Here is a 56,671-nt window from a genome sequence, read left to right on the forward strand (position 1 = left end):
TGCGGGGCCCGGCAGCGCCGAGGAGGGACGGAGGGTGACCCGCGGATTGGAGCGGGGCGGACAGCGCGGCTCCTCGGCTCCCCGGCTCTCATGCCTTACCTGTGGAGCCTTAGAACTGCGGAAACATTGGAAAATCAATAAAAATGAATGTAAGCGCCACTATTTAATGAAGGAACTGTATATACGTGCGTGCAGATATATAAACTGTTGGTTAGGTAAGATGCTAGTCTGGTAAACAGCGTTTCAGGATAAACAGCGTTTCAAGTTGCTAGATGGTATGAGGAAACTCAGGTGTCTTTTATTTCAGTTGCATAAGAAGAATAAAGGTACCTGTTCAGAGGCAGGTGTGCCAGGCAAGGCTGTGCCTKGTCCCCGTCCCCGTGTGCGCGGTCCTGCGGCTGTCACCGTGCACGGCTCCGAGTGTGTGAGTGTGAGTGTGAGTGAGCGCTCCCCTAAGGGCTCCCGAAACAGCTGCTGGTGACGGGATGGAGAGCTGGCCTGTGGGACAGTTAGCTGGGGAATAGCTAATCACAGCCATCCTTATCCTCAACAGCCTTGATACTTCTTCTGGGATGTTAACATCATGTGTTTCCAGGAGAATTCTTAGTCCCTTGTAGGACACCCAGGTGTGCACTAAGAGACTTTGGGCATGTGTCTTGTAGGAAATGGTGTGTTCACAGGCTGACTAAATTCAGGGAACCTATTCAATGAAAAAAAATGAAAAAGCCAAAAGATACAATGAGTATTATCCTTATTGTGAAATTTCTGATCATTTGCTACTCATTTAGTGACCTGTTTAATATCTYTACAGGTAAGTTGTTAATTAGGTATTTGGGATGAATTTGGGTTTGTGTGATAGCATTCTGATCGATTTGAATTCATTAAGTTAACAAGCTGGTTGGGACAGCTGAGTTTGTTTGTTGTTGTAAATCTGCTSCTACAGTGGCGATGAGGAAACGTTTCCGTTATTGCTGGGAAATTGGAGGATAACATGAAACTTAATGAAGTGAAACGGAATTGCATTTTCCTCAGAGTGATTCTATTATGCCTCAGTTAGGGCCATGTTATTGCTCACCTTAGATCATTAGCTGTTACTCTGTTTCTGTGTATTTTTTTAGTGATACATAGCTCATAATGTGTTCTTGCTTTATATTTTTTTTTTTTCAGTTGCATTGTATTTAATGTTTGCTTTTCCATCTTTTGCAGCAGTGTAACAGAAGATGTATTTTAATGGAAGGTTTCTCTGGGCTTCCCTAAGGGGTTTTCACATTAATGCCTTTAAAATTCAATCATTAACTTTTGCCTTAACCTCAAGCTAGAAAGTGATGATGAAAAACAATATAGCGCAGTGTTTAATTTCATTTTACAAAGCATTATCAGAATTGATTCAGCTGATACACAAACAAGGGAAACCTCAGGAACTTTCTTTTGGCCTCAGCTTGCACRTTGGAGCTTCAAGCTGTGTCCCGTTCACCTGCCGGCTGCTGACTGCCGGGATTTGCTGAGCTGGCTGCTGCCTGCAGCTGTGAGGAAGGGGACCAGGACACCCCCAGGGATCCCTTCCGGATCCACATTCCCAGGCCAAGGTCCGACAGACTGGGCACAGGGGGGGAAGATTTTTCAGATGTTTTGGTGCAAACACAATTGCTTCCTGAGGGGGAGATTTGGCATGTGTTTCCTGAGAGAGCCGTGCTTGCGTAAGCAGCCCCCTGCCACCCTCGGAGCTGTGCTAGCACATCCATTTGTGGGGCCATGGGGAGCTGCAGCGGGGGCTGCWCTGGGATCAAAAGCACCTTTTCTTCTTTGGTATTGATTCCTTTGAGCTCTGATCTGTCTGAGCTGCTGTGTCAGGACTGAGRAGGTGGCCTGAAAGGAGGGAACCTGTGGCAGGGAGCAGGAGGTAAGGGCTGTTCCTGCAGGATCACGGCTGCTGGAAGGAGCGATTGCTTATCAGACTGCGGTCAGAGGGGGATGACATGTGGTTATGGCAGTTGCCTGAAAAGTGTAGCTGAATGCTCAGATATCTGACTGCAGTTGTGTGCACGAATACACAAAGACAGATTCGGTGTTTCTGTTGTAACTCTGAGTTTTTACCTAATGATTTTACTTTCATGAGGTATATCTACGTGTGAAGCTTCATACTATTCTCTCTTTGACTATGAGCATTTTAAAGGGCTATTTTTTCTGGAAAATAAACCTAGGCATCATAAGAATATGAGTTTTATTAATCAGATTATATTTAGCATTAGGATAGGTGAATGCCTAAAATTCTAAAAGGGAAGATTAAACCACCCGTAAGAGGGTGCCTCTCATCCTAGAGAGCATAATTGTTACATGCATGCATTTTGCTCTCTTTTAGGTGTATATAAAATGTTAAATTTGAATTTGAATGTAGTGAAGACCTACACTACATTAAAGTTAATGTTAAATTATGAATGACAGAAGCAATTTGACAATTAACACTGTTTTAATTGGTGTGGTGAGACTAAGGCAYCAGTGCAATGTAAACTTTCTCTAATCTGCTACAATTTATTTTAGTTTGGAAAGCTTTGATGGTTTTGTGCGTTGTTTTATGACTCGTTCTCATTCTTTCTTTAGACACTTTGTTTCTCTGTCATGATCTTATTGTAACCAGTAAGAAAACACAGCACATTGTCCATTTAGCATGAGTGTTTATTTAGAGAATGATGGTACACGTTCTTGTTCACAGAACTTGAAGGAGCAATTACTTGCTCTTTGTCTTCATTCAACAGAGAAAAAAAATAATTACTTTTTCCTTACAACCTTCCTAAACAAAGAACTTCATAGGATTMAAGAAAAATATCTTAGCTTTACTGTCCTGTGGTGGATACTACAACTGCAGTTTGGATTATCTTTGTAGAGTCTCATTTAAAAGATTTAAATGATTTAAAAAAGATTTAAAAAAGTAAAAATTGTAATTTTATCAATTTTTTTTTATCCTAAGAGGAAAGGGTTTTCTTTACAGCAGCCTTATGAGACCAAAATACATATTTTATGAGCTGTATTGTTGCCTGGCACACATTAATGYGACTGAGCAGTAAAACTGCAACTGCAGCTCGCCTGCAGGAGGTTGACTCCCAGCTGGGGGGATGGAGAAATTTGGAAAGGTGCAATTTTTAAAAACTAAAACTGTAGGAGTCCGACCTAATCACACTGTTTTTCTTCACTGGAAAGGAAAGTGGTTCCTACTGAGCTTATTGAAGTGATGGATTTGTTTTCCTCTCGGGAAGCAGTCTGCTCTTGCTGTGAGGGGGAAGAGCTGCTGCCAGCAGGGCTGTACAGACTCAGCTGCTCTGGGTGAGGATGCCCAGGTGGAGACTGCCTTTTCCTGGCTTGGCTCCTTGTCTCTCCTCAGCTGGTAGGGTCCTGGTATAACTGCATTCAGGGAAAGCTGTCATCTTTTGAGTATGGAATCGTTGTGTTCAGGTCCCTCATCCTCCTGTCCAGCCCTGAGGATGGGTGCTGCTCAGATGTCACCTGTCTGCAGGGCCACAGACACCAGGGACAGAGGAGCCCACAGGACTCGGGGGTAGCCAGGAGGCCCTTAGAGTGTCTTTCCTCACTGTAAGATCAAAATCCATCACTTTTGTCTCTGCGGCATTTTAAGCTGTGCAGGCCCTGGAGGCAGCAAATCATCTCTTCAGCAGCAAGATGAGCTATTCGGTGGTAAGATTAGCCAGCAATTTGTGGTAGATTTCCTCCCCAGAGCCTGCAGCAGCTGGGAATTGTAGAACTGGCTTGAGGGCATGCAACGATTTATGTTGTTACTGAGTAGGGATGAGTTTAGTGCTCAGTGGTAAAACTGTTGGTTGCTTTGCATGCAATACAAACGCTACTGAATAGTTGTTTCTCAGCTGCAGTTCAGTGCTGGAGAGTTACAAGTTATCCACAAACCAGAATATTCTTGTGGCTTTTACTTGCCTTTTAAAAAACATGAAACGGCATTTTTTGTTCTCATTTTGTTTATTTGTCCTGTTATTAACTTTTGCTTGTTTTGCTTGATGAGATAATGAAGGGAGAAGGCAGTGAATGAAAAGTCTTTAGTGTTTACTTTTAAACAACATTACGAGTTTTCACTGAGAAACTGTTGGTCTCTATTTCCTTTTCTGGTATTTTACTGTAAGATGATTTTCAGTGTGAATGCTGTCTCAGAGCATCATGTAAATAACAGAGAAAAATGGTGCAACTGTATTTTGTTAATGTGTGTTGTATGTCTGGYACCCCACACCTACATGCACCAGGAATCAGGCTTACATTTTGCATCAACTTGCAGAAATAATGATCATGGGAAGCCCTAGACCATATGTGGATATTTGTTTATAGTGTACATATTTGTTCTTTTGACCTACTGGCAGGTGAATTATAGAGAACCCATTTGCCACCCTTTTCTTTCCAACTCTCTAATTTTCTTGTGCAATCTGTGAGTGACTGGGATACCATCAAAATTAYTGCCATATCTTGTCAAGAGATGTGACCAAACTTCAGGGATTCCTCAGCTGTCACAGTTTGCCAGTGTACTTGCCTACACACACCATCTRTACTCCATTTCTTCTGGGGTAATGGTGTGTCTAATGTTTGAAAGYTTTTCTCAAATCCATTTGAAAAATTAGGTGAAATTGCAGATGAAAATATGGTAAAAGATATTTCAATTCTTGATTGAAACATCAGAAGCAAAGCTCCTGATAGAAAACAAATAGAAGAAACATTTTCTTGGGATATTTAAAAAATGAAAGCTGTTCCCCAGCTATTGCAGAAGGTACCAGAGGCAAGTTTTGAGCACCAAAGGGAGAAGATGTTTTAGGTAGCAGCTACCAAATTCCTGCATCCCCCTTTCTGAATAGGGCCTGAAAGTATTTTTGGAGTTGGGAATTCAGCTCCTCATCCTCAGGACAGTGCTGACCTTTTTCCCTCCCTTTGTTCAAGATGGAAACAGTCTCCTGTCTTTCACTTCTTTTTTTTTTTTTTTTTTTTTTTTTTTTTTTTTTTTTTTTTTTTTTTTTTTTTTTTTTTTTTTTTTTTTTTTTTAACTCAAAGTTTCCTTCCTTCCTGCTTTGTCTGGATTTCTCCCAATGTTGACATAATGATTCACATTTCCCAGATGTGAAATGCAAATGTGGGGAGTGGGATCTTTCCCCTGCCTCTCTGGGGTTTTCCTGGAGTCTGAGATGTTGCTGAGTTTCCTAATTAACATCTCTCCTGATGTAAATGGTTTTCATGCTGGCCACATGAAAACATGGGCGCTGTTTCAGTACTTAATAAGTCATGTCTTAGAGTGTTCATTGTAAACAGATCTTGAACTKGGTTGGCTTTGAGAGCTTCTTGAAGAGCTCACAAAGTCCTTRATTTAGTCAGCAGACATAGCCAGAGAACTCCTCCTGTCTGTCTTAGGCCTCATCTCCTCACGTTGTTCTGTTTGACAATGTTGAGCTCCCTTGGCAGTGAGTATTTGGAGCTTGTTCAGGCAGCCTGCTGTTGCTGCAGGCTGAGAATGGGCAGTGCAGGGCTGTGCTGCTCCCCTGGGGTCACTGTCCCTGTTCCTCTCTGCTCTGTCTCCTTTGGCTGATGCTGCAGTGGAGTATGGATTCCATATTTGTGTTACTCCCATTCACTCCAAAGGTACCAGAGGATTTGGATTGGTAATTTCTTGATTTCAGGCTTCCCTCTCCTCCAGAAGCCCCTGTAATCAGCTCTTGAAGCTCATCACCTTTATTTACCRTAAAAATAATTTAGAGAACAGGGAAAGGAAGAGCTGAAATAAGAAGAGTCAAACCCAAAATAGTCCCAAGGCATGTGCCAACTTCATKTTTCTGTCACTGAAATGATGAATCCAGTCTCTCTCAGCTATTGAGCTTGACATTTCCTGGGCCAGGGGCATCACACTCAGCCTTGCCAACACAGGTGTGCCTCTGTGTGAGTGTTCAATAAATACCCATAGCTGGTTTTAAAATGAGTCGCTGCACTGAGCTTGATGGGAATCAGGTTTTCCCTTTTCATTATATGGGCTAACTGGTCTGAGTTGGCCCTTGAAGGCTTGATTTGATGTGCTGTTACCATTTGAATGTCTTGATGTCGTTACACTTCTCATTGGCAGCGACTTTTAATTTTTTTTAAACTAACAAACATTTCTGGTAGTTTGCCTTTTTCTTGTTTGTTTGTTTTTAAACATTGCAGCCTTCAACACGCAATTGTGTTAGTTTGGATAACAAACCACTGCCTATCCATTCTGACCATGATCATGTCCTTGCTGCCACAGGTTCCTGGAGAGTTCTCTYCCTGTTGTCTGTATCTCTTGGCAACCCTGCTTTCATGAAAACATCCCCTTAAATTACACTTTCTTCCATAAAAGCTTGAAAGATGCACTATCTGACCTGCTTCATGCAACAGGCCCATGTTGTTTGTTTTGGCTAAAGACTATAGGTATTTGGGAAGCTTCTTCATGAAATGCTCTCTTCCTGTTGAATCCCTTCTTCTCTCTAAACTTCAGTAACAATTTTTCTTTATTTATTTATTTAGTCTGAACCATCCTTGGGGCAGCTGTAGTGGGATACCACCAGCAGGAAGCCAAAATGCATTTTTAAAGGGACTGAAAAAAGTTCCCCTGGGTGAGAAAGTATTGGAATGGAAATCAACTGAGCAAGAAAACCAGCTGAGAGGAGCAGCACTTTCCCTCTTGAAATGTCTGATACAAAGACCAGGTAGTTTCTCCACTTGGTCAGTGCCAATACTGTGCTCCAATAGAGCTGGAGTTTTTTATATGAAAGCTGTTTTCAGTGTTAAGTGTAGAATTAACATTTTCTGTTTCCTCATCTAAAGCAGCTCAGACTATTTCTCTGTGCATCTGGTATTTTGCATTGAAAGTGGCCCAAATATTTAATTTGGGAAATGCAGCTGCCATAAAATACAGTTTGATGACAGCAGAGCAATTAGTATTGGATGAAGAATGTGCTGAATGTGGCATCACAGCTGATCACAGAGGACCCTCAAACTCTCAGCAAAAATAYGCAGTTTCTGTCATTATGTATTGAAGGACCTGGCTTCCACCCTAAATACGTGAAAATCTAAGCAGTCAAAACAAGATGCAGTTGGAGAACAATGAAATTGGTCAAATTGCATTTTCATTTTTGCAGGTTGGCATGGCCAAGACACTTAGTGAGCAGAGACATCCCCATGAATCCCAGCCAGAGCCAGCTTCCTGTGGAAACGAGCACTGTTATTTCTATACCCTGTTTAACTCAGTGGGGCACAGCACAGATCCAAAGCTCTGAACTGTTCCCCTTGGGGGATTCAAATGCAGAGTAGTCAGGGCACTAAAGCAGAGCAGCACAAGTGAAATTTAGGATGAACTGTGACTCATTCCCCACTTGGTCCGCCATGCTCTGCTCTTCATGCAGCCAGTGTTCCATCTCGTGTTTGTGGTCAGAGTTCTTTCTTTCAGTGTCCATTTAATTTAGCCTGATGGAGTAGCAAGTTGGAAAGAATAAATAGAATTATCCCACACAGCTGGTCTATTTTTAATGAAGTTACTGTAGTGGAGAGTAATCTCTGAGGGGTTGCAACCCATATGATGTAATCCTGCCTCAGCTTATGGTGCAAGCTACATAAAATCAGCCCACACAGGACTGATGGTAAAACGACACTTGTCAGTTTGCAAGCTTTGTTTGTTTGCCAGAAAGGAGTGGATAACAAAGTATTCCAGATCAGAGCCCTTGCATGGATATCTTGGGCGTAGCAGCAGAGATATTTTGCAGAGTACTCCATTAGAAAGCAACTTTTATACAAATGAGAAAGTGAATCTTGGGTGCACGAAGCAACTCCTAGAAAATAGAAACTCTCTATTTTTTGTTGCATCTGGAGAATATAGCAAGCATGTAAAYGCTGTTGTCAGTGTACCAATGCCTCCTGACGGGGAAGGTCTATGCAGTTGGCACCAATGCACCAAATAAAATCCGTGTGGGAAAAAAAACAGAGGMTGTGAAGGTGGTGACAGACAGGACAGTGTGTGAAACAAATGAAGTGTGTTTTAGGGTCGCAGTAGAGGACAAAAAGAAAGTTTGCTGGTGCTTGTGGATTCACTAAAAGTTGGTCAGGATTCTATCCTTGCTTCAGGTAGATTTAGAACTTGGTAGGAATATAAATTGTATCAAATGCAACCTGCCCCAATGTGAAATGCCCACTGAAGAAGAAAAATGATCCAATGATGCAGCATTTGAGGTGAGTAACAGAGCTTTGTAAGGCAGGTTCATAGGCAGGCACTGGTGCCAACATCTTTCCAGTGTTTTCAGGGTACCAAGATACACCAGTGATGCTTAATTGGAAATGGGAAGTTAACTCTATCAGAGATATCTTAACTGAGAAACAGATATTAATGTAATTTGATCTTAATTTCTGTTTGTCATTTTCAGCATGAGATCACGATTATGCTTTTGTTACTACTGTGACAATGAATTTATGGTGAACCAGTAGTTCCTTGTGACAACTCTTCCTTGTTACTGTTTCAGGTAATTCAGAAGATGCAATTTGAATAATACTATCTTGATAGTTATAGTTYATTCCCTGTAGGGGGTGAATCAAAAACATCACTAGGAACTGTTCATTTTCACAGAAAAAAACCTTAATTTCACAGTGAGAAGATTTTAAGGACTATTATCCTCTTGTATCAATATATGCACACTGGTTTTAGAAATAATTTTTGTTGTCTGATAGTTCTTGAGTTATTTTTACTCCTTTTGTCATCCATCCAATAAGCTGTTTTAAAATGAAGCTGATCCCACTAGAAGGATTATTGATAATGAGATCTAGTTAAGCGACAATTACCAGGTTGGCTGGAATAACAGGATAAGAGGATAACTGTTGAGTTGTCCTTTTAAATTTTGTTCTTTCATTCCCAAGTTGACATGTGGTGAGACTTTGGCCAAATGATATTCATGTGACTGTCCAGTCTAAGCAGGTAGCAAATGCATTTCTTCACCATGGCTTCTTGACCAGTAATGTGAATAACAAACCTAAGAGAAAAAAGCCAGGACTACTTTTTTTCTGAAAAAAACCCCAAACTTTCTTACAACTCCTATGGAGCAGCTCCTGGATCATGGCACYGGGTTAAAGCTTATACTTGGTTCTACAACCCATTCTTGAATTTCTGAGCCAGGTTTCTGTTTTTATAAACTTTCCAACGCAGTGGTTCAGGATGCTATGATAAATGGCCAGCAAGYTGGTCTCTAGGATCACATGAAACAGCAGACCCTGCATAGTTTGATTCTGAAGTGTTTCCATTTGAGAGTTTGCCCACAGGAGCCTTTGGGTGTTTTATGGTAGATTTGGCAGGCTGCACTGGGTCTGGGGTTATAAATACTCAGCTGCTGTAATTAGGACTGGGTTTAATAGGAAGAAGAAACAGAGCATTTTTATCCATGTTTTTATAACCAGTCCTTACATAAATTTCTAGATTATTTTTCTTAGATAGCATCAGCCCCTTTCTTTTTTTCCCCTTTTCAAGTACTTCAAAATTTCACCTTTTATGGGCTCTCTTATCACTGCTGTCTAACATTTAACAAGATGACTCCCTAACATCTTGTCTTGTTTCTCCAGATGGGCTCTTTTCCTCCTTCTTTTATAGCTATCTGGCTTTATAGTGTAGATGTTGAAGAGAAAAGACAAATGTGATACAATCTGGGGAAAGTGGTTTCCTGTTTTTCTACATACTGTCTCATTTACTGCTAGAGTAACTCAAACTTCTCATCTGTAAAATTTCTGCCCTCACTGCTGACAGGTTTGTTTTCCTGCCAGAGGCACCCACRGGTCCTTTGCTGCAAAGCCCTTGGTCTCCTGCTTTTTATGAGTTGAGATAATCCCGTGCTTCTTGTGGTCAGATATTTTTTTCAAGTATTCTTTCCAATTACATCTCCATCACAGGCATGTTTGAACACTCGCTATAACATTCTGCTTGCTGACAGTTCTGTGTGTCTGTGGAGCTGAGAGGATACRAGCTGAGGATATCTATGAGAACATCAGAAAAAATGAAAACGGAGATTAACTTTCAAAGAAAATAAAATAGAAATCTGGAGAGSAAAGGTAAAACACACAGCATAACCTTTTCCCCTGTTTCACTTAGCAAAACAAAAACATTGTATGAAGGGAAATGTTCTTTAACATAAAATTGGGAAACTGTATTTCTGGACTKCAGTGCTGGCTAGTGGGAGTACACCCTTAAGTATCATGGAAAGTTCCTGCTGATTCTTTCTGAAAATGATGTAATCAAGCAGCTGCACCAGTATTCACTCAGCAAAGAGAACCTGGGGCGCTTTTCTCAAAGCTTTAAAGCTTTGAGAAAACTAAAATATGGAATTAAGCAAGGATTTAGTTGAAACATGGATGGCTTGGTGAGACTGAATGGAAGGCTGAGCATGAAGAATGTGCTGATCTRCCCAAGACACTTGGGTTGTTTGTTAACTTTCAGCCTGTGATTTCACCAAAACAGTTACTTGTGAGTAGATGCCTGTTTTCCCTGTGTGCATGCTGTCTGATGTATTCTTCTGCATTCTCTTCTGTCAGATTTATTTTGTGTGGGATGCTAAGAGTTTTTCCTCTTGACTTCCATCTGTTTCCTTGTCTTTCATTTTAGTATTTAATGTTTACCTCCCAACGTAGTAACTTAGCTTTTGTTGCTTTCTGAAGGTTGTGTGCAGTTTCACACATATGAGCCTACTTGTGCAGGGATGTGCTCATTGGAATGAACCTATGGATTTCTTATAATATATTATATTATATTATATTATATTATGTTTTTTTTACTATACTAAATGGGATTTTTGCAATGAATTCTCAGAAATACCTAACCCTGAAAACCCAAATTCATCAGCAGTTGCTTTTGGAAGTCTGTTTCAGGAAATGACTGACGTCCTGGTTTTTTGTCTTAAACAGTTTTCTGTCCAGTATTTAGAGATTTTTTTTCCCACCATTCCGCTAAGGATTATATCAATGCACCATTGTATATACAATAATTATATATTAACATTATTAAAGGGAAAAGAATTTGTGACTGATATGATGGTAGTGATATCTGACTTTTTACAGAGTTCAAGGTTTCAGCTGAAAACCTCCCAAGAAAAATAATAGTCACTGTGGCAGTTTGCTATCACACGGTGCATATTGTCCATTAGAAGAGCATGCAGGGCATCAAATACCCTAATAGYTTTGTTTCAGAACATAAGCCTGCGTGAACAAAAGGAAATAACCTGCCTTGCCTTTCCATGCCTGATTAGCTTTTGCAAATATTGCACATTGAAGAAGATGATGAATTGACTCTAACAGCAGCCCTAAAACATCAGATAAATGGAGGCAATTTTCTGGATAGCTTGTTCTGTAGGTACAGAATTTACTTTCTAAAAGTCATCTCCTTTCCCTTTGAAGAACACTYGTGTAACATTCACACCTTGAAAACTAACTGTGAAAAGTATTTTTCTCTGTGAATTTTTAAAAACTCAACAATGCCACTTGGGCTCTCTTCAAGAACATGGGGAAAAGATGTCTTTGTTAAAGTGCAGTTCCTCATCTTACACTAACCCAGMCAGGAACATCAAGGACATTATAAGCCAAATTAATTCTGTATGGCTTGGACAAGGTATTTCYATAAAAAGGGGGGCTGAAAAGGTGATAACTGACTGTGTAATGATCTGAAAAAATGTGGTATTCTCACGTGTTCCGTGGCAGTGCTTTGCAGTGGCATTCTTTCTCAGGGCAAGATTGTCCTGAAGATGGAAAAATTAATACACCAGATGTGGGAAAAGTGTCAGTTGAAGACCACTTTGATTAAAAAGCTTTTTCAGAATTTTCAAACAATTATGGTCAGATATTAACATTTCTTAATGGATGCGACAGGACACTAATAAGTGCCTGATCCAGAGAAGTGCACAGATCTTTGAACAGATAGGAATGACTCAGAAAAATTACTGTACTGTTGCATATTTAAACCTGTCAGTAAATGAGAGGTGCTTGAAGAAATGCTTAATCACCATTAATGATATATTATAAAAYTCCAAATTAGCAGATAAATATAATTATGAGTATTAAAAAACCCCTCCCAAAACAATTGCCTACCCACCACCTTGTTTCTACATTAGGAAAATGTAGCAATATTGAAAAATGGAGAGATATTAGAAAAATAGCAAACATCAGAAATTTCTGACACATCTGTGTGTTGACTTCAGAAGCTGGAACATGTGTGTCCACAGCCTTGCAAAGGGTGTGCTCACAGACAGTCTGGGCTCAGATTTCAGTAACAGCCATGTACTCCAGGACAATTGTCTGGCTCTGTTCTTTTCATCATAGTGAAAAATCAAATGGTCAGTACTGTACCTGTTAACGACCCGTAAGAATGTCAATCAAAAGTACACATTTTCAGAAGGGTTTAAAKTCAAGCTTTGTCTACAAAGGTGTTTTCTCACAAAAATATTCCTTTGCATTTTTTATCCTCTGTAGTTAAACTGCTTTATTTAGGGACTAACCTAGCCAGAAACTACGTAAAAGGATCAAGAGGTTTCCATTATCATTTGCTTGATGTTTTTCTGTAGACCCCTTCTGTCAGGCTGTTGATTGTAAGCACAATACAGTGGTTTTAAGAAACAAGGGATGTTCACGTTACATTTCTCATCACTGACCCAGCAGACAGGAACTACTTCTGCTGAGGTTCTAGCTGTACCATTTGGTTTAGCAATTTCTGGCAAATCTGACAAATTAAGGAGCTGATGTGGCAGAGATTGCTGTGGGAGACAAGCATGGCTGTTCCTTTCCCAGCGACTGCTTGGTACGGAAGCAGCTAATGAATGCTGTGCTGCTCTACAACCCTTACTTTTGCCATCTTTTCCATCTTGCAGCTCTGAGTACTTTTACTTTTGGGTAAAAAGGGAGTCTTCTAAACTCTTGCCATTCTTTTGTGTCACCCCACTCACCTAAGCCCCTCTCTGGCACCTCCATTCCATCCCAGCTGCTCAGCATCCCTTTTCTTTCCAGATTGCTTTTCCGGGTCAATCTGTCTCCAGCACCTCCCTCTTATGCATGAACTGAAGTCCACAAAGAACATTTGCTGCTCAGCATAGTGATAAGAGTTAATATTCTGGGCTTTTACACAATTCCTCTTCTCTATCTGGATACATTCTGGATGGAGGGCAAGTTTTAGTTGATGTTTGTATGATGCCCAGCCCTGTGACACTGCTCCTGATTAAAAGCCTTAAAGTACTACTACAATACAAATCAATTATTAATGTTGCTCTTATCATAGGGAAATCCCTTCTTTAAAGTATAAAAGTTGTCATAAATTTTCAAAATAAAGCATCCAGATTTATTCAGGAATATTATAGATAAAAAACTGGAAAAGACATGAAGCATTTACTGCAATCTGTCTTAATGTGCTTCTTGTCTTAGTGCTACGGCAGCAATTAAAAGTCAGGTTGGATTTTGGTTTTGTTTTGGGATTTTTTAATGTATTTGTTTGTTTGCTTTGGTTGTGGTACAATTCTCTAAATGGACTTTCAGGTAAGCAGTTCTGTTTTCACTTATTTGTTTCAGTGCTGGAGTGAGACTGAATTTCTGGAGGTTTGGGAAGCTGCATGTGTACCCTGCTTGTATAGAAGTGCATAACCTGCACGATCACTTGCTTGCACAAGGAAAATTTCTGTGGTTTCATCTGCCATTCTGTTCAGAAAAACATAAACTTTGTTTTGGTCTAGAGACTGGACAGACACATATTTAAACCGAAAAAAAAGCTGACAATATAGAGTGACAGCCTTAATATGCTCAATGGAGTAATTTTTATTTAGGAACATAGGGTTGCAAAGGACCTCATGGGTTGTTTTTGAGCAAGTCTAAGTCATAATGATCTAATTCTTGATAAACAGACTGCTGAAATCAAAACAAGCTGTTCTTTTTGAATTAAATAGCTAACTCAGGGGGCAGAATGGAACAGCTGTTGACTGGAGAAAATAGATTAAATTAGAAATAGTGTTTGCATCCCAAGAGYTGTACATAATTAAAGTCTTTATTTTCCATGTATTTAAGAACTATTGAGGATTTAGCAGCCTGCCAGAATGCTGGCTCTAGTGCCTGCCATGGTATACAATTGCTAGTGTGGGAATGTGGGGAAGGAGAGAAGGCTGAAAAAGTACCCTGGTTTTTTTTTTTTCCAAACAGRAGAAAAACCAGAGTACCTYCCTTTCTCCTAAGCTGATAGAAARTTTGCAGCTGTCTGCCTCTTCTGTGCTCATATCAAAGACCATGTCCCATTTAAATGTTCTCTGTGGTATCAGTTAAGGGGGCTARCAAGGAAGTCTGGGAAGGACTCTGGTCAGATGTGGTCATCCTTGATCCTTCAAGAMATGCAAAAGAAATGAACTCTTTCAAAACCTGTAAAATATTTAATCTTGTGCTGCACTGTCCCGCAGAACATACATCTTTTTGTTTGCTAGCTTTTTCCTTTTTCTCTCTTCCTCTTTTATCCTTTGTACTCATACCATGCCCTTTATGTTTTTTCTTTTATTCGTAGTTCTGTAGTTTGGGTTTTTTTTTGGTTTTTTTTTTTTTTTTTTGTTTTTTTTTCCATTTCATTAAAGATGCAGCAGTCAGAGAAATGGGAATAGAAAGCAAGAGAGTATTGAAACAAGAGGTCAACATGAATGTAGTAAGTGCCTAAAAATAATATTTGGTACAATCTTAACAAGAAAAAGATCTGTCCTAGAACTATGTGAGCAGGGTAAATACAACAAGATATTAAAACTGCCCTAGAGCTAGGTGCATAGGTTAAATGTAAATATATGCAATTCTGTTACCTTTCATGCATTAATGAATCTTCTCCAGCTATGCTTAAACTGCTGTATGCTTGTTCTTCATAAAATYCATCTGCACGAATGTTCTTAAAGTGACTTTGAAAGCTGTGTGTGTTGTTGTTCACCAGAAAAGCACAGTTTGAATTCGCTGGTGTGAAGGAACCTGTTCTGGAAGTTTGTCCTGGCATTCTGGACACAGAGACTGTCACGAGTTTGTCAGACTTTGCCCACACCATCTTCACCCAGGTGRAGGCTGCAAATGGCACATACAGTTTAACTGTCTGGATCTGTCTCACTGGTCCAGAAAGAAAATTCTAGGTAAGTCCCTTTCTCATTCTTCTGATACATACATCTCTGTATTTTGGAATAGGTAAAAGTAAGTGTTGGATTCTGTGCTTATTTATGCTGGTAATACATATTTGGGCCAGCTCCTTTGGGATGAACTGCACAGAATCCTCCCATGCAGCTCTGAAACAAATTGCAAAGGCATTGAAACACACGGAGCCATTTTGATTTTGTGTAATCAGGATAGAGTGAAGAATAAGAAAGCAGTGGAGTGGCACCCCCAGTATGGTCTGGGGTCTGTGTGTTGCTGCTGTAGGGCAGCTGTGATACAAACCTCACCTTATGCCTGTTCCTGTRGCTGAAGCTGTACCCCCCTGCACATGCAGCATTTTCAAAAAGCATAGGAGGTGGCATTTCTTGAGATGAGGGAGTTGCCCAGGTACACCAACACTGTAAATGGGGCTGAACAAGGAAAAACCCACCCCTGGTCCCTGGGCAGGCCATGACTCCCTGCTGTTCCTCTGTCGTTTGTCAAACAAATCCTTGATTTGTTGCCACATCATTATTGAACCGATTCCTTTAAAGAAGGAAGCCTTTGGGGTGGCAGGAGAGGCGGGCAGAGGGAGAGTGAGCGCTTTGCTGACTGTGAGCTCTTTAAAAGGTCAGTGGCTCCTGTCGCCGTGCTGGCTGGTTGCTAAGCTGCCGTGGATTTTTGTGCTCCTTTGCCTGGCAAAAGAGACCTTGCAATGAGGTACAAGGTTGTAGCAGTCCCTTTTCAGTCACCTCACCCACTCCTTTCTGCTCGCTGAGCAGCTGAGTGAGGGAGATGCTCTCAGGAGCACTTGTTTTCTTTCCAGGGTTCTCAAAAACAGCTGCTGAAGTAACTGACAGGTTATTTATCCTGCCAAATTAAACCTRATGTTTTAATGTGGGGGAGCAGAGWGACTGTWCAGTGAGTTGCCCRGGCACTTTGGCTAACTAAGGCTTTCTTAGGGATCAGCAGAATTTGTGCCATCTTCACCTCACTTGCATCTTCTTTGAATTCACAGCAAAGCACATTTYCTTGGTGCTTGAGTGAGAATTATCTAGCAAAGGCTGTTGTAAAGTCTAGAGCTGTTTCATGAGATTGTCTTTTAACCCTGCTTTCCTTTAGCAGGAACTTTCATGTACATCTGAGATATAAGAGCAGCCAGTGCTGCCAAGCCTTACAGTGGAGCAGATATGCAAAAAGAGTCTTATCCTGTAGCAGAAAGGTTAAGAAAATGCATCCTGAGAGCAAACAGAGTTTTGGGAATGGGGAGKGTGTGACTGTTCAGACAAAAATGTGCTTTCTTGCTGTTCAACTTCATTTGCAGAGTCCACAATCTGGACTGTCCACCATACAGATAATTAGGAAACAGCACCAGGCTGTAAGCAAGTGAAGTTTCCTAACCTCAGAGTGAAACTGTCAGATTGTCATAATAAGTGTTTTTATTTAGACATGTGCAGCAACAGGAAGGTAATTATTTTATTCTTTATTAGTTCCGTGGCSGTGAAAGGCACAGCACTCCTTGAAGCGAGTGGGGAGTCAAGGAGATGAGGGCTGCCCTAATCTGCTGCAGGGAGGCTGGGTGGCTTTTTTCTGTGTGCCTGGCACTTCTTATAACACGGTTGTTTTCAGTCGCTTGCWACCTCATTAAATGTTTGCTGGCAGGGTTCTGGGAAAATAACAGCAAGTAACCATGTAACCAAATAGCTAATCTATGTTTACTTAGCCTGATCTGTCATCAAATTCTTCCCAAGTACGTTAATGTACAGCTAAAAATGCGAACTAGGGTCTCARCCGTGCTCTGAAGGTTGCCTGGGAAGCTGGGCCAGAGATTCAGGCTGAGGCCACGCCACCCAGCTACTGCTGTTGGTGCATTAATTCTTTTTTTAAAACATTACMATTAGTTAGGGCTCTGTATGTGGAGATTGTTGACTCCTCTGAAAATTTTAGTATGTATTTTTGCTTATTGAAGGGTTACTGTTATCCCTTCTGGCATTCCTGAAAGTTCCTCCTCCACTCTAAGTATTCAGAACTTGAAAAAAAAAAAAAAACAAAACCTTCATTCCTGTAGAAGGCGCAATGAAAGATATTGCTCAGATCCAAAATAAGAAGCCTCTCCTTGCCAAGACTCATCAGAAGTGCTGCAGTGGCATGTCTGAGCTGCTTATTATCCCACTGTGATGGATCACGTGCTTTTGCAAACTCCACCTAACTATATTACTTGTGATTGCCAGGAAAATCTTGAGCTAAATAGCTTGAACTTTATGAGTGCCCTGTTAATTCATGGACTCTTGTGKGCTATTCAATCACACAGGCATTTGAACATAACTTATTAAACTTGCAATAGTGCAATAAATCCACCCTGAAGCCCTCAGCTTTAGATTCAAAATGTGGTGGCCATATGGTACAAAGCACTGGTACTGGCTCTGCTTGTTCAAGTGACTTTGTCAGGCTAAATTGATGGTAGACCTCATTGACAAATCAGGTTATAATCTATTTGTGCCACTCTGGCTTCATGATGGATTAGCTAGAAGCTTTTTTTTTGTGGCTAGATTAGAAGTAGACACAAAAGTGCTGAATATTTTTTTTCCATCTAAGTAGACAGGGATGTGGTGGTGGTGTTTTGAATCAAATTGTGCTGCTTGATGATCTGGGCATTCCCTGATCCGGCATGAAGAATCACGTTCCCACTGCCTTAGCTATCAGAAAGCTTGCTGATCCRATGTTTGCACCTATTTCATAAGGCAGTTGCTCCTTGGAGCTATACAGAAAACTTCAATTGAAGCTGCAATGACCCTATCAGCTAAAAATAAAGAATCAGTCATTAGTTCATGTCAACTTACTTGAAATGTAACATAAATCCTGCAAAACTGTCTGTCGCCTGGTTGGAATCATCACATTAGAAATATGGTCTGCTCACAAATTAGCAGCGTGTGCTGGAAGGCAAATACACAGGTGTGTGTCAAGGGACGAGGCCAGGGATGTGTTCTCTGTGCTGTGTGCCTGGTGGCCTCTCACTAACTTTTGACTGCAGGCATTTTCAGCCTCCCTCCCCTGGGATTTTGTGAATAATAGTATACTTGCCTGCAAGCAGGCTTTCTCGTTTCACTGCATTAGCCAATCTCTTGTCCCTTCTTTCCTCAATTTGTTTGTGTTTGGGTCAGGATTTTGTTGGAGTATAGTGGGGAGTAAAGGAGGCGGCAGGTACACACTGACGCTGCTCTGTGTTTGTGCTGAAACCATTAGGTGAGGTGAAAAAATGTGATATTTCACTTGAAGTGTAAAGTTCAAGGTTTGTGAAGAGGCCGGTGATGTCCTGCTGGTCATGTGGGCACCTGCAGAGGCTTCTCAGAAAGCTCTGTCAGCTGCATGGGCAATTTTTGCTGTGTATTAGAAAATCGTGTCAGAAAAAGCAAACTGTCCTGGTCTCCATTCTGGAGCTTTCACTCATTATTTTATGTGTGTAAGTCCTAGTAATTGAATACCTTGAAGATGAGATTTGAAACAATAAACTACTTTGGGTTTAATTTGTTCTGTGAGATTTTCTTAATCACTTGTAGAAATGAATTTGCAAAGGCTGCATCCAGCTGGGACCCTTTAAACACACTTGGGCACCTCTRTCCATGAGGTACCAGGTTTTTTGCTTACAAAATCTCTTGTAACCTTGGCCATGAATTCTTGTTTGATCTTTGTGAGCAACTGAGGCCATTGACACGTAATCCAAACTGTAGCCACATCACGTGCCCCAACTGAGATGTGGCCTGTTCACACAAGGAGGGAATGGTTTCCATAACCAGGCAGAGCAGAGTACTCTGTGTCTTTCCACAGAGCCRCAGAAATGAGAAGCAAAGCAGGTCATTTGAGTTTTTATTATACCTGAGCCCTCTTCTAGTTCATTATTGTGGAGTGTATTGTAGCAGTACTTCATGGCACAGTGAAAATCACTATTGTGCTGGACTTCATAAAAACACAGAGAATAACACTGCAAAGGCTTTATAATGCAATCTAACTTACAATGAAACAGATGTTTGTGACAGTGGACAAGAAGATAATAAAACAGCATTATTCCATGTTTTAATTCTTGTAGTGGGCATTTCTTTGGGCTCTGAATTATTAGAAATATTTATACAAATAATTATAAATAATTACTAGCAAAGAGAAAAAAATAGGGCAGTAATTTATATTTCCAAATACATGCAACATTTTTGGCCTAAAGTAAAGTGTGCCATACTCACTGATTAGTGGAGGGGTAAAAATACATGGTGCTTGAAGAACACAAAGAAAGACCTGGAACACATATTTAACTTTAGCTAGTTTAGCTGRTGTAGCTGGATGGCAGTATAATATAGTTTTGGCATCTTTTGTGAATATTTTTATTCACTGATATTTTTGAAGGATATTGTTTCAAACATGGCTTGCTTAAGTCAAAAATGTTAATAAGCAACGTTTTGTTGTGAGGTTTGAACGGTTCTCTTTGCCGTTCATTTCCTGTGGCAGTTGAGATGCCTCATGTGAAAGCCCCTGACTTTTGGATTTTGGCTCTGCATGGAGGAATCTTCTGACAGCTTCTCACAGAATACATCCCTGCGCCCTCCTTGCTACCAAAACCCAGGCCATGCAAACCCAATACATTCCTATCTTTGAAAGTTGCACTAGAGATTTTCTGGTTTTAATGTTTATGGGTTGAGCTGTGTTTGCTGCAACTCTTGGGTTTTAAAAGCCAAGCAGGTAGATTAGGATTACATTTYGTATCCTTTTTCAATGAGAACACTACCAAAGATTTTGTTTTCAAAAGGAGTCTGCTGATCCTCTTGTACAGTGTTGTTACAGGGTATTATATACAGCCTAATAGGAATGCAGCTAAACTTTCAGTGTATTGTGGTTTTTGTTTATTTKGTCATACCTGTTTTCTCCTATTTTGCTCACCTTTGAGTTTGGCAGTGTGTATATGTATTCTTAAAATAATTSTGGTTTGGTTTTGCGGTGCTACTTYGGATATCTCMAAGAAAGCACTGATGAACACTTCTCARAGGTTCAGCTGGGGTGGTATTTAGGGCTGGCTCTGGAGAGCTTGCTGTTTTGGGTCAGGGAACTCTGGCTTTGCAGAGTCAAGCCTTGAGCATCACCTGTGTGAGCAGCTTCAAGGATGGAGGATGCACATTATTAGCCATGGAGCTGCTTTCTTGAATTGCCATTTTAGGTGGCTCTGTAGCCCTCTGACCTGCTGCAACAGGTGACAATTGCTGGGAAGCCTCTGGTTCTTGTCATACTTAGCATCTGTCATACTTCAGTGACATAGAAGCTATTTGAGCTTTCTCCTCAAGCAAAACTGAAAGATATCCCAAATATTTTGCTTATGTCTTATAAATCTTTAATATATCCAGGGGTTAAGTGCTGTCCTGCAGGACCCAGTGGGCATTTGGAGACCATTTTATGGCCTGGATGCAGACACAGTTTTGAGTTAAGTGGTTAGGAGAGGGGAATGGGCTACTCCTAACCTTCTGTGAAATGTCCAAGCTCTCAAAATCAAGTTGCTGTGTYCTGCTGATTACAGCTTTCATCTGGGCTTTAGCTTGTGACAGCAAGGAGGTCATTTCATCATCAGATCTGCTCTGCTTGTGCAGTGAATGTTCCCTTCTCGTACCAAGGGRAAAACTGTATTCTCTCAAACAAACTCTTGCAATAAATTGTACAAGGAAGAATAGCTAGTTTGAGCAGAGATTACAGCTGAAAATACAGCCCAGGCCGGGGACTGGCATGAGTGGGGGAGCCTGCTGGAGGCCACTGAATGACCGGCGGCAGGGAAATGTGTGATTTACATGTGCGCAGTGACATGTAGGGGGAAGAGGGCACTGTGTGCTAGGAGTGCTGGGCAAGTTACCCAAATTACCATGAACAGCATGATACCAGACACTGGCTCAGATTCTGACGGCCCCCTTGTTTCCAGGAAATGCTCACAAACCRCAGGTGAAAGAAAGCGCTCCCTTTCTGCGGCGGGGCTGAGGCAGGATGTCCTGCCCGKCCCTTCAGGTGACAGTGTGTGTGACAGGCCCTGACCCTGCTGTGTCCTCTCCCCAGATGGCCGCGGATCCATGTGCCGAGCAGCCCCGGGCCCTGCTGGGCATGAGGGCCACAGGGAGCCGCAGCCACTGAGCCAAGGAGGGGGCGGGTTTGGCCATGGCCTCCCCGCRGCGGGCCCGGCGCTCCGGCCCTCCCGACGGCGGCTGGGGATGGATGATCGTGGCCGGCTGCTTCCTCGTCACCATCTGCACCAGGGCCGTCACAAGGTAAAGGACTGGCTGCATTGTCTTGCTGACCTGTTTGGGGCATTACCTTTTCCTTTTTCCCCRCTTTAGGTAGAGGGTTTGGGATTTCCCCTGATGTCCCACATCTGGCTAGGTACAGACTCTCTCCTGCTACATTTTTTGAGGCTTCCTTCAACCCCTAAGGCTGCAGGGACAGCCAAAGGATTATGAGACCCTGGTTTTAGTCTCTCCACCGCTGACAGCTTTCAACACCCGCTCTTTGATTTCTTACAGAATCAAGGCCTGGGGCAAGTAGCGCTATTTCAGGCTGGGGAGGAAGGAATTGTGTAGGGTCTCTTTGGGTTCATTGTGTCCCTCTGACCCCACTGTGTCCCTCTGACCCCACAGSCGTGCTCGTTTCTGCCTGTCCCGGTGAATTAGCTTGACTCCTAAATCAATGTGGAAAACGTGTAAATACCCTCTTCTCCTACTGCAAGCATTTCAGGTACTGTCCTGCCTGAGAAGGTCCAAGCCTTAGARAGGAGACCCCTCTCTGTACCCTTCTGGTATCTGAAATATGCAGAAAATATTTTCTCGAAAATAGGACAGGAATCGACTGCTGCCTTGCATAAACATAATGCAATCTTGGATGAGATTGCTTTTACAGTAACTTTGATGTTGACTGGAGACAGAGGAGCCTGGTGTGTGTGAACATGGACATTTTAGCTATATTAAGCAGAGAGATAAGCASTCTGCTAAGTGAGGAAAACTGAATGAATGCCTTGTGGACAGTCAGTATAATGTAAATACAATGTTTCTTGCCTTAAGTTCTTTCTTTTTAAATAAAGCTGTCAGGTTTAGGGAATCTAAGGTCTTTAGGGATCTAGCGTCTTGGAGTCAATGGCATAGAAGGGGACAGAAATAGTGATACAGTGTTAATGTATATACAAGTACCAATTCCATAATAACAGTGGGGAATTCCTAGTGGAATGCATTCCTTTTTCATGTGTGAAATGTGTTACATCCAAGAAATCATCCAATGGCTGGCCCACATTAGACTATAAAGAAGAATGAAGTATGTGCAAGAAAAAAGTTGAAGCAAGTAGTAATTCATGGATTTAGGAAAAAGAGGGGGAAAAGACATCTCTTGTTGATTCAGAAAAGAGAATGAAACTGCACCCTTTAAATCTGCTCCTCTGCAGGGACATGTTGAACCTGGTAAGTGGAGCAAAGGACCCTCTCCTGGAAGCATTYCATTAAACTGTTGGAAGTCCATGGGTGCCTGTGGTGTCTTGATTCTCTATTTGTGAGGAATCGCTCTGCCCTTGTCTATCCATGAGCACACAACCATGAGTGGCGTTTGCTCCACAGGCACTTTGTTGGCCCTGCCCGCACAGTTCGGGCAGGTGTGGAACAGCGAGTGGCAGGGTCAGTGAAGAACTGGGAACCCTGGGCTTTGTGTGCCAGGGAAGCAATATCATAATATGGGCTGTAAGTTGCTGGTGGTAATTTCAATTTCTTTCCAGTTCAAAAGACTRTGAATTATAAAAAGTCTAGCAGCAGATAGCCCAGCAAGAAACATGTGATATTATAATGTTCATGACCACAGTTGTGATTTTCCTGGAATCTGTAGAGGACTTCCAGTGGGTACTATTTATACTGAAGAGTGAGACCGGTGTTTTCTGTGAGGCAAATGSTCCATGTTCAACAGACTGGTGTTCATGTTTTTTGTCCTAGGTGCATCTCCATTTTTTTTGTGGAGTTCCAGGCATACTTTGGGCAGGATTATGCCAGAACTGCTTGGATCCACTCCATTGTCGACTGTGCTACGATGCTCTGTGGTGTGTATTACCCTTTTAATGGAATGTGGCTGCTTTTGCATCAGCTCCATCTGGTTTTAGCACGCTCACAAGTTGGGGGAGTCAGCTGGGAAAGAGTGATGCTGTGGGACCTCTGGGGTATGGAATATCCAAGCTGCTTCCTCCAACACAGTTGTGYCAGGAAGGGAGTGTCTTCATAGTAAAGAAAAGAAGCAGAACTTTGTTTTGTGAAATGATGTAATTTTTCAGAAATGTACTTTTGTCGAGGTCTGTTGGGACGTGCCATTTTTGAGAGTTGTTAACTGAGCGCTTGTTTCTTTTGCCTTTTGATTGGAGTCATATTTGGGACTTAGCACRGGATGTACATCTTGCCTCCAGATCAAGTCACAATCATCCTCCTTTTACTGAAAGTGTATATTTACAAATAGTCTTCTCCCTTTAAAAAAATTTAATACTACTGAAAATGATGTGCATCAACACARCAGTTGTAATGAATTTCTCATGGGCTTGTTTTAAAGCCGCATAGCTAGGYAAAAATCCATGCCCTAGTCCTGTGGAACAGGGTTAATCCAAAAGAATTACAGGTAGTAAGGGAGGAGAATTACAGGAGAGGGCTGGTTATGAYATCCCGTGATAGAGGCAGGGTGAACTGGGAGCCATCAGTGTTGGCAAAGTGCAGGAGAAGGGTAGCAGCCCTGGAGATGTCCAAAAGATGTGAGTTCCCTCCTGATTGGGTCTGACCCAGAGCCCACAGGGTGGGASAGCTGTGAGGAAGGACACCTGAAGTTACTGAGGGTTGAAGTGCAAATTCCAGGTGGGGAAAGGTCTGAGTGTTGTAAGTGTGGAGTAAGGAATGTGTGGGCTGTTACTGTAGCCTGTCTTGACTCCTTGACACTGCAGATTAGCTGTGTCCCATAATGACTTTTATCTGTGAAAATGGCTGCTGGGAAACCCACTGTCAGTTTCAGGTTTATTCTGACTTTCAGAAAAATCATGTTTTTTAAAAAGTTATTTTTCTATTTTTTTGGTGCTCATGCCATTGYGATATGGAGATGTTGAAAGACCACTCTGTAGCTGCAATTGCCATTTTCCCCTGCTTCCTTCTGCTTCCTTTTCCTGCATGACTGTTGCACTGAACTGTGTGTGAGGACCTGCCATTAACTACCAGCTTTATTTGTTTCTTTGAAGCCCCGCTTGGGAGTTTAATCAGTAATCATGTATCCTGCCAAGTTGGTATCATGCTAGGAGGGCTGCTTGCCTCTACTGGACTAATTCTGAGCTCATTCGCCACCAGTCTGGAACATCTCTACTTGTCCTTAGGAGTCCTCACAGGTAGGATGCATTCAGCCCCTTTGTTGCTGCCAGAACACAGCACAGGAACACTAAAAATGATGGGCGATCTCTTCTCCACATCATATTGACACTGCACTGGTCCAACAGAGATACTCAGACCTGTTCCCTTCATTGTAAAAGAGGCTTTGGCTGCCTCTGTGAGAGCTTCAGCATTGACTGATCTCATAAAACCCAAATGCAGTACCCTGCAAAAACAACCCTGACCTTCTATTAGAAAGAGGATGATGGACAAGGTTCTGAAATTATGGGAGGTCRGGAAGGACAGCTGTTGTAGTTGATATAAGTGAAAATGTTTCCTTTTTTGCCTGTGATTTGGAAGGAGTTTATTACAGTAGAATTTCTAGGCTGCCTGAAAAGGTTTRCATGTTTAAAAAAAAGTTTAAATCAAAACATAAGTGTAAGCAAGAGGTAGAGGAGCACTTGGTGAATACCTGGCACCACAGCTGGACGCCTTCCTTTTGTCTGCATTACATTCTAGTTGAAAAGCAAAAAAAAATTGCTGGTTGGTAGCCTTGCTGTAGCGGCYCTTCCATTGGTGCTCAGGTATGGTGACAACAAATCCTTGCTCTGTCCCATCTGCCTGTGTTGTGCACAGAGCAACTTGAGAGGGACCCGTGGTCACACTGACATTCCTTCCTCATTAATACTGACCTGGTAGCCACGGTGATATAAGACCTTGTACTTGGTCCCCTGCAGTTTAGTAACGCGTTGGTGGAATTACTGCAGTTCACATGCTGCCAACAGCTTATTTGGTTTTTTTTTTTTAAAAAAAAAAAATCCTTGTTGTAGCGAATGTTGCTCCTGCATTACAATGTTAATCCTTGACAAATGTGTTCATAACAAATAAAAAGGCTTCTTGTAAGTCGAGGGACTGTGCCACATACCACGCTAATACCTCTGAGGCTTCCTTAGTGGGAGCTGCTGTAAATACCGAGGTGGAAAGGCAGTTACAATCTGTACATGGAGTTGTAAAGAGCCAGTTCTACAAGCAGTGAACTTCTGGTCTATGGGGACTGATAAACAGAGAGGTGAACTGTTGGTAAAGGCTAAAGGTGGTGCCCCCCACCCAGAGAGCAGATGGGACCATAACAAGTGAATGTCCAAATAAGCAGCAGGATTTGAAACCAGAGGTGAGATTGGGAAGTCTCAGTAAGTAGCAGAGATCCTTCTGTGAGGTATGAAAATGTTTTCAGCCCTAAACTTTCCACTTTTCAAAGGACWTTTGTTGGCTTTTTTGAGACCTACTTACCGCTTCTGACTCACTAAAAAATAAATAGTGTGTATGCCTAATAGAGTATGGTTTTCACTGCTCAAGTGATGATGTCTAGCTCAGGCCTGCTCCTCTGGCTCTGCTGCCTGTATAGGTCCAAGTCCAGCTTTGTGCCCTGATTCTGCCCTCGCCTCCTGAGGGGTGCCAGACTGGGCACCCGCCGCCCAGAGYCCCTCTAATCCACTTATTCCATCCTGGCAGGTTTAATGCCTGCCCCACACAGTGTGGCCTTTGAGGAGGAYGTGGCAAGCTGGTTACAGCACTGGGTGATTATCTCCTCTATATGCAAGTTCTGACAAAGGCACTRGTGGCTGTTTTACCCTCAATGAAGGACATGCTCCAAAACCCTAGTGAGAAACTCATTTCTATGACTGATTCAGWAACGCAGGTTTTGGTGTTAGGGCAACCACTTGGTGATTAAAACCTGCTCTCTGATTCTGCAGCAGAGACCACAGTCTTTTTCTACGTCCAAGAGACTAATTTTGTTTGTTTACTCAATTGGATCTGGATTTGTTTTCTGAGGCTTTTCTCCCCTCTTTACTTGTAGACAGGGATTTACAATGGTCAGAACTCCAAGCAGCTGTTGCATGGAGTTTGTTTAGCTGACCAAGGAAGGGGTTTTTGTMGAATATTAGTAACAGGGACAGATTCTTTGTCCTGTGCATCAGACACCTGAAAATGAGTGTTCAGGATTGCAACAGACTGAAACACAAAGTGGTGCCTCATCAGGAGAGTGTGTCCAGTGCCAGCATTGGACAAGACCTCATCTTGCATGCAGGAGAAGCTGGCACACCAGTTCTCTGATGTTTAACGATCATCCTTGTTCTTGTTATGAAGTGAACCCCCATCACTTCTTTCTGAGTCTTATTACTGTGGATTAATCATCAGCAGTTAGTTTTGTCAAGTCAGTGACCCTGCCAGTGGAAGAAAGATTTCATCCCAGTTTCTCACCACACTGAGGCTGGGCTTTGTGATGCAGAATCAGAAAAAGCTTTCCATTCATTTGTGCTAATGAAAAGACATGGTGTGGTTTGATTGAATATGTTCCATATGTCATGCTTAGTATTAAGCCATCTGCACTTTGCTTTCTCTTCTAGGACTTGGGTTTGCACTTTGTTATTCTCCAGCCATTGCCATGGTGGGCAAATACTTCAACAAAAGGAAAGCACTGGCGTATGGAATAGCCATGTCAGGAAGCGGAATTGGTACCTTCATCCTGGCCCCCGTGGTCCAGCTCTTAATTGAGCASTTTTCCTGGCGAGGAGCTTTGCTCATCCTGGGAGGTTTTGTTTTAAACCTCTGTGTCTGTGGTGCCTTGATGCGGCCTATTTCTCTTAAGGAGGATTGTAAAACTGCTCCTGAGTTTCTTGAACAGGATTATGTTCCTGAAACAGAGAAACAAGACTTAAAGCGCATGTCCATCTGTTCACCTTTAATCAAATTATGGCCTCATGAATGTTTATGCTACTGTTCATGGAAGGAATATGACTTTTTGCTGATGCCAGGCTTCATGGTGCTGGCAGTGTCAGTTTTATTTATGGCATATGGCTGTAGCCCTCTTTTTGTCTACCTAGTGCCTTATGCTTTGAGTGTTGGAGTGAGTCATCACCAGGCTGCCTTCCTCATGTCCATACTTGGTGTCATAGACATCATTGGTAATGTCACCTTTGGATGGCTAACAGACAGAAGGTAAGGGCTTCTGGCTGATSAAGTGTAAGCTTTAGCTGGTGGGAGGCTGGATGCAAGTGAGGTATAATACACACAAAAGTTAACATTATGGACTCTTTCTGTAGCATGAGTAACTTAAAGAAACCCCAACAACACAATCTARCTTCAGAAATGCTTGCTACTTAATCTTTTTGCTCTTCTGAGTTTGTTCAATTCTGCTGGTTCAATATATTTTTTTATTAAGAAATTATGTGTTTGTATGTTTGACAGTGGAAATGTAACCCTTTGCCTGAGATATGTTGAGTGTGACTCCATCTCTATTTCCTAGAGGATTTCTCCCTGCTTCCTCTGCCTTTCCATCTCTTTTGTGCTGGTGGAAGGCACAGGAATTATGGAAGAGGGTCAAGGGTCTGCTCCCATAATCTCAGGCACATACTTGGAAAGATTCACCAAAATTTTTTTTTTTATATTTTCCAGTATGTAAGAACTCACCATGTTTTGTGAACTCAGCTCTCTCCAAATGTCAGTATACARCATCTGTAATATTAGTAGACACTGGCTAAATTAACATGGATTTTGATTTTAAAGCATGCATTCTTTGCACTTATTCGGTTTGTGGGAAAAATCAGTTATTGTTTTTGTGGGGCAGGAAGGAAGGGAATTGCCATCTTGTTTAAGTCCTACTAATTCTTATTTAAGGGCTGACTGGAAAGGCGACCGCTAAAAGAGGTGCACTGCAGTATTTTGTGCATAATACTGGGGACACCTTGCTGAGATGGGATGTAAAGCCCAATGAAATACTGCTTTGAACATTGAAACTTCACGGGACTCCAAAATCCTGGCAGCAGGGTTGCATCACTGGGAACATCCTGAAGAACACTGCAGGCAGCATGGGCTGCTGCTTGCCAGATGTTTCTGCAGCTGTTGGTGGGCAGTTTTCCCTACCTGGGCTCSTCAGTGCTAAGTTTTTACCCTTGAATATTGTGCAGGAAATGGACTTAAATTTGAGCTGTATAAAAGAAAGAGAGTCTGAAGCACTGCATGCCAGGGCATAGAAGCTGAGTTGCTSGTTTCAGTGGTAATATTTTTCTTTTCTGTTTTGAATCATGCAGGTGTCTGAAGAAGCATCGGTACTTTTGCTACCTCTTTGCTGTGGGAATGGATGGCCTCTGTTGTCTCTTCCTGCCAGTTCTCCAAAGCTTCCCCTTGCTTGTGCCTTTCTCGTTTACCTTTGGCTACTTTGATGGAGCYTATGTCACGCTGATCCCTGTCATGACAGCAGATGTAGTGGGRACTTCTTTGTTATCATCAGCCCTGGGCGTTGTGTATTTTCTTCATGCCATACCATATCTAGTGAGCCCACCCGTGGCAGGTCAGTTTTGCCGAATGACTTTCCTATCATCTTACCAGTACTTCAGATTTACTATTGATGTGATGGAAAAGAGGAGGAAGGACAGCAAATTTACAGTGAATGTGGAGGTAGCCTCTRGGTAAAGAAATAACACACCTAGATATTCATAAGTCTTTTGATCTCCCATCCTGATCTCAGTGGGATGATTTCTGCATATAGAGTGAGATGAAATTTAAAAAATAAACCACTGTGGAATGGGCTTCCGAGAGCTGTTGTATCACCACTTCATGTAGTTTAGAAACTGTGTGAGCAGAAGGAGCAAAATATTTCACTGTGAAATTATGTGATTTTGAAAAATATAAATCTTTCTAAAGAGAGTTTAATGCCAAGATWTTTTTGCCATGTGGAAGGCTTGGTCTTTTAATCTCTAAGTTGCTTTGAGCAGGTGGGTGAGTCACCTCCACTCCTGTTTGRTCATAAGCTCATCACTGTAATATCTAGCCATTGTTTTTTCCTTCCCTACCATTACTGTGAAGTAAAGATGAGAGCTGTACTCTTAYTATTCTTTAGAAAGAACTTGACAATTTTTAATATTGTGGAAGGTCAGAGATCTTTTTCAAACAGCCAAGTATATCTATCTTGCATATTTTGTCTGATATTTACATCAATTCCCAATTAATTACTGCTCMTGAAGCTTTTAATTTAATTTTCCATGGCAAAAAATATTGCAAAATAAATGATTTTAAGTGAAGCATGAGCCCAGGGCATAGCTTAATAAATATTTCTGCATGAGGATCTTAGAGCTCTCTAAGCTTCCTAAAGAAGATTTTTTTTCCCTGCAGGGTGGCTTGTGGACACAACTGGAAGCTATACTGCATCATTTCTCTTGTGTGGATTTTCTATGATATTTAGTTCAGCACTACTGTGCTTTGCAAGAGTAGCAAAGAAAATCAAAAGAACACATTTGCGGTCCCTCACTGGTAATAAGGCCTTGAAACAGCACATCTGGACAAATGGAGCAATAGCTTATTCTGTCACAGCAGAATTAGACCAAAAGGATGTTGAATTTTTGGCTGTGGATACAAACAGGTGACAAGTGCCATCGAGATGCAGTAGGGCACAGCCTGAGACAGATGTGGCTCTGTGGTGTTACACTGTTCAAAAYGCTTCTTCTGTGAAACAAAACATCTCTCCATTAGATTTTTCTGTCATGTTTTAGATGGCTTAAATCTACACACAGCAACAGTAATACCAAGTTAATACAGTAATAGAAGAAAGCGAGACTGAAAATAGTTTGTAGATACAAATGTTCACAGATTAATTTGAAATGCAATGTTGACTCCACAGGTATCAGTCACCAAAACTGACCAATAACATTTACATTCAAAAATATTATTAATGACACCAGCTTTTTCATTTTGTGGTCTATTATATTTCAATGGACTAATCACACCCACCACAAAAAGATCTCCACATGTATCAGTCTGCATGAAACTATTTGCAAACAACTGATTTGCAAACAACTCTTTCAAATGCCAGAGCCATCTGTTTTTTGTTTTGTTTTGGTTAGTTTTTTTATTTTGTGAGGTGGTTTGTTCTGTTTTGTTTTGTTTTGTTGGGGTTTTTTTTCAGAAAATCTGGCAGGAAACTGATTTGTGCTGAAAATATCTCTGGAGCAGCTTTAATTTTTACAATGTGCCTGAACTTTGTATATACATTGCAATTTAATTTCAACTATGGTTTTAGACCTGCTTTCCTAATCCCTCTACAGCAAAATTTGTTATGATGTTTTTTTTCTTCTGGATACCTTTAAAATTTGACATTCTGGGTATGATCTTCCCAGCTGATCCTTGCCTTGGAGGGTGGAAAAGGTGCTGTGGTGGGTCTGCTGTTTGAAGAGGAGTAAATTTGTGCCATGGGACTAAGCATGCTGGCAGACAAACATKCTTAACTGCATTAATTGAAAGAAGCAAAGGCAGCCCAAGTGATCAGAGGAGAGGCTCATGGGTTTTCAGATACAGAGCCTCTTCCTCTTGTTAAATCAGCACCTATTAGAGAGCTTTGGAGTCCATGCAACCAGATGACTGAGAGATTGTCCACCCCACAGGCTGATAGTGGAGAAGAAGTTGGCAGAATTATTTCTGTGTATTGCAAGTGGCAAATCTATCGATTTTCAGACCCAGAAGCTGTATCTTCAGCTGGAGCAAATTGCTCATTTGTGCCATGTGAAGAGCTGTCAGGTCACTTTTTCTTGATGGCCACCAAACAAGAGCTGTGACTTGTTGATGGTTTCCTGCTACTTGCGTGCGATAACTTACTGATGTGATGGTCTAATAAATACTGGGATGTTTCTACATTTCCAGAGTAAAAACATTGTCAGCAATGGAGGAACTTCACATTCCACAATACAAATAGTTTCAGTGTTTTGATGCTGTATAAAGTTGTATTCTGTTCATYAACAAATTGATCAGAGTCCAAATAACTTCCATTAACACTGAACTAGTAGTTTCRTTAGTCTGCAGTGTGTTCAGTGGCTGCTCATGGTGTCCTTTTCTACCCTGTGCCTTGGAAGGGAAAGCAACATAGACTGATGCTCATCAACTTGGTTTAGATCAAGAGTACAGACATAGGGGTATAATGTAATTATATATATATACACACACACATATATTTATGAATAGCACATGTATCAAGTAGTTTTATTATCCAAGTGTACTTTAAATACAACACATTAAAATGGTTTGACTTCGGTTGTCTGGGTTTAAATGAAGCATTTCTTGCTGTTCTGCTTCAGGAATGTAGTCAGAACCAGTAGAAAGATCTACGTGCACACAGAATAAGTGATGGGAGTGCAGARTCTACTTAAAACCAATGACATAATTTTCCTTCTGCTTAGCATGAAAATTGAGTCTTGGGCCCCAATTTTGTTTTTAATATATATYCATAAAAAAGAACAAAAATTATCCATAAGTGTTTCTTATATGAGTTGGGAAAAATATGCACATTTGGAAAAAAAATGAAGTGGTTTTATTAATTAGTACTGATGAAGATAACATTATAGATCTTAATACAATATTTTAATATTAAAAAGAGTAGGGAATAGTGTGGTCAACAAAAAACAAAAGTGATTTTGAACAAGTTATAAATGATCACTGTCATTCACTTTACAAAAATTTCATTACTTTGTTTACCACATTACAACACCTCACCAGCTGTTCATATCAGAACTGCATACTGTAAAACCCTGTTGGAATAATGCTATATGCATTTTTATCATAGGAAAGTATGCTGTGTTATTAGCATTTTAATTTTTTTTTATTTCAAGATTTTTTTTCATAGGCTTTTCCCTTTATGTGTTTAAAGCAATACTATTTGTGTTAAATATCTTATTTAGCAGCACACATTCAACCGGTTTCATATACAGACCTTTTGTAGAAAAAGGTAGAATTCTTTCAGGGCTTTCTAGCACTGTTTTTGCTCCGACTTCAGCTGATAGAGAAAAGCTTATATAGCAGAACCATGATTTTTGTGCATAAAACACACTGTGAAATATCAGCCCTGTCATGAATACCCCCACTAAGAAACAGAAGGCAGGATGCCTGACAAGAAATGATCTTCAAGTGGAAGAAATGGGAATACAATCCAGGCTGGAGAAGCCTCATGCCAAGCTTCTAGCTCYTGGTCCACACAACCCAAGCTGAACAGTTCACCTTCATCCTGCCATGTGAAATATTTCAGGCAACACTTTATAGATGTCTCTGTCTTATTATATTTTTAAAGTATGATTTATTGTATCTGAAATATTTTTTTCGGAGATCATAATATCCAGACTGTCCTCCATGGAGGACATTTCCTGGCATGGCACACTGTGGGATGTGCTGAGATTCATCTGAGCTAGCTGTGAACAATTTGCCAGACTAACACTGTATGTTTGATGATTTAGGGGTCTTTTCCAACCTGAATTATCTGTAATTCTATGTTCCCACTAGCCCTGATGGATACAAGCATTGATGGATATGAGCTTGGCTGGAGCACTGCACTGCTGAGCCTGTCTGGCTCCTCAGGACAGCGTGGTTTGGCTTGACATGGGGTAACATTTGTCTGACACAGATTCTACCTCAGATGGATCCTGCCTGGGATTATGCTCTATTCTGTGCAGTGGATGGGAATTCAGTGTAAGTGAAACTGCTTACAACTGCTGAAGTTATCCCACCTGTTTCCATTCCATGAGATCTGAAATGGGGAAATGAAATAACAATTCTTTTGAAATTATTCATATTCTAGCAATAATCTGGGACATTGAATACATTGTACTGTGAAAAGCTGTGTGAAAATTGGAAAAGTCTAGTACCTTCTGTTGAAAAATGGCTCTTCTTTTTCAGAAAAAGCATTTCTGAAACATTCCTGTCAGCTTGGATAATAATTTRTCTCCTGAAAGACAAAGGCTATGTTACTATATGGTGAATGTATTTTATATTGCTACAACAATTCCCTGTTTGCTTTCTAAAGTGTTACAAATTTATGTGAGAAGGAAGAGCTTGATTAACTTAAGCTGCAACACTACTTCGTGGTCAGCATAGCAAAGTCCTTAGTGGGGTTTGCCTCAATAAATAATACCTCCTTCTTACTGACTATTCTGGTGTATTTCAGTAGAATTTTCTATATACTTTAGAAGGTGATTTTGATCCATAAATTAATTCTTCCTGAAGGCTTGCCTTCACTCATTTTTTTTCTTCACTGCTAGCATAGGCTCCAGAGATGTGATTGGGTGTGAATTGAGAGGTGTTCAGCCTCTGTGCAGCTCTAGTTTTGCCCAATGGATTTGGACTCCAAAATGTGTATTTAATTTTGTCTGCCTCCTGAAGCTCAAGCTCAACCTGCTCCCGTGTCAGCATGCCAGGCAATGCACCAGCACCACCCTGTGGAAAATAACGTTTTTCTTCATTTACAAGAGTTCGACAAAATGCAGACGGTTGTATTTGCATACAGCGTCCCCAGGTAGTACTGTGGTCCAGAGCAGTCCTCCAGAATACAAAGGAGGTGAGGGACAACAAATACACTTTTTGCATCACTATGTCTCAAAGTCAGTTTCTTCACTGTGCAGGAGATTGAGCTGCCATGACTCTTCATAAAAATCCTGGCTCCCTTTTTTCCCCAAATCATTTATAGTTTATTTCTTCAAGGCTCTTTCTCCAGGAGCCATCCTGGTCGCAGGCTGTGGAAGGGGGAGAATGGATGTGCCACCATGGYTTTGGGAACCTGTGCCACCTCTTCCTCAAAATCTTCCCTGCTGCCCTCCACCCTCTATGCCCTCAGTAGAGTTTAGGTAGCAATGATCCTGAGTTTAGAAGCCCTCAAGATTCAAAAAGGCAGTGAGGTCATCTAACATAGCTTTTGTCCCCATAGCTGAGCACGCCAATGTAGGTAGTCAACAATTCCTGACTTTGACCCCACTGTTTTTCCAACTAGCTTTCAGGAGTGGTCTGTCAGAACTCCTTGCTGTCGTCCCCCCTCACTGCTCCTTCCCTGGCTTGTTCCTTCCCTAGGTAGGGCTGCCCTTCTTTGCAAGACAAGCTGGTGGGTGGCTGGGAAACAAGGGTAGATTTTGGCCCAGCTCTCTTAGGGTGCTTGTATTGCTTACACTTGATTGGTTTTGCTTGTGTTATGAAAGATTCTCTGAGGAAGAGATGAGAGGCTTTATTGATGTTTTGTGATGTGGCATTGGTATTTTGTGCTCCTTTGTGACTTGCCATCCTGTCTGTACAGGGGGGCTGTTGTGGGTGCAGGAATGCTCCAGGGTGGCTAGAAACTGAAGTGCCCATCCTTCCTGATGGGCTCTGTTACCAGTTTGCTTCATGCTATAGTACTGGCTAGGGCTCAGAAGGGTTTTGGAAGTACAGCATTAATTTTCTCTGAGTATTATGGTGTATTAAATGAAGGYACACTACTGAGGAATTAGGCCAGGCTGTTGTAAAGACTACTGACTTTTAGTTGGGCATCTGAAGACAATCACCTTATCGACCCTTCTGGTCATTTCAGTCCTTTCTTCCATTCACGTACACTCTGTGGGCACTGACCCCTTTTTCCACATCCCTTGTGTTCTGCTGCCCTGCTCTGTGGTGCTCACCCAACTCTGCTCTGCCTGTACTCTGCCCTCCACGTACAGTTCAGTTCATTTCTTGTGTGTGTGTTTGTGATCCCTGGCTTGTTTTACAAGCACGGCCACAGGTAACCATCTCTTTGCCATCTCAAATTCTGCCTTTTCTTCCTCTCCAGATGTTTGCTGTACTGGCTTCTGATAGTATGTTTTGGGGAAAATAGACAGGTGCTGTTTTGTGCACAGTTTGATTCTTTGGTGCAATGCCTCTGAACCCAGCTCTGCTCAGAGCTCAGGGAAAATAAATGGGGCTGTCTCCTCAGCTTTTCATACCCTGCCAGAACTCTATCCTCTTACATCTTCAAGTGGCCATTTCTCTTTACTTAATCTGCTAACATGAAGACTGGTCATCAGAGAGATACCCAGAAGCAACAGTTGATGGATTCAATAGACTTTATTGGTTCACAACAATAATACACAATATTTTGTAAGCTTTTCAGAGGARTAGCTGAACCGTGTTTATTTTTCATAATTAAACAGCATATAAGGTAGTAAACTGAACAAGCCTTCAACAAAAGTTTCTTCTACAAAACATACTTCTAAAATATTTTTAATAACTTCAGATATTCTATTTGAGTATCAGCATGCCCTTCAGGTGTACAGACAAAATACTACAATATAATTACTTTATCTTTTTCTCAGTAAAAGGAAATATCTGATTTTCAGCTTAGAAGTTCTGTGTACTACAGATCATCACTTAAGTACAACATTTATACCAATGCTAGCATTGAAGACTAAGTTAGATTAGCTGTAAATACATATTATATATATTATATAGTTATCCAAGCAAGCTCTCTGTTATTGAATGAGCAAATTAATAATAATTTTCTGCAGTTTCTACWTTATCACCAGAAAGTGATAAAGCATCACCTGTGCTTCACCTGGTTGTAATGTYTACCTTCAAATGAAAAACAAACAGAAAAAGTTTCAAGAGTGTTGAAATGTCCTTGGTTTTGGGAATTTTTCGGAACATAGGACTTTTGAGAGCTTTAGCTTGAGATAGAAAGCTGTAGCTCACATAATGCATTCTGATATTCTTCATTGTTGGGATCCAAAGCAATGGCTTTCTTATAGCACTCTATCGCTTTTTGTTTCTCATCATTTAGGCTATGAACAAGTCCAAGTGTACCAATATCTGTTGCATCTCCTAAACCATATCTAATTTTCTTTTGCAACAATTTCTCTACAGCTTCTCTGCACTTATTTCTTCCATAGGAATCTTTCTTGATTTTCAGACATTCTATGTAATACTTAATGGCTTTTGATTCTGAGCTCATGTCAAAACGCTGAAAATTGCCATAATTGAAGTAGAGTTCTTGCTTTTCCGCACAGGATAGATTATCTCTTTGAAGCACTTTCTGAAATGTCTCTTCTGCTTCTTCATACCTCTTGCCTAGTGCRTATATGCTTGCTAGGTCACTATAGGCAGAAACAAATTTTGGCTTTTTTTCTATCACTGTTTTAAAATGAAAAATGGCACATTCTATGATATTCTCTACTTCCTTTTGAAGCAAGTCTCCCATCTCTTTCAGTTGAACTATCTTGAATCTGTAGCAGATTCCTAGTTGGTGATGCAGAACAACAGAATTTGGCGTCAGTTCTAGGGCCTTTTTGAAAATCTTCACTGCCTTGTCGGTTTCTTTTTTCTTTCTRTAAAACATAGCAGCATATCGCAGGAAAATAGGAAGAGCAGGGGTTTTCTGCAGTCCTTCTTCAATGTACCTCTCCCCTTCATCAACTTGTTTTAATCGCTGAAGTTCTAATGCAAGTAATGCCATAACGATCGTATTCCTTGGATTCAGTTCCACTGCCCGCTTCAGGGCTGCAAGGGATGGGCTCACCTCTTCACAATTCCTCTGAGCTAAATTTTCCAAACGATACATTGCTATTGCATAGCCAGCATTAAACTCTGGGTTATCGGGCTCACTCTCCAGAGCTTTTTCAAAGGAATTCTTTGCTCTCTCRAAGTAATTCCCCCCAAAACGTAATAACGCCCATCCTTGCTCAGCATAGATCTCTGGAAGCTGAATCTTCCAACGAGCAGTACTTGAAAGATTTTTGCAGGTATTTTCCACTTTGCTTACATAAGTTTGARCTTCTTCGTATCTCTGCATGTGGTAATAGATCCAGGCATAGTTCCCCCAGGTAACAAGACTTCTCCTGGCAATTTCATTGGGATGATGTTTTTGAACAGCTTCTTCAGCTTTTTTGAGATTACTCAGGGCTTCCTCATTTGAATTCTTTAGGTGACATACATAGGAGAGTATATTATAATCTACAATGTTGGATTCTTCAAAAAACATGATATGATCAACTATTGTTTCTTCTAGGGCCTCAAGATCTACATCCTGCTTCAGCAAAGTCCATGTAAAATGACATTCTAACTGCAGCAGGGAAATCTTCAAGGAATTCTTGGAAATGGTACTAGAAGAAATCAAAGAAAGAGTTGTTTATATCCCATTTGCTTTTTGCTATTCTTGTTTTTTCTTGCATGAAAAGAATTCAGGCAATATCAATATTCAGGCAATACCTCACTTGGTGCCCCTAGTCCACAATACTACAAACCAGGCAAAGCTGTAGGGAGCCATAGGTCTAAAGTGCTGAATAGTGGTTTAGTAATTCTCCTTGCCAGTGTATGAGGGCACCTMTTTCCTAGAAACAGATGTTGCCATGGGTGTTAAAGTGAAGGGCTGGTCTCCATAGTAAAGCTTGCACACCTCTGGGCCTCAGGAACATATTTCCTGTGCTGGGAACAATTGCTGAAGCCTACCCAAAAGATATAATCACATAATGTTCCCCTAAACTATACAGAATGTGATTGAGTACSTTTCCTTTGCCTCTGTACACTTTACGTTTTGTATTATAAATTTAATTTTTAAATTCCTGCATTTTTAAATCCTCGTATGCTCACTCGTGTTCTGCCCCCCATCACTGGTGGAATGGGGAGGAGAACCAAGAGTACAAATCGTAGGTTGAAGATCAGAATTTAATAATTTTTAATAACTGAAACAAAATAAAACATATGAATAATAGTAAGTARTAATAATAATGATAACAAAAGGAAAAGAGGAAACTCAAAGGAAAACAAGTGATGCATAATACAAGTKCTCACTACCTGCTGCCCAGTGCCAGACTCTGTCCCTGCACCYCAATCAGCCCCCTTTCCTGGTAACTCCCCCAGTTTCTATATTGGGCATGAGGTTTTATRGTGTSGAATGTCCCTTTGGTCAGTTTGGATCATCTGCCCCAGCTATGCTCCCTCCAGCTTTTTTGTGCACCTCCTCACTGGGCAGGGCATGAGACACAAAAAACCCTTGACTAGGATAAATACAACTTAGYAACAAACAAAAACTTGAGTGTGTTGTCCACGTAATTGGCATACTGAACCCAAACACTGCMCTGTACCAGCTACTGAGAAAAAATTAACTCTATAYCAGATGAAAGCAGGACAATCCCTCTCCATCTTTCAACAGCTTTTTCTTCCCAAATGGGGCCTGRGAGCCATCAGGGCAGGGTGTTATGTGGGTTTCTCCTGCTGCCATTTCCTACCTGTGSCCCAGTGTGGGTGCACAGACTGGCCTTTATCAAACAATCAAGGACACACCTTTATAACAYAGAATTGATATTTTAGTCCATACCATGCTCTTCTTAAAGAAGGAATGACAAACAATTTTATTACTGAGGCTTCTCAGTCAAATCCTCGTTTCTTAGAAAGATTTCCCTGCTATCCCTCCTGCAACACCTATCAGGTCTAACAGCCTGTGTGGCACAGCATGTGCTGCTGCTCATCTGCACAATCATGTCTTTTGGGTAAAAAAAATGAGTGAGTGGAAAGATAGCAAAATTATGAGGAGGCAAATGAAGGAAGAATGTCACAAACAAGGTTTGAGGTACAGATTACACCTGTTTGGCTGGGCACCAGCTGAACCTGCTGCAGCCTGGATTTCATCCCTGAACTTCATGCACAAAATTTTTTTGACTTTCTGTTCTGTTCACAGATACTGAATCTCATTAGAGATGCAAAAACATGGCAACATTSAAGAGCATCCTTATTTTATTTTGATTCCTCTAATAAATATTCTGTAGAATATTTTCTGTTGAGCATTCAAACAAAGTCCCCCAGTGCTTACATTTATGTAAATAATAAGCATTATTTTCCCATGGCATAGAGAAAAAGCATCTTTCAGAGACTTTCTTACCCCATGGTTTTTCTTCTCTGCTCACTTGTCTTCAGGTAGCCTCACAGCCAAGGAAGTGCTGCCCACCGTTGTTATGCTTCTGTTTTATATGGTCCAGCCCTCATGTGACCTGTGAGCAAGTTACTGGGAATCAGAAAGTGAAACTTCAGCTTTTCTCTGGGCTTGCCAAAGCAGCAGTACAGTCGGTGTGCATATGAAGAAACGAAACTGCCAGTCTCTAAGCTGCTCTTTTTCAGCCTGGCTCCGTGCCATACTTTGTGTTGTGGAGAAATTGGCAACAGCTTCTAACGTTCCCAGTGTTTACTTTGTTCAACGGCAGAGACATCCACGATAAGGAGAATATTTCAGACTGGTATGGGCTGATCTGGTTGTCATGCATAAGCTAGGGAAGGGTCTCTTCCCCCTCCTGCATCTGCTGATGCATCTTTGCATTCTGGGCCATGCTTTAGGCTCTTTTTTTATTGATGTTGTGTCACCCTCATAACACACACACACACACACACACACAGGGTCTCTGCTGCTGTACCAGGCCTGTGTTTCTCTGCACTATGTCATTGCCTAAGAGTACCAAATAGCCCACCTATAGGAGCTGTTTGCTGCTGCTCTCTACATAAACCCACAGCTATCCTTCTGCAAATAAAATTAGACAGAAGCAGTCACTTTGAGACACTGCTTTCACACTTGTGCCAAGCAAAACAAATTCACAGGCAGGTCAGGACAAAGTCAAAGTGATTAGACCTAGTAAGCTTTGGTCCTGAGGCCATGCAAAGCCATTGCAAAGCTTGCAGCCTGTTGCTGGCAAGAGCAATGCTGTGCTACAGGCTACACACATGGCAACAGAGACGGGCATGGTTTGGGGACTGAAGCACTTATGAACAACTCACTGATGCCTAGTTTAAAAAATATTAAAAATGCAGACTTGGCTTTGTAAAATTGATTTGACGGGTAAAAAAAAGGATCCAAGAAACAGCATCTAACATACATAAATAGCACCATATATAGTAAATTCAGATGTCACTTGAAGGTGCAAACCAATGAAGAAAAAGAAAGGTGTAAAAGCATGTTAGCAAGCATATAAAAATGACTCAAAACAGTCTTGTGAGAGGAAGAAGAAACCACAACCATCAGCAYCACAGCAAAGATGTCAGTGCCTGATAACTGTTCTTTTCCCTTCCTTCTCTCTTCTATCCTTTTCCTCCTTTAAAAGAAAAAAACAAAAAACAAAACAACAAAGCAGTCTTACATATTACAACTTCTTGTTTCTACAAGAATTTAGAGAGCCTTAGTAACAGACACACACATACACACACACACACACACACACACACATCCCTCTTGTGTCTCATTTAAGTCCCTGTTTGTGTGCTTGTGTGTGTGTGTGGAGGGATGCTGGAGCTGATGTTTCAGAGCTCAAGGTAAAGGTTAGTACAGCTACTACTCTGAGTGGCATTCAAGATTCTAGCAATAAGGTATCTGATAGGTGATGAAAAGAGGCAATGGATTGAGAAAGAAAAAGGATTAGGGCACCTACAAAAATGACAGTATTTCCATTTTCCTGGAAAATAAAGGTTGCAGGCAGTTCAAAAGGTTTCTGCAATGCCAAAATCAAATGTGGACACTAATGATTTATTATGCTACTAAGTATTTACAGGTTTCTTGTCTCTGCTTCTGTCCAGAACATCTGTTTTCCTTGGTCCATTGTTTGGCACATATGGGAAAAYGCAGGCATCTTCCTTCTGAAATGCAGAAATTAGTCCCAGTTTCCTATCTTTTACTAATTTAGTTGCATCTTTATGCTATGGTTTGACWCAAATAAATGAAGTGCAGGAAAGTGCTTAAATTAGAATAAGTAAGAGAACAGTTATGCAACGCCTTTTTGCAGCCATCTCTGTAACTTGCTGGGCACTGCACAGGAAAATTACTAAATCTTTCTACAGCTCTGCTGGTTTCATTTCAGAGAAAGCTGTACCCAGGCTGACTGCTCTCAGGGAGAGTTGCACTGCATAGCAGCAAATGCAGAAGCTTCTTGGAAAACATGTCCGGAAACGGGCTGGGCACAACAACTGCATTCATATCTAACACGAATCTTTGTTTACTTCACTGATCTGCACAACATGAAAAACAGGAAGAAGAACAGGAAATGTCTTCAGTTTTGAAGATTCTTCAATTCTCATAAAATGTCACATTTTATGAGAGAAAATTCAGATCTCTTTGGAGATCAGAATTTCTTTGGAGCTGAAATGGACACATGCTGACAAAGAATTCCCCCCCAGAATCATTAGCCCAGCCAAGCWATTACCTGAAATGCAATTTTCATTTAAAAATAATGTAAATTAACTATACTGTAGTAAATTACAGGATCCCTTTACATATCCTATTTTATGCACGTTTCAATTTAGTCTAGGTTAGTGTATAATTACTATGTTTGACAGCAGCAGTTGTGGCATTTTATAATTTGGGTTTTCCCCTAGGAGGGAAAAGTAACCTGCAATTAATTTGACAAAAAACTCAAGTGAATCACCGAGCAATAATTCTGCTACCCAAGATCTTTAAAATCAAACAATTCTAAGATATGGGATCCAGGAATGCAAAGAGTCACCCAGTATCTCTGTATTTAGTGACATATCCACATACCAAAACACGGGGATGGCTGTCAAAATGTCAATGATTTTTCAATTAAAATCATAGTTCTTTCTAAGCAAACAGAAACATTTCTCTTCTTCATACCCTCCTGCTCTAGCACTGTGTATTTAGTATCAGGTTTCTGTATTATTCTATGGATATTATGATAGGCCTGGGCAGAGAGAGTAACAGGAATATTTATATTAAAGGATTGAATCTGGTCCAAGTTTTTGCAAGCCCGGTCACACATGCCCTGACCACAGACACGCTTCTCTGGGAAGTTATAGTTGTGCAATGCAGTGCGTACAAAATAGCTGCTGCAGATCATGAAGATGAAACAGGGCTGCAGAAAGCTGTGACGGTAACTCTGCATGTAACTTAAGCCCGTTTGTATCAGCTTTGAAATGTCTGGGCAATGCTCGAAGATGATGGATGGGTGATGCGTGTGTTTCAGAGCAGCAGCGATTGCTGTCAGCGCTGCAGAGCCCTTTGGAAGGACGGGCGGTGCCCGGGGCAGGTGTCCGGCACCGCAGCCATCCCTGGCGCTCCCTCCGGCCACGGGAGCACCGTGCTGCCGAGGCTGCACCGCCGCCCTGCTCGCCGCTGCTGCCGCTTTCTGCACGGATCGCAAAGCAGCCCCTCGCTGGGCGGCCCTGTGAGGGCTCCGGAGGCTCCGGAGGCGGAGCACATGCAGGAGACGAAGAGGGCCAGGAAGCAAATCCACGGGCGCTGTTCTGGAGGCTGAAAGGCTTCTGGAAATGGAGCTCGGGGGGGCGGGGGGGTTCACGAAGCGTTGCTGCAGAAACGCTGAATCACAGCGGGCYGGCGGCTCAAGGCCGGCGCTGGCGGGGCCGGGCGGGCGCAGGCCGCGCCGATAGGGCCGCGCCGTGTGGGCTGAGGGCCGGCCCGGCAGCACCGCCCCCGCCGCTCCCTCCGCTCCCTCCGCGCCGCGACCCGCGGGACACGCCCGGCCTGGCCCTGCCCTGCCCGGCCGCGCCGCTGCCCCCGCCCCTGTCACCCTGAAGAGGGGTGGCACAAAACCCTCCACCGGGCTGCTCGCTCCCGCGGCAGTGCCGGGTTCTGCTTCTCCGCGGTGTCCCGGCTCCTTCTCGCCGGACCAGGATGCGGGGCCTGATGGTCGCTGCCTTGCTGCTGCAGAGCATCGCCGGCTCGGGCGCGTTCACCGCAGGGAGAAGAAATGTGGACCCCGAAACGAACATGAACATCGTGAGTGGCGCGGCCGTGGGGAAAGTGCCCGAGCCGTGTGTGCGGTGCGGCGGCGGGCGGGACGCGGGGAGCGGGCAGGGGGCGGTCGGGGCGGGCAGGGGAGAGCCCCGGCGGTTCAGCCACCTGCCAGGGCCAGCCCGCTGCTGTACCCGCTCACACCGCGGCTTACACGGCCTCTTTCTCTGCTTATCCTTCCACGTCCTTCTTGGTCCGATGTTGCCTATAGTTGACCTTTCTGTCACATTTTTTCTGTCCCAGACCTGTGGATTTTTGCTAGCGTCTTTTTGCGACAGTGTTTCAGAACCGCTAGAAAAGTGGATGTTTGTGAAGGTCCTAGCATCATGCTCCTGTGTTCTTACCCACAACTGTTTTTGTCCTCATTTGGCCTTTACTCTTAACTTTATTTTCCTTCTGCTGCAGCAGCCAACCTCTAAAATACTTTCTGTTGCTAACTGGTATTAGTTGCTCTTTCTCTGCTCCATCTAAACTCTGCCAGTTTTTCACGTGTGAGAAGATGCTTCAAGATAGAAATGCAGAAATAGGAATAGAAATAAGGTCTGTAAGAATAGAAGTGTTTGGCTCATGTAGATATTGTATCAAGGACTGAAAGCAATAATTTAGTCTAAAGATAATAGCATTKGAATAGCACTTAGCCTTAAAGTAATTTTGGAATGCTAATGTCACTGTGAATAATTAAAGACATGCTTAAAAGAAATAGCTTGCTTAATTAAATTCTTCTCCTCTTCCTTGTCCGGCAATCTAAGATAAGAGCTCTGATCATGTTTTGCATTTCTCAGGTTTTCTCAAGGCATGGTTGGTATCATAAAACCAATGAAATAGCAAGTTCACTGCCCCAGTAGAGTTGCATCAAAATAAAATAACATGAAGCCCAAGACATAAGAGATGGGAGATTAAACCTAATAATGAAATCATAGTATTAAACAGATGTGGGGATTTTTATTATTATTTTCTTGTTTGATTTGACAGCAAAGTCACTTAAAAGCTCTACAACAGACATAAGGTTTGAGGAGAAAGGCACGTCCTTCTCTCTTTCCATATGCTGCAGTTGTGCCAGTGACTTTCTTCTGTCCTTCCTTGTTTTGTTACATGTTTTGTTCAGAGCAGACAGTTAACATTTTTGCCTGCCAAATCTGAATATTGACGTTTAATCTCCTTTTCAACAATTTAATCTTTCCTTGCTGTAAGCACCCTGTGGCTGGGAACAGTCTAAGGAGTCCTTGCAGATTCCTAGGATAYGGTCTGGTTAGTTCCTGACTCAGTACTGGGATAAAGCTCATTAAGAAAATCTGCCTGGTAGGCAGATGGCACATTACTACCACACCCTTTAATTCCACATCACAGTCTTTAGAAGAAGCCCAGGATACTTTGCATATGTTCCTGGACTACAGAGACTGGCAGTCTGGCTCCAAGATGGTTTATTTTCTTTCCTCAGAGTGAAATTATTACCTTCAGAGGATACCCTAGTGAGGAATATGAAGTGACAACAGAAGATGGGTATATCCTTTCCATTAATAGAATACCTTATGGAAGAAAAGGYCGTGAAGGAAGTGATGGTAAGCTTTATGTCTGTTTCGGAAAAGAAAGAATGAAAATGAAAAAGCTCTCTTTGATTTATACAACTTCRGTTCCTGTAATAATACAGCAGAAGATTAAGAATACCATGGTTTAAGATTATAGAGGAGATGCAGGGGGTGTACAGGTAAGGAGGTGGAGGAGAGAGAATAGGGGGAATGTAAGCTCAGACTTACAAGAAAGCAACATGGGCAAAGATTTTTGTGAGGACTGCATGATGGAATGCTTTAAAAATGGGGCAGACGTGGAGGATTAGAGACACTGCATATGGAATTAACAGTGTATATGAACAGCAGTGGTTGCATTTGATATCAGTCTTGCCACCATCCCTTACAAAAGTTCCTACAGACATTCATATAAYAGCAGCCCACTTGCATAGAAATTGCATATTCTAAGGGCTGCCTCAGAATGCTTTGGACTGAAAAAATCCTAGGATTACAGGTTAAAACRTGAAGCTCTCAAAAGAAATTTATGACTGTCCTTGGGTGTGAACGAGACCTGTGGAAAAACCCTCTCTCCTGTCAAAGGCCAAGCAACAGTCTTCCTGGGCTTATCTGTTGGTTTTGTATGAGTTAGGATGTTTGCACTGTTGTCTTTCACAAGGAGTATGTAGAGATTAGTGCATGGACRAGGCCCGTCAAAACTGGCAGGTGTCTTTGTATTTAATTTCAGAGAAGCCCACAGGAAAAAGGCTGCCTTTGTACCTGCTGATTTTGTTGAATCCTTCATTGATGACATAAGCAAACAAGTTTCCTGACCCCTGGGAAGTTCCATATTCCAYTTGCCACACCCTTGACCCCAAGTTCATGTTTTGCAGAGTCCTTTAATTKTAAAAAACAAGGATGACTGACCACATTTGTGGATGTATGAGCTCCTGGGAGAATGAAGATTACAAAGTTCATGTTGATCTTAAGTTTTTATAGACTTGGTATCTTTTCTCAGRAAGATACCAATGATGTGTTACTGCTGACTTAGCGTATATATGACATATTTTTCTTTTGCAATACCTGCATGATGTGAGTAGCATTCCTTGGAATTATGTGTCACATGATGTTTTGGAGCAAAATCCACAGTTCTTCAGGGAAAAAAATTCCAGAGAACCTAAAAGCAAAACATCAAGGATTTTTGGTTTTACTTGTAAAAAAAACCCTAAAACAACTGCATATCATGGATAAGAAAGGTGTGGAAGTARGTCTGTCTTCGGCTTCTTGGGTTTGTAGTGAAGAGAACAAAATGTTCCATGCAGAAAGGGTAGTTCAAGGACCCACCTTTTTTATTCCCCYTCTGGGTTTTTTAGGATCACAGGTGATAGAAAGTCATTGTCATTATCCAACTCAGTTTGTCACATGGTTGTGCAATTCACATGGGGGTCTGGTGACTGCTTGGTAAAGTGAAAAAGGAACTGGCAGAAATTGGAGGTTAATATGAGAACAGAATTAAAGCATTGAGGCAGTTAAATGGTTTTCCCCTTCCAGTGTTACAAAACAAGCGGTAGCAGCTTGAGGAGAGCCTGTTCTTGAAAAATTCAGAAGCTGTTTGACCTGAGTTTACTAAAAGGGAAGAAGGTATCAACTTGCTCTGGTTGGCTGGACAGTATGCCATGTGGATTTTTTAACAAAATGGGAAAAGCAGGCACTCAAAAGGTTCCTTGCCACAAGTATAAAGACTTCCAGAAAAGGAAAATATTGCTAATTTGGAATTTGAAAGTTGCAGCAAACATTTATGGACATGACCTGGAATGGATGATATAGGTGACTGAAACAGTTGTGATTTTTCTGTTTCTGCTGAAAGATCCAGGTCTAAATTATCAATGGAGGAAGTATTATGTGRGTCTGTATCATAGCAGAGTGATGCGTCACTGGAGGAGGTAAATTCCTGAGTAATCTCTGACACTGAACTAAAGTTATCATGTTACCTATTTTCTGTTATTAAAGCAGAAGTAAAACTCAAAACACCTGTGCTACTGTGAGAACCAGAGTCAGATCTTTGTAGTTCCTGGAGGCCATGTTTCTCCCAAGGGATTAGATGTTAGTTTATTTTCTCTGTGTAAAGTCAGGAACCTTCAATTTTTAAATCTGTGCCATTTCCCTTTTCAGGATGGGGAACTCAGGAGTGCCTTCCTAAATTCTACCTGTGTCTTAACTGTGGTTCTTATAACAAATTAAAGGGAGAAAGTCTTTTGAAACACAGACGCCTTTGCTGGCTGCTGTACTGCTTTTAGGTTCTGCCAGAGCTTTCGTAATGGAAGAGAGGTGCATGGAAATAAAACCAGTACCAATTGCAGAGATTTCCACAGCTCAGCACAGAAGTTTGGCATTGCCTTGCCTGGAAAAGAAAGACCTCAGCAGCAAAAGCGTGGGAATGCCTTACCCAAGTTTGGGAGCAGGGCRAGGTTCATGAGTATTATAACTGTCCCTGTGTTTGGGCCATTTTGCTAAGTCTTTGTGAGTTTTAAACAGTTGTAAGGGCTACCTGTRTTTTTCTTTTAGTACCTGTTTTCTCTTGTTGATTTATGGTACACTTGTCTGTTTGGAGCTTCAAGTTATGAAACTGAGAAGTCAGTAGTTTAAAATTCTTAATGATAAAAACTAGGTTTTTATGAAAAAGCATGTGATTTCATGGCACTATTTGCATTATACAAATTGCTAGTCTTAGTAGATTAAGTCAAGTAGATGAAATACTCAAGTGAAAATCTAAAACAAACTTTCACTAGCTCACTTGAATTATTCTTAGGTATTCAGTGCCAAATGAACAGGAGTCTATGATGAATGCTTTATTTTCCAGGTCCAAGGCCTGCTATATTTCTGCAGCATGGTTTGCTTGCAGATGCCAGCAACTGGATCACGAACTTGGATTACAACAGCCTTGGCTTTATGCTGGCAGATGCTGGCTATGATGTATGGCTGGGAAATAGCAGAGGGAACACCTGGTCCAGGAAACACATACACTTCACAGTGAAGCAGGAAGAATTCTGGGTTTTCAGGTATCCTCATCTTGTCACAGTCAGTCAYAGTCACAGTCACATTGTGAACTGGCATGTTATTTTTTTCTGGTTACATGTGTTGTCACATATGTACGGACAGTAGAGGGGAATTTCGAGGTCAATGTAGTGTGCTTAAAATGATAGGTGATCAGTAGAAAAGTGGAAATCATCAGAATTCTGTTTCATCCAAAGGGGGTTTTTCTTCATGTCCACACAACTGATTCATAGTGTAGGAAAGCTCTGTGCAGCTGTTCCTCATTGATAATTTACACAACTGACTCTCTGTCTTTGTTTTGTAGCTTTGATGAAATGGCTAAGTATGACATTCCAGCCTCGGTGGACTTTATTTTGAAGAAAACTGGCCAGCAACAATTATTTTACGTTGGCCATTCGCAGGGCACTACAATGGGTATGTGGAGRGATCCATTTGTTACAATATATTGTATTTGAAATTGTGTCAACTTCCACACATGTGCTTTAGTGATTGAAAATTAGGGCTCTTGAAAATTACTGTTTCTGGTTTTTAGCTGCTTTGTGGAATATTCGTCAGCATTAAAAATGAAAGGACTTAATCTTTGTTTAATAATCTGTGTTTATTTAAAAGTGGAAAGCTGTTGGAATGATAAATTGAAGTTACAGGTATCTGGCAGTACAGCTTTGATTAAAACAAATTGGTGCATTATGCATAATAAAATTTGACTCCTTAGACACAGAGAATAAAGATTCCCATTTCCAGATTATTTTGTTGTATGTAAGGCCTGGCTCATGTGCTTGAGCTAGACATGTTGCAACAGTAAGTATTAAATTGCTTTTTGGAAGAAAGCAATCCTTCAGAACTATTTGGGCTTTGTTGTAACTAGATTAATTTACATTATCTAACCTAATCCTAGATACTGCAGTGAAACTATTAATCTAAAAATRCTTTTGCACACTTTCACATAGATTTTGTAGAATTGCTGCCAGGTAAAATTCTTGTCTGACTTGCGTCAGTGAGGTTTGTTAATTATTCCTGTATTATTTACAGCTTTCGTTGCTTTTTCAACTTTGCCACAGCTGGCTAAGAAAATCAAAATGTTCTTTGCCTTGGCACCAGTAGCTACAGTCAAGTTTGCCACTAGTCCTCTGGTAAAATTGGGAATGGTTCCTGATCTGCTGCTCAAGGTTTGTATTTCAGTGTAAATGTTTCAAGCCAAAAGAGGTATGCCCCTTTCTAGCTGAAAATAGCATAGCAAAGGATGTTTTAGCTGTGGATTAGAGAGTAACATATGACAAGAATTCTGGGTCAGTTTTACCAGGATGCTGTTGAAGTCAGCAGTATCTTCTCTGGCTTTATTGCCGTGAGGCAATTTGCATCAGTTTAAAGTAGYATTTTGCAGTTACAACTTTATAGATGGAATAAAATTGTTTTTTAAGCTAGAGAAATCATATGATTAACTAAGTAGTCACTGTGTTTTAGAAGAGTTGTGCAATAATCTTTATACAGAATACTTCAGAATTGTCATGAACTTTAACATATTTGTTTTGCAATCAGCCATTTAGTATTGGAAGAGGATCCTTCAGAGGGTGATTAAGAGCATCAGCTTTATTTAGAGACTGAATCATTGTTCGTAGGAGTTTACCTCTTCACCATTAACATCAGGGGGAATGAGGGAGGCTGAGTAAGTGCTTGAAGTCAAGACATTGTGAACACCCTACTGCGTGTCATTTTTAACTTGCACTTTTCTTTCCACCACCCATGGAGATTGGCACACAGAGGTGTTTGTTCTGTGACATAAACCCTCTTTTGATGTAGCTTGTACTGATTTAAAGTCTGTCTGTGTTGTTAGTTCCTTGCTCTAAAGACAGTTAACATAAAAGTGACGCTAATAATAGCAATCTTCTTCCTATTCCTTGCATAATGAACTTTTCCTAGTAAGGCCAGCAGCTGATCAGTGCCCTGTGCAGATGTTCATATTGTTCTGAGGAACTTGATTCTCATGGTGACTTGCAAAAAACTGGAGTGCAGGGAGAACCTGACCTTGACAAACCCATGGGTCAGTCATATCTTTGAAGAGCTGTATCACCATTAAGGAAGTTTCCAGTGGGACATTTTAAAATCCTTGAATATTTTAAAAATACACATCAAAAGGAAGTGGTCACCACATCTCATGCAACTTGTTTTCTCACATGGTTTGAAGAGAGGAAGTTGCAAATACAAAGCAATTTAACATTAGCAGGCAGAGCTTAACATACTTGAGCCTTAAACAATTCTGATGACAAGAAGCTGTACAGTGTACCTATAAATTACTGAATTTAAAATGTATTTGAATTYGAGGTTAGGTTTGGAATTCTTGCAAGGCTTTCCCAGTTCTCAGGTACTTTTTGTGGGGTTAATGCACTACACAATTTGTAGCAGAAGCACTAACCATGACAACGCTGATAAAGAGATCATTGATTTTCATATGACACACCTGTCACCAGTGCAACTGGAAGTAATTACCTCAAGAATGTTATAGTATAAAAACTGAAACCAGGTCATTCTGTGCAATTACATGTTTGTCCTGTGTGTTTGTTATTTTGTAGGACATGTTTGGAAAGAAACAATTCCTCCCTCARAATTCTTTGCTGAAGTGGCTTGCTACCCATGTCTGCACCCACAGAATACTCGATGACCTTTGTGGCAACCTATTCTTTCTTCTGTGTGGTTTTAATGAGAGAAACTTGAATATGGTGTGTTCTAGTGACTTCCTTTAAAAGCTAAGTTATTGTGACCTCTAACGAAGTGTTGACTGAATATATAAAAAATGCTTAAGGCATACCATTATTASGTTTAAAACTCAGCTTGAGAGTTCTGTTGTTCATTTAAATTAATTCCCCAAATGTTTGAACCTCTTATCTCATCTGTGTGTGTGGCTCCAGTTAACTTTTGTTTTATAACAGTTTTAAGAGGAATAGAATAGTTTGTTAGTTGTTCAGGAGGCAACAATGGTTAGAACTGTTGCACTAGAAGGACTAAACCATGTTAATTATCTTGTTGCAGAGCCGAGTGGATGTGTATTCAACACACTGTCCTGCAGGAACATCTGTACAAAACATGATCCATTGGAGCCAGGTAGGGTTTTCAGAAGCTAAAGTACCCATGACTCTAGTTTGTATGTAGAATATTCACGTGTTTGATATTTAAAAGAAATGAAATACCAAAATACATGTGCAGCCTAGCCCAAAGGAACTACCGCGTGTCACAATGACAGCTGTTCACTGCAGCTACTTTCATGACTTATGGTGCTTCACACCTCTTCACTAGTTCTTTGAAAATATGCTAACTGGAAGTACCTCAATCAACAAAAAATGAAACAGAATAACTTAAATCAGTGAGATGCCGTAATGGGTATTTGTTTCCCTTTCAGCAAAGTCTGTTTTGATTACAAGTTATATTTTTAGCCAGTGAAAAGCAATAGATTTTCCATTCTGTTCTGTTTGGCTTAATTTTGTATTTTATTAGTATAGTTTGATGTTCATCTCAATGCACAGTTTCATGTCTGTGATGCTGTTGTGTCTGAAGCTTGGTCAAAAGGCAGACAAGTGAGACATTTGCCATGGAAGCAGTGGTCAGTTCTACTTAGGATTTCGTAACTGGATTTGGTCACCCAATCAGAGGCAATGTGTTCTGCTGTACACAGCTGTTCAAGTGTTTGCTCAGAAAAACTTATGAAGATTTTTTTTCCAGATCCCTGTTATATAAACTTCTGTTTCTGAAAAATAGTAGAATCATGCAGAGTAGACTTGCTAAGAAGCTTCCTGCTTTATTCATACACATTTAGACAGCAAGGTAAATATTTCAGAAGTCAGCATGGAGCTGCCACATCCTGGCTTTGGATACATTAACTTGTTTTCCTTAATCTTTTCTATCATTGCTGTGAGAAGAGAGTGTGAAATCTTAAGGGACAAAGTCTAATGGTATTGAATATTAATGTTTTCCATTCCTGTGACTGGGCAAAGCAGCAACACTTGTCCTTGTTAATATTTGACATTCCACTATTTCTTGTGTAGGTTGTCATTACCARTTCTCCAGATGATGACACTTTTTAATTCTTGTGGTAGTAGTGTTGCATTTCTTTGTATGTGTATTTGTTTATTTCTAGGCTGTGAGGACTGGGGAGCTCAAAGCTTATGACTGGGGAAGCAAGGCTGCAAATATGGCTCACTATAATCAGGTAGACATTTTTTACATAATTTTGAGTGTCACAAAAAGTCCTTGGGTGCTTTTCTGGGTGTTGTGTTTATGCTGCATGCTTAAGAGCTATTAGTGTAATCTACTATCAGACTGGAAATCTGCTTTTTCCAAAATAACAGCAAATGAAAGAAACCAGACAGGCCTGTAGAGCTCAGAGGTAGTCCTAAGTCAGTATGGAGCTCATGCTTGGGTATGAAGCTGTGGTGGCACACGGTTTCTTGAGGGGAAGTCCTGCCAGCCTAGATCATGAGATGCYCCTGCTCTTCTCATCATAGGGCACAGGCTGTCAGTTCATGCATATTGTTTATCATTAGCCTTTTTTCATCTTTATGCATTTTTCTTTCTCAATTGCTGCATGCAATYCTGAAAATACTTAGCCCCTTGTCTCCTTAGTGACTGCAAAATACTGCAGTATTGTACTTTCAGAGTAGTAGTCACTTTTGACCTTAGATTAGATTTGAAATACCTTACATGGGTTGCATTTTCTGAGATACTACTACTCTGCTGTCTTTGTAAACTCCTCAAACCACATCTTTACTGCTACACATGCTATAATMTTTTAGGACTCTTGCAATTACATTTTTGGTTGAGTCGGGACTCCATTTTCATCTCTAATTACCCAAGAAAGAAAATGGGAATCTAACACATTCTTGCAGTTGCTAGTATTTTACACTGCAGTGTCGTATCATACTAAAGACTTGGTTTTTCTAATGCTTTTTTTTTCACTTTCCCTCTCCTCAGTCTACTCCCCCTTTCTACAAAATAAAAGAGATGACTGTACCAACTGCGGTGTGGACTGGTGGACAGGACTGGCTGGCAGACCCAAAGGATGTTGCTATGCTGCTCACTCAGATCACCAATTTGGTTTACCACAAAAACATTCCWGAATGGGAACATTTGGATTTCATCTGGGGCCTTGATGCACCTTACCGCATGTATAATGAAATAATTAACATGATTAGGAAGTTGTCTCTAAACTGACTTGGTATTCCAGAGTATTAGTTCACCAGGAATTTGTCATTTTTTGTAAAACACACTTTTCTGGCAATAATGTTACATTGCTTAGTGTGATGCATTTTTAAAATGCCAGCAATCACTACTGAATTAGATTCATTATTTTTTGTTTTTCTCAGTATTATTTCTCTCTCTTCATAGTATTTTGCTGATTTTGCACACAGTGGCATGGTACTGAAAACACAGCAGTAGAACTTAGCACAAAAGGAGTATGTCACATGCACATAAATTTAGTGACCTGTCTGAAAGACAGACACATGATTCCATTCAGCATCTCAGGTGTTTGACACTTAAAACAGTAAGTATTTCACTGTGCCTAAAACACAGCCATATCTCAGTGTGTGGCCATTGCTGAGTACCTTTCAGAAGTACTTCTTGTACTGAAGTGACTCATTTGGTGCTGGCACTTTACAAAGCACTTAGTGACTTTTTTTCTGTGTTACTGTTTTAGCCATCACATAAAAGCTAGCTACATCAGATTGTTTTCCATATTGTCCAGAAGAAAGAGAAAGAAGCCAGAGAAACCACTGTCAGTTGAAATCTCTGATTTTGGAACTGATTTATTGCTGCGTTTTCTTGCTTTGATGATGTCCCTGAAGCCTTTGGTATTTCACATACCAGATGTGGATTGAGGTCACAATTTGCCTTGGCAGATTCCTGGAACAAGAATAATGGTTAAAAAAAATACTTTTTGGTTAACTTTCACTTAACTTTATCAATAGGTTATGGCTTTCAAGGAGACTGATGTAACATACCTGTGTTTTGCACTGACCACTAACTAGAAAACGAGCTCTCCCCCAGTGTGCTGCTGGTGAGAGAAAAGCCAAAGCATTCATTCTGCAGCTTGAGTGACTTAATTTCTGTGGACTTTTCCCCCTAATCATTTGCTGCATCGAAAAGCTGTTTACTTCTTAACTGCTTATAGAGTGCTCCCTACCACTATGTTAAGGAACTGAGAACAGCCTGGAGAAGCCTGACAGTATTAAGAGCAGTTCCTTTTGTCTCAGTCTCTGTTTCAAACTGGAGTTAAGACCCCTTTTAATGGGGAAGAGGATTCGCATCTGCCTCASGGGTCTGACTTTGAACTTCTTTCCATTGACTGTGCAGGGGACTTTGACTCCTGKGAGATACATAAAAGTTCCATGCCAAATGAACAATTTTCAGAGTCAGTTGCCTTAGTCCAGATGATAATTTCTGTGCCATAGTTGGACTCAACCTAGATTTCTTCAGTAATCCCAACAGGATAAAGAGCCTTTCTACAAGTCATAGGAAATAGTGCATTTTAAATAGAGGCAAGTTTATTTTGTAAAAAAAAAATTAAAATAAAAAAAATGCAGAAACACACTCAAGTTGTAAATTAGGACTTGTTTGTTTGGTTTTTTTTTGATTCCTAATTCAGACTCAGGGAATTCTCAGGTGTTGTTTAGGAAGAAAGTACTTCATTCGTTCATGATATTTTGGTTGTGATTCCTAACAGGACCTGTAAATCTGATTTCTCTTTGTATAAGCCAGATTTGCTTTACTTTAYTCTGTGCTGAAAGGAAACTTCTGTAGGAATCAAAGATGGCTAATTTAACAGTTTTAAGGGTTTGTGGTTTAGCAAGAGCCATGTGCATCATGTTTATTAAGCYTGAGCTATTTCAATAAACATGAGACCTGCTTGGAATTTGGAGTGGTGTGGTGTTTCACTTCCTGTTTCATGAATGCATGTGCATCTTTGGGATCAAATTCAGAAAGCCAAATCTATTTCTCACAACCATTCATCCATAGAACAAGAACAAAAAAAAAGTAAAATAACTAAGTCAACTTCTATTTTAGTTTTTCCCTGGAAGAAGATTTTCCCAAGCCTAAAAGGCCATTCTTATTTTGGARGACTTCTCTGGGACTTTCAAGGTACTAATTGTAAATAATGACTCACAAGACGCTTTAATTTTTTAAGCCTCCAGGTGAAGTTTCTTTTCAACCACTGATGTGGTGAAAAGCTTCTTGTATCATATACTTAAACCATGAGTAATTGGATTGCTTAACAGACTGTCTGGTAATCTCATAAATGGCATTTAATCACACAGGAAGGCAGGGAGCTAATCTTTGCAACAGTGCACATGAACCAGCTTTTGACCTTTGTCACCTTCAATAATAAATGTGCTGTTCCTTTCTGTGCATTCTGAATACTGTTGCTGTGCAGTCAAGGCAGTAGAGTGTATTAAATCCTATGTGCTGCCACTTTGGTCAGCTGATGAACACCCCGTGGGCCTGGAAATAAAGCCAGAATACTGGAAGCTTTAAACAAAAGCAATTATGGAGCTTCTCTGCTTTGCTGGAGTAGGAATGGTTATGGAAATTGTGAGTTGCTTTAGTTCTCCCTGAACCACTGAAGTTACAGGCCCTGTGTGACTGAAACTTGGAATGTGTGCTAGTCAGTGCACTGAATGATGCACTAGCTCCATGCAGAGCATTTTTATACTAGTTAGTGATTCCATGGCTAGTGATAACACTMATAAAAGTTTATGCATAACTCAAGCAGTATAGCAGTGCTTCAGCATAGGAAGAGGTGGTAAAACAGAGCTCTGACTCTACTTGGGCCCTGTAAGAGAAAGAGTTTTGCCAGCTTGGGAATTTTTCCATAAATTATTTATGGTGAATGTACCATATCAAAAAATAAAACCCCAAAGCCCCCTCAAAACAAACAAAAAAAAAAAACCCAAATGAAACAGAATTGCCTTAATATCATGAAAAGTTWAAAAATGGCTTTATTCTGTAAGATGTGAGAGAGAAACTTTCTTGGCTGGATAGATTTTTTGATATATAATAAAATGCCTAAYGATGGAAGATTTTCTGGTAATTAAAGCGTTTATAATGTCTTCTCCCTTTGTAGTCTTAYAAAATACAAACTTACACAGCAGCATTCCCTGTCATGAGCTTGCCTTCCTGCCCCAGCAGCCTATTTTCATGTAACTTTTTATGTGCAAAATAATTGAAATCATCAATGAAATAAWAAATTATGGAGGTTGGATGGACAGTAGCCACACCTGTAACATGATGGCCTAAATTTTGTTCGCTGAGCAGAAGTGTCTGTATTGCAATCTGACCATGTCGAGATTATGTCTGTAGTTGCAGAGGATGCAAATCAATTTCTCATTCCTGGGTAATGAATTATAGAATTTTAGTATCTTTTTGTGATGATTATTGTTTTGAAAACGGATCCTCTTAAGGTAAAGCTTGAGGATTAGCAATTTACTTCATTGACAGTTTTCCATCATCAGCCATTGTCAGGAATTAATTAAAGTGACCTTTGGTTACACTTTGTGCTGGCTGGAGAAGTTTTCAGTGAAGCTTGGTTGGGGAGGTGGACATAAAAAATATGATAAAAAATGTGTTAGTTCTGTTAAGGAAAGTATTTTGTGTTTAGGCTGAGGGTTTTAATCAAAACTGAAGAGGCCTCTTCTTTGTCCTCAAATTCTCAGCATTCCTGTTGAGCTCAGGGTTCAAGCTTGGGATTCGAGGAAGAATCTCATGTCCCTTCTTTGTACCCAGATTCTGCACTTGAAAAAGAAGACTATAGGTTACACCTGTAGAGCCATTTAGAGCTGGAAAAGACCTCTGRGATCGAGTCCAAKCTCCCTCTTTGCYTCCAAACCCATTAAACTTACAAGGCCTGTGGCAGAGCTGTGCCTCGCAGCTTTCTGTGCTGCTGCAGGAGGGTTTGTTACCGCTGAAGCTTTGAACCGAGGAGCGTTTCCCGGTGCCGGTGCCCGCAGCCGCGGGGCGCGGGCGGGCGCTGGAGGGCGCTGCTGCTCGCGGAGAGACCG

At 41.1% G+C, this 56,671-nt stretch overlaps 3 protein-coding genes across 5 annotated transcripts; 2 read left to right on the forward strand and 1 right to left on the reverse strand.

The window, feature by feature from the left end:
* The first annotated feature begins 6,523 nt into the window (after positions 1-6,523).
* On the forward strand, positions 6,524-33,486 carry SLC16A12 (solute carrier family 16 member 12). Of its 3 annotated transcripts, none has more exons than XM_057370959.1 (9): positions 6,524-8,519; positions 14,963-15,152; positions 21,226-21,434; positions 23,130-23,233; positions 24,401-24,544; positions 26,933-27,040; positions 27,410-27,524; positions 28,616-28,875; positions 29,697-33,486. In XM_057370959.1, the coding sequence occupies exons 3-9, from the start codon at positions 21,325-21,327 to the stop codon at positions 29,945-29,947; spliced, it is 1,092 nt and encodes a 363-aa protein (XP_057226942.1). In that variant the 5' UTR covers positions 6,524-8,519; positions 14,963-15,152; positions 21,226-21,324; the 3' UTR covers positions 29,948-33,486. The 3 variants fall into 3 exon arrangements, with proteins under 3 accessions (XP_057226942.1, XP_057226941.1, XP_057226940.1); XM_057370958.1 differs by having other exon boundaries at positions 6,524-6,716; positions 8,424-8,519; positions 26,933-27,524; XM_057370957.1 differs by having other exon boundaries at positions 26,933-27,524.
* Positions 33,487-35,392: 1,906 nt separating this feature from the next.
* IFIT5 (interferon induced protein with tetratricopeptide repeats 5) lies at positions 35,393-39,281 on the reverse strand. Its single transcript, XM_057370960.1, has 2 exons — positions 39,211-39,281; positions 35,393-37,435 (listed from the first exon to the last, which is right to left on the reverse strand). Exons 1-2 carry the CDS (start codon positions 39,213-39,215, stop codon positions 36,001-36,003), a joined length of 1,440 nt encoding a protein of 479 aa, XP_057226943.1. The 5' UTR covers positions 39,216-39,281; the 3' UTR covers positions 35,393-36,000.
* A 3,487-nt stretch (positions 39,282-42,768) lies between these two features.
* LIPA (lipase A, lysosomal acid type) lies at positions 42,769-54,528 on the forward strand. The gene is made up of 9 exons (XM_057370961.1): positions 42,769-43,059; positions 44,513-44,633; positions 47,437-47,635; positions 47,935-48,044; positions 48,660-48,796; positions 50,198-50,344; positions 50,655-50,726; positions 51,757-51,828; positions 52,590-54,528. The coding sequence occupies exons 1-9, from the start codon at positions 42,955-42,957 to the stop codon at positions 52,827-52,829; spliced, it is 1,203 nt and encodes a 400-aa protein (XP_057226944.1). The 5' UTR covers positions 42,769-42,954; the 3' UTR covers positions 52,830-54,528.
* The last annotated feature ends 2,143 nt before the right edge of the window (positions 54,529-56,671 follow it).

The sequence above is a fragment of the Malurus melanocephalus genome, unplaced genomic scaffold (genome assembly GCF_030028575.1).
Source record: "Malurus melanocephalus ecotype Western Australia unplaced genomic scaffold, MMel_1.1 scaffold_137, whole genome shotgun sequence".
In the NCBI taxonomy this organism is placed as follows: domain Eukaryota; kingdom Metazoa; phylum Chordata; class Aves; order Passeriformes; family Maluridae; genus Malurus; species Malurus melanocephalus.